Source organism: Salvelinus namaycush, chromosome 34, assembly GCF_016432855.1.
Source record: "Salvelinus namaycush isolate Seneca chromosome 34, SaNama_1.0, whole genome shotgun sequence".
In the NCBI taxonomy this organism is placed as follows: Eukaryota; Metazoa; Chordata; class Actinopteri; order Salmoniformes; family Salmonidae; genus Salvelinus; species Salvelinus namaycush.
The window spans coordinates 8,911,494-8,983,582 of record NC_052340.1 but is presented as its reverse complement, the minus strand read 5'-3'; the positions used below and the strand labels follow the sequence as shown (position 1 = coordinate 8,983,582).

General features: G+C 42.5%; 3 protein-coding genes across 3 annotated transcripts in view; 1 reads left to right on the top strand and 2 right to left on the bottom strand.

Moving 5' to 3' along the window:
• LOC120029056 (CAP-Gly domain-containing linker protein 3-like) overlaps nt 1–9,997 on the bottom strand; it is a 12,818-nt gene extending 2,821 nt beyond the window's left edge. Inside the window, exons 1-6 of the mRNA XM_038974348.1 lie at nt 9,865–9,997; nt 8,824–8,963; nt 3,721–3,814; nt 3,409–3,570; nt 2,729–2,847; nt 324–560 (exon numbers count right to left, since the gene is read on the bottom strand). Coding sequence (XP_038830276.1) covers nt 324–560; nt 2,729–2,847; nt 3,409–3,570; nt 3,721–3,814; nt 8,824–8,963; nt 9,865–9,997 — 885 coding nt within the window. The remainder of the gene's footprint in view (nt 1–323; nt 561–2,728; nt 2,848–3,408; nt 3,571–3,720; nt 3,815–8,823; nt 8,964–9,864) is intronic.
• Nucleotides 9,998–18,219: 8,222 nt separating this feature from the next.
• On the top strand, nt 18,220–25,771 carry LOC120029156 (cytochrome P450 2M1-like). The gene is made up of 9 exons (XM_038974461.1): nt 18,220–18,411; nt 19,143–19,305; nt 19,455–19,604; nt 19,872–20,032; nt 23,474–23,650; nt 23,859–24,000; nt 24,360–24,547; nt 24,646–24,787; nt 25,572–25,771. The coding sequence occupies exons 1-9, from the start codon at nt 18,220–18,222 to the stop codon at nt 25,769–25,771; spliced, it is 1,515 nt and encodes a 504-aa protein (XP_038830389.1).
• Nucleotides 25,772–28,819: 3,048 nt separating this feature from the next.
• Nucleotides 28,820–40,793, bottom strand: LOC120029155 (glucagon receptor-like). Its single transcript, XM_038974460.1, has 13 exons — nt 40,746–40,793; nt 40,167–40,263; nt 39,641–39,748; nt 34,806–34,927; nt 33,112–33,218; nt 32,496–32,649; nt 32,187–32,346; nt 31,991–32,051; nt 31,826–31,895; nt 30,810–30,898; nt 29,889–30,027; nt 29,641–29,682; nt 28,820–29,176 (listed from the first exon to the last, which is right to left on the bottom strand). The coding sequence occupies exons 1-13, from the start codon at nt 40,791–40,793 to the stop codon at nt 28,820–28,822; spliced, it is 1,554 nt and encodes a 517-aa protein (XP_038830388.1).
• Between the last annotated feature and the right edge of the window lie 31,296 nt (nt 40,794–72,089).

The window sequence follows — 72,089 nt, the reverse complement described above, 5'->3', positions numbered from 1 at the left end:
AGCTGAGATGTCAATTTCATCACTGCTCGATTTTTTGGGGAGCTATATGTGTTAACACAAGTGGGAATAAATGTTTGCTAGAATTCACGTTCTCTTCTCACACAGTACAACAAGCAGCAGGGCTCCACCATATAGGATGAATGATACCTCATACTGGCCACTATAAAAAAGATATAAAGATAATTGAAAGCCATTTAAATGGTCTTAGGCACATAAACGCGCTCACAAAATTCAGCAGTTTATTTTAATTCACTGTTTTCAGTCTTTGAGGCTCCCATTTCTTACCCTTTGCCTCCCAATCCTGACAAACCGCACACACACACCTTCATGTCGTCCAGCACCACACGGTCGCCCAGTTTCAGGCCGATGGAGGTAAGCATGAGGTTGCCAGGGATGTTGTCGTAGTTGAGCAGGGTGGCGCGGGGCAGGTTGCAGCTGAGGGGCACAGAGTCCAGCAGCAGCTGCTTCAGCTCCTTGGCCACCATGGCCGCCTCAGCTTTGTCCAGAGTCATGTCCATTGGGTCAGGGACCACCTCGGCCGGCCCCTGGCCCTTATCATTCTGTCAGAGAGCGAGACAGAGAAGGAGGGAGGGAGAGAAAAAGGGAGAGAGAAAGGGACATCAGAAATAAATTGGCATATGTGTCGAAGTCATCCCCACATAAAAACAGAAACTGTTTTATCTGAAACAGTGTTTTTAAAGAGCGACTGCCCCTAAAAAGCAACATCTCATTTTGAAAATGGTCTATGTGGCATTGATATGAGCCATAAAACATTTATTCTACTGTCAAAATTGACTACAAAGTCTAAATAGGATAGTTTTGGTCATAAAGTCAATCTGAGATTTGTGAGATGATAGAAATAAAGTGTATGTCACGGAATAAAAGGGTACTGTAACAGTTTAGCTTTGATTGGGTTTATTTCAAGCCTGCCCACATGCCTACAGCTGGCAGCACCCAAGTAATCATCAATTCAGCGCACAGCTGCATGAGACCTGATCATAATGTCCATGGTCAATTTGGTTTGACATTCGATAGCCCTATGGGGCTAGTTAGGGACCATCAGTAAATTACACAATGTACATGGGACAATATTTTTTAAATGCCAATAGATCCAAATTTCAATGACCTAACAACCTCAAACCAACTATAAATTGTAGAAATTCAAATACAAATATTGAAATAATTTAATGAGACAACTAAAAGGTGGGCAACATAAAAATATTGCGCCATTTACATTGTATAAATTATTTATGGTCCCTAACAAGCCTCAGTGCTATCAAATGTCAAACCAACTTGCCACGGTCGCACACCAGCTGGCTAAAGCTAATTGGTGAAAGAAGTTGGCTAGCAATAGCTTTCCTAGGCGACTTCAAGATCTGTTAGACTGTTTCACGTTATCTAGAAGGGTGAGTGACTGTAACCGTGTACTGTTTTGAGAGAGTGAATGTACAAACCAAAGACTGCTTGCCACGTGCAAACACACACAAAAGAGACACACACATTAAACCACCCCCCCAGACAACTCTCGTTTGGCTTCAGTTATTTCTTAATGACCAAGCTGAAAAACGAGGCCAAATCAGGAAGTTCAGCTCCCTTTTAAGTTGCCAAGAAATCATATCAAACAGACATGAAACCTCAGATGCACACCCATTCTATTAGGTCCACCGATCTACTGTGGTACCGGGTCAGACCCCCTTTTGCCTTCAGAACACAAGGTGTCGGAAAAGTTCCACAGGGATGTTGGTTCATGCTGACGCGATGGCATCACGCAGTTGCTGCAGAATGGACAGCGGTACATTCATGCTGCGAACAGCCCGTTCCATCTCAACCCAAAGATGCTCTATTGGGTTGAGGACTGCGCAGGCCACTCAAATAAACTGAGCTCGCTGTCATGTTCCAGGCGATGTCCACTCCTCGAGTGTCCAGTGTTGGTGATCGCGTGCCCACTGGAGCCGCTTCTTCTTGTTTTTAGCTGATTCGAGTGGAACCCGGTGTGGTCGTCTGCTGCAATAGCCCATCCATGACAAGGATAGACGAGTTGTGTATTCCGGGATGCTGTTCTGCACACCACTGTTGTACTGTGGCGTTATTTCTGTGTTTGCTGCCCGCCTGTTACACTCTTAGAAGAAAAGGTGCTATCTAGAAAATTAAAGGGTTCCAGGTAGAACCCTTTCTACAGAGGGTTCAACATGGAACCCAAAAGGGTTCTACCTGGAGCCAAAAAGGGTTCTCCTATGGGGACAGCCGAAGAACACTTTTGGAACCCTTTTTTCTAAGAGTGTAGCTTGCACGATTCTTGCTATTCTCCTTCGACATCTCTCATCAACAAGCTGTTTTCGCCCACAGGACAGCTGCTGACTGGATGTTTTTTGATTGTCACACCATTCTTGGCAAACCCTAGACACTGTTGTGTGTGAAAAGCCCAGGAGGGCAGCCGTTTCTAAGATACTGGATCCGGCGCGCCTGACACCGACAATCATACCACACTCAAAGTCGTTTAGGTCACTTGTTCTGCCCATTCTAACGTTCAATCCAACAGTTACTGAATGCCTCGATACCTGTCTGCCTTTATATAGCAGGCCATAAGACTCACTGTCTGTAGGAGTGATCAAGCACCTAATAAACTGTCCAGTGAGTGTATATGCCATATTCAATTTCAGCATTTCTGTTTGTAGTTAGTTACCATGAGAGACGTACAAAAGAGAGGTCTAGTCAATAGTGCTCTTACCCTGACAGAGGGGTTGGCTCCATGCTCTAGCAGACACTGGACTGATCCCAGACACAGGTTGGAGGCAGCGATGTGCAGGGCTGTGCCATGGTGGAAGTCACTGCAGGTGGAATTCAGCACTAGAGACAGACACAACCAGGTTCAGATCAAATCAATCTGAATTGTAAAGCCAATGTCAGCTATAATCTTAGTTTTATTCTAAAAGCGTAAACCAATTCCTTCTCTTAGGGGTCTCTGAAAGCATTACCAATTTAATCTCTTAGGAGTCTCGTGTTGTGTTTGAGCCCCATGGTCCGTAGACAGGAGAATAACAATGAGACAAAACGGCCACAATCAATGGTCAGTGTGGTGGAGCGATGATAAATCAATGTAGGAGTTAATGAAATGGCTTTGGGTCAATGCTGGTAGGGGCTGGATGCAGTGTTAGATCTGATTGGAAGTCCAGGGAGGGGAGGGAGGAGACATACAGGACATACACCAGGAGCGTGCTAGAACTGACAGGACATGCCCAAGCAGGAGCTTTGGAGTGTGAGTGTGTGTGTATACAGTATATGAGTGAGTGTGCGAACAGGGTGAGGAAAGTCGTTTGGGGAGGTTTATTAGTCTCCAACAGCTCCTGAGGACTGACTATGTTGTTAGTTGGCTAGGTAGGCTACATGGGTTGTGTTGACGCTACTCACCTCTGGGTTTGGAGGCCTTGAGGAGAATGCGAATCAGCTCTGGCACGTCGAAGTAGGCTGCGTAGTGCAGGGCGTTCATGTTGGTCCAGCGGCTGCGGAGACTCACGTCTGCCCCCAGGGAAATTAGCTGATTGGACAGCCTGAGGGCAGCGGCAGGGTCACCTGGACGGGGTCACAAGATGGACAAATTTTGTAGGAAACTACAGTAAAACTGCATTGAATCTTAAACTAAAAACACTTTATTTTATGAAAGCTTTATTGAGGATTCAGACATTTGAAATGAACAACCAGTTGAGGGTTTGAGAGTCTCACCGACTCCATGGGCCCCGGCTTTGCAACTGTAGTGGAGCAAGGTCATGTCTGTCAGCCCGTCACGGTCGTTGACATGGCAACCACGCTTCAAGATCTGAGAGGAGACAAGGACTGTTCAGTGAAGAGAGAGCGAGAGAGAGAGAGAGAGAGAGAGAGAGAGAGAGAGAGAGTGAGAGAGAGAGAGAGAGAACGAGCGAGCGAGAGGCTAGGGGAAAGGCAGAGAGAGCAGTACTATCAAATGTCTTTAAAACACTATGAAACACTAAGGCCAGTCATCACTCACACATACAGACCACACCACCCCAGGGCCATAGCCTCTCATCTCTCTGAGTGATGCTCCCTGTGCTTAGCGTAGCCACATTAGCAGGATGAGCCATTCACACCCAAATAGCACAGACGACACGTGTTGATGAACTCTAATGATGGGGAAGGTGAGGATGGCTTCCTGCTGTGTCATGAATTAAGCGCCACGTTCATTTCCACTGCATTGCAACTTCGTCAGAGGCTGTCCTTGCTGAGTAGCATCCATCTACATGAGGAACCGGCAGCCATTTTGGATAGGTAAAACATTCGAGGGACACAAATATTGAAATGATGGCAGTCGTTACTGGAAGTGACATTCATTTACTATGCTGTTTCAACTGAATATCTAAGCTTGTACTCGGTACATTGGAAACAGTACCAATAGGAGATAACAGCAAACTATTCATGGCATCCTTTACAACGTCGAATAACCTCCGTCAATGTCTTGCTGAGTGTCAGATGTGCTATGTAAAGCCATATTTCCAACGGTGAAGATTTGAAAAAGCAGTGAAACTCCAGTTAATTAGCTCTCTCCTCTAGTGCCAGCAGACAGCAGTGACGGGTGTCGAGTGACAGGTGAAAAAGGACCCATCCTGATTCCTGAACTGGACTAGCAACTATCCCGGGACAGTTCAATATCCACCAGTGTCAATCAAGAGAGACGAAATGAGCACACTCTCCTCAAGCCCTGAGATTATGCCTTTTCATACAGAGACATGTAGTCCAACTGAACGAACATGATATTATCAGACAGGTCCTCTCCCGAGGCTTAACGAGGACACCACCATGCACACTTTCATGATTCAACATGAATTCAACATGGATTCAACATGAATTCAACATGGATTCTATAAGATGGATCCCTGTAGCTGCAATGCTAACACGAGGCTAACATTGTCGAAAAGGAATTTGGGGCTAGTAACTGATATTGGTGGAAATTCTTACTGTCCAAGTAGCTTGTAAAGAAGCGGTGGCCAATCTGTATGCGCCAAAGCCATACACTTCTGATTCGACTTCATTTAGGACTCTGTTAGGTTGAATCAGGTGCGTTACTGATTTGAATGGAGCAAAAGCCTACATCCACATAAGCCTTTTGCAGATAAGCCAATGCATCTCTGTTAATGAAAATACTCTCAAATACTGTCAAAAAGACATTGACTATTTGCCAGAGGGCTGAGGTTGTTTACTGAAAGTGCAGCAGAGTGGTTCTTTGCCCATATCTGACATCCTAGTCTGATTTAGAGTCTGTCTTAGTGCAGAGCCTGTTTGGGTAATGGAAAGACCCTATTATCTCAGCCATCAATCACAGCCATCATGGCGTCCCGGGGGACACCCAGGAACTGAGGCTGACTTTACGATCAATCCTAACACTAAAGCTGCATGGCTAAGAGGAAACCGAGTTAACTAAGAGTGTGTATTTGCTTGGTGTGTGTACATGTGTTTTTATGGGGCATATCTTCCCTCTCTCCAAGACAGTAGGGCGGGATTAGGAAATTAGTCTGAAACTTGAAGTATGCATATGTCATGACGTTGGCCTGAGTGGGGGAGGTTTATACCTTTCCCCTTTTTCCTCTCTCTACTCTACCGATGTGACTATTGAAAATCCCTTTGTTAACATAGAGAGTCTGGTGACATCAAAAGATGGGTAACGGAACCATATTTCGGTAATCCAACCAGTTGAAAATATGCGTTGGGACTTAATGAATATGATGTCAGTTCAGTTGGCGTCTGAGACATGATTACTGATGATAGGACGACATAAACTGTATCTTGGAAAGTCTACACATTATAGTTATCAGATTCACATGGAATTGTTGTGCAATTTAAATGTTTAAATATGAACATATTTGTGAAAAGATTAAATGTAATTTTTTAGCTTCTTAATGAGAAAACGGTTTGTCAGAAGAACACCACTGTGCTCACTCAGAGGCCCCGCCCAAGTGAACAGACATGGGTTGTAAACTATGAAACAGAGCCCTCTCTCCCAATCCTAAATAAGCCCCTTGACGAAAATGTAACTTTCTGTTCCGAGGACGTTAGGGCGACGGTCCTACGTTAAAAGGGCTCAGATAACCTAACGTAATCAGCATCGAATTTCAACGTGAAGATGACGGTCAACACGCCGAAAGGATGAATTTCGACTATACCAGCCAGAATATAGCATGAGCTTAAAAGTATGGCAACTTGGTATGAACTTTGAACTCTTATTCACTCCCGAAGTGATACCTCCTAGCCGTTGAGTTAGCAGCAGTCGCTGTAAACGTGGGCTAGGAGAGGATGGACAGAGTATCCATTCTACCATGCTCCAGTTCACCAAGAGACACTCTTCAAAAGACAAACCGGCCTTCCATCGACGACCAATCTACCGAAGCGCAGCTCAGAGTAAATATTTATTGCATTCTTCTTTTTCAAATGTGCGGTAATTTAGAATGCATAAGATACTGTATTTACGATAGCATAGCTTCTCCCTTTGTTCCTCAGTCTTCCCACTCTTTCACTCAAACCCCCCCCTTTTCTTTGTGTAACCAGCCGCTATATCGGCTCCATTCACCAGGTCCATCAATGTATGATTAATTCTGTGTATATGTAATTCTGTGTGATTAGTTAGGTATTTAGTAAATAAATAATTAAAACAAATTTTGTATTGCTGATTCAACTTGTTAGCCAGGGTTCGTGAAGATAAGAATGTACAACTTTCAGATGAGACTGAAATAAGGCGAGGATTAAATATTGACTGCTATTGATGTAAAAGATTACTAGGTCTTTAAGAGTTTATTCGGAAGATAACAGCTCTATAAACATTATTTCGTGGTGCCCCGACTTTCTAGTTAATTACATTCACCCGATTAGCTTAATCAGGTAATATTAATTGCAGAGAAATTATTTTATAGAATAGCATGTCATATCACTTAATCCGGCATAGCCAAAGACACAACACATACTTTTTGTTGATTTACATCCCACCCTCATCACTCTTCCTCTTCAGGGTTATGAGAGTTCCTACTCCCATGGTCACAATAACACTACCGGTACTCAAACTGCAGTAATGGTTAGTCCTGAGCTAAAGCTGTGCACTTTCATCTGAGCAACAGCAATATAAAAGGGAATCGACTGAAACATAAACCACACCTTCCTTACATGACAACATCCTTAGTAAGAAGGTGTTTTATGAAAAGTTCACTAGTAGAGCTTCAACTTTGCTAAAGTGCCCCAAGGGGTTGTTTGTCATGCCTCCAACTGAAGCCAAAGCCACCAAGCCTCCCACAATACAGATCCCATTATAAGACACCCCATTAAGGCACAAGACAAACATAAGATGAGTATTTCCCAATCCCATGCCATACACATACACATGCTTATTCAACAGCACATACTGTGTATGGGCATGGGACTGGGAAATACTCATTTTATGCTTGCCTTGTGCCTTAATGGCTTCTCTTTGTGGTGCCTTACCAACATTGAGGCTCAACTAGTGGGTTTGTCAAAAAACACTCTCTTACTAGGTTAGTGTGATAACGAGTCTGTAATCTTCTAGCAGGACCTTGGCCAACAACAACCGCTGCTGACCGGCTCAAAGTTGCAGGAGTTCACCACAAAGAGCGGTCGAACAACACAATTACTAGGCCTGCATCGACTGCATTCCTCCAGGGATCAAGGAACTTGATGCGTCTGCCCTGTTGGCAGCTCTTAAGAGCACGAGAGCAGAGTAGCAAGCTGAGCACAGACCAATGGACTTCTCTCCTTACTGCTAATGCAGCATGTGGTGATGGTGACCAACTCTAGAAGGTTGCATGCAGCTGAAAGGCCACTGCTCTTTAGATAGTAAGGGATTTAATACATTGATATTGTTCATGAGATTTCAATGAATTTGAGCTAAAAGGTGTGCATTGTTGTGTGTTACAGTATGTTGATGAGCGTTTCCATGTTCTCTTCAACTAATGACTGCATGGTGAATTTTGTTTCCTGTGTGTATTGTATTTTGGTTGGAGACCTGTATCTTTGGTGCACTATGCAGTAATATACTGTATCTGTCTGTTATGTACAGTAGAAATAAAGAAAACAATTATATGTGTCCAAGCACAGAGCCTTGTGAAACGCCAAATTCAACTTTGTAGGCCAGGGATGGGCATCTGGCGTCCCGCCTCTTTTGTAGGCTCGCGGATAAATTTCCATAAAAGGAACTCAGTCGGGATCTCAACTTATTGTTGAGAGTTACAATATTAGAATATACAAGGTGCAAATTTGGTTGTGCATCAGCAATTTTTCTCCTGATATGTCAGTCGGACAGTCTCTCAACTAGCCCATGTCAGCTATCATTTTTTAGATCAGTAAATTAGTCTAATCAGCTATCTAAACTTGTATTAATCATAGCCGAATGAGTTATACAATTGCTAAATCTTCTCTCCGCCCCATGGCAAATCCTGTAGAATAGCAGCGAACGTGCTTTATAACTGTAATATTTTTTCTACGTTCCATGGTAAAATGTGTAGAATTGGAGGAAATGTACTTTAAAACGTCAATTGTTCCTTTCCGCTGTCAAGAGCAGCAAAATGTTTTTCTCTCAAGTTAGGCCCCCCCTCAACAAAAGGCTAGGGCCGGCTCTGATGTGTGGGTATGAATGTGGTGCAGATCCATGAGCCACTGAGTTCAGATTTTTTGTGGCCTCCACCCACATCAAAGATGCCCATCCCTGCTCTAGGCCTGCAGCTTTCTACATATATCTGTATGTTTCTGCCAGTGTTGTGTCTGAGCTGTATTCAGGCCTGTAGTCTGCTGAAAATCCGACCGGCAGTAACTCACCTCGTTTCCGATGAGGTCGATTTTGTGCTGGACCTGTGGGACCCACTGACGGATGATGGCAAACAGCTCTGGGATGGTGGTGCGTGGGTCCAGCAGGATCTCCAGACACTCAGGATCATTTGGGTCAAAGAATGTGAAGACTGGAATGGTAGGGAATGCCAACAAGATAATTACCCTCCTCATCAAATCAGTATTACATGTGCCTCTCTTGCTATTTTTTGTTCTTTGTCAGACAGCATATTGACTCATTCTGAATGTGTGATATTAAATATCATATTTTGTTATTATTACAAAATATACATATATTTTGGGTTGTATTTTTCAGTAGGCCTGTTAGTACACTCTATTTAATTACTTATGGAGTTCTCTGTGGGACATCCAATATTTCTGTCCTGTTTAAAAGCACCGTTTCTAAAAGCAGCATTTGGTAGATTGAAGCCCTACCGAAGTGGGAACACAATTGATCTTACTTTGTTTTTATAATACACCATCAAAATAAATGCATTAAAGCTTGTGGGCAAACTGAAATAAATAGCTTCACATCATTTTAGCCTGCAGAAACCATTGGCATAGTGTCCAGCAATACCATACTATTTGCATATAACAGCCCCAAAGTCAAGATCCATCTACTAAAAGGATCAATAACATGCCATAAAAGGCCTTGTTCACTTATTTATAGATCATATACATTTTATTACATCTTTTCATTATGTTTCTATGAATCTGCAGAGGTTGTTTTGACCAGGCAGTGGTCTGTGCTTGGTGAAAGGCTCTTTGTGGACCGAGGCTACAGCAGCACATGGCCCAGAGCCCAAAATCCACTGTTACATATAAAGTAGTGTTGAGTAGGGAGCATGATAACAAAGGGACTTGGCCTGTATTCACAAAACGTCCCAACGTGTTGATTTGGCGTCAGGTCACTCCTGTCCATATAATCTTATTCATTATGACCTAAAAAGCAAAACTGATCCTAGATCAGCACTCCTACTATGAGACACTTCTTGTGAATGCGGGCCCTGGAGCCTGAGGCCTAGGACCCACCATAGTCTTTGGGGAGGGGGGCCTGGGCAGATGGGTGGACCATGGGCCTCTTCCGGGGCTCGTGAACTGGGCTCTGGTACTCAGAGGCAGGCTGGGCCTCCTCCTCCACCTCGGCAGTCTGCTCTTTAGTCATTCTGCTAGACGTTGGCGGGCCTGGAAAACAAGATGGATGACAAACATTCCTTGAGTGGCACTACAAAACAAACAACTCCATCGCAGGTTTTTCTGAACAGTTCTCATACGTCTGTTACTCAGCCAAGAGTCACATGAAGTAGTTGCTTACAAGAGTCTTGTTCCCATGGCAGCCTATCTACTCTGGCAAGTCTATACCCTCAGAGCAGACAGGCTCTATGTTTGGCTCTAGGGCCTGTGAGAAACGGTCAGTAGTGACTCACTGATAACTGCACTTACTGACAAGAGATGAGGAGGCTCAGAGAGCAAACAGGCTAACAGGCAGTCCAATTTATTGTACCATGTCAGTGCATGCTAATACTAAGCCTTAATGTCCATCATTGCTCTGGACATTGCTAAAGGGCTGAGCTATATTTTCCAAATAGTATATGCAGCAGCAGATTTCGCACATCCGTCCTGACTATGGGAAATCAGGGATGCATGTACTGTACAGTATGTGTTGGACATTGCAGCACTCATTTCTGAGGTGCTGCTGAACAAACAGTAAAACATCTATGTAAAAGCCTTATAGTATCAGGATGTCAATGCTAATGCAATTTATATACAACACAATGGACCCTTTAGCCTATTACGTTGATATGGCCTGACTGGATTTACATCGTGAAATAAATGTTCAATCTAGGGTCAGAGAATAAGCTATATGTATGTATTATAAATACCTCTTTAGAACAGAACCATTAACACAACGGAGAAACGGTTTATCCCAACATTGAAATGGGAACAGTCTATGATAGCGTAAATTATTCACTGGGTCTTTTTTGTCACGTCCAAGGGCTGCTTCCTCCAAAGTCTGACTGCACGGTGAGCACACCACATGTATCTAAAACAGATCCACCCGGCCTGAAAATTATTACACTGCCAAGTAATCTAATACACACTATATTATATTGTCCATCCATGCCTCTGCTAATCCTTTAGGATTTTGAAATAAATCCAGAGAGAGAGAAGAAAGAGAGGCAGAGAGAGAGCTCATCACACAATCAGTAAAAGCCTTATCGTATTGCGCAGCTGTGCTACTGTATCAGTCTACCAACTCAAGCATTATCGGGTCAAACAGTGAGGCAAAAACAGAGGCCATACAGTGGTCTGTGCTGTATTCATTACGCTTAGGGTAACTACATTAACAGAGACCAATTCTGCTGTGATACAGACTCTAAGCCAAATGAACAACCCCCCCAGGCAGATACCATCCTCCTGAAACTCTACGAGTTGCCCGTTTCCTTCAGTTGCATCATATTGAGGGGGTTCCTAGTCGTGTTTGGATATGGATACATACCATGGATACATAGTCAAGATAAATCATAGCCTGGATGATTTGGGAGCAACTGTCCCTGCGCAGTGAGTCACCTTACCTACAAGCTCCTACATTTTACTTTGATTTCTTCCTTTAGTTATAGACATTCTTAAGTGCTTCCCATGATTTGCAGCTGAATCAATAGCCACTGCAGAATGGGTGATACAACAAGTTGCCTGACATCCCAAAAGGATTATGTTGAAACAAAGGGTATCCAAGATATAGGGTCCGATGACTGGACCTGTGCTGTGCAATACCTGTCACCAATTATGACTATTCTACTAACAGAGTCCAGTAATGGCAGCCACCATCTTCTCTTCTGAGTTGCCCTGCTCCTCCTAGTGACTACCCCTGATCTGACAGTAGTGTGTTTTATAAATGAAGTCTCAGTCACAGACAGCATTTTCACTGGAATAAATGTGGTGTATAATTAGCAAGAGCATATTATTTGTTTAATTAAATCGAGTACCTTATATGACTAAGTCTTATGCAACAGTGCTCATATGAGTCAACAAGATGTATAAAACCTTGAGGCAAATACATTCAGATAGCAAAATATGAGGAAAAACAGGTGCAACAAACCTTACAGATGTTAATCTTCTATTCAATACCTATTGTAATGGAATGAATAGTATTTTACCATTTGGCTGGGTCACACTAATGCCATCCTACTGAATTTGACAAAAACAATAGGCCAGAGCTTGTATGTTTGAGTCATTGACAATAAATAAAAACAATATATTAGTGTTGCAATGAGCAATAACGCAAAATGTGCATATTGCATTGCTCTACAACCTGCATAATAAAAGGGGGGAAAAATAGAAAAAACGCCCCGTTGACAAACAATGAGAAAGATGCTGGAGGAGGTATATACAGATCACATGTGCAACTATTCATTTGAGCCAATAACAATGAGAAGACGCATAATATCTGCGCTGATTTTTTATATTTGCGCTTATATGATAAAATGGGCGAAAAAAAAACATCCGCCAGTGAGATTTCATGGAACAGTGTTTTCAGAGCATCCATCTTTCTAGGCTCGGTATCAAGACAAACACACATGCTGTGAAAAACACAGGAAGCAAATACATTTTATCAAACAAAATATATCCAATAATTTGAATCTTATATGCATGAATAATATTCATCTTACCTCAAAACAATCCTTTTTGATTATCTCAAGCTTTTCCTCGCGGCTCAGCTAGATGAGAACAGCAATGGTGCTGAGGATGCTGCTAAAATGCTGCGAAGGTCTTTCTCTGTGACTGCGTCACGGGCGTGAACACGCACGGACCACAACCATACACAACGTAGGCTACGAGCACAATTGTGAGTGTCCTTCCTTGGCACAGGAATTCGCCTAGTTACCACAGCCACAAAATTGTCTATAACTTAAAAATTAATGAGGTAAAAAATTGCTTTTTGATCTTAATTTAAGATTAGGGTTAGGTATACGTGTGGTTAAGGTTAGGGTTAAATTTAAAATCGCATTTTAAGAAAATAAATTGTAGAAATGGGCGAGGTTTATGACTTTGTGGCAGTGGTAACTAGTGACGATCATATATATATATATATATATACATATTTAAAAAACATATTCTTCACTTTTTCTAACAGTACATATTTTAAAATATATATTCTTCACATTTTCACATTTTCCAACAGTCAAAAAAAATAAATATATATACATATTTTAAAAAGATATATATTCTTCACATTTTCTAACAGTCCATTTATATTTTCTAACGGGAATATACATTTGGGTGAGTTTTTTCTCTCGCCTGAGTAGCCTCGTTTCACTGCCAAAAATAAAATGAAACCATCTAATTCGTTTTTAGCGAAATAACAACACCATGTCAAATAATTAACATCCAATCACATTACCGTTACTCTCTTGCGGGAATTCCACTAATGGTCCATATGTAGCCAAACGTAGCTGCTGCTCATTCCGTTTGCTCGAAAATTGATAAATGGTTAAAAAAGTAAGAGACACATACCAGCTCTACTGGTAGTACTGCTACTACCAGCAGTACTACACCTGTACCTGTCGACGACACAAGTTGTAATGTTTCCACGAGGACATCCAATGCTAGCATCAGTAATTCTACATTTGTTGTTAGCCCAGCTAGCATTGACACTGACAGTTGTTTTATTTTTATTTTTATTTCACCTTTATTTAACCAGGTAGGCAAATTGAGAACACGTTCTCATTTACAATTGCGACCTGGCCAAGATAAAGCAAAGCAGTTCGACACATACAACAACACATAGTTACACATGGAGTAAAACAAACATACAGTCAATAATACAGTGAAAAATAAGTCTATATACAATGTGAGCAAGTGAGGTGAGATAAGGGAGGTGAAGGCAAACAAAATATATATATAAATAAATAAAAATATAAAAAAGGCCAAGGTGGTGAAGTAAATACAATATAGCAAGTAAAAGAAAAAAAAACGAAAATGGTTGGTTTGCAGTGGAAGAAAGTGTAAAGTAGAGATAGAAATAATGGGGTGCAAAGGAGCAAAATAAATAAATAAATACAGTAGGTAAAGAGGTAGTTGTTTGGGCTAAATTATAGATGGGCTATGTACAGGTGCAGTAATCTATGAGCTGCTCTGACAGCTGGTGCTTAAAGCTAGTGAGGGAGATAAGTGTTTCCAGTTTCAGAGATTTTTGTAGTTCGTTCCAGTCATTGGCAGCAGAGAACTGGAAGGAGAGGCGGCCAAAGGAAGAATTGGTTTTGGGGGTGACCAGAGAGATATACCTGCTGGAGCGCGTGCTACAGGTAGGTAGGACACTGACAGTTGTAAATCTGATGCAGCCGAAGAGCTATTGCCTGCCCCCTTACACAGGAAAGCACCGAACAACAGACAGGGATGTTGGACCATCGAAGAGGCGCAAATATGATGAGAACTACATTGTTTTGGGGTTCGCTTATATTGGGAGTAGGGCCTTTCCTCAGCCGCAGTGTGTTATATGTGCAAAAGTACAATCTTACAACTCGATGAAACTTTCACTCTTGCGCAGACATTTAAAAACAAAACATGCCAATTTGAAAAATAAACCATGGGAGTTTTTTGAGTGAGAATTAAGACGACCTTTGAGTAGTAAGCCATGTATAAAAGCAACAGATACCATTAATATGAAGGAGCTAGAAGCATCTTATATGGTGAGCTTGTTGGGGAAAAGGCCCCAAAAACTATACAGACAATTCCCTCATCAAACAACACTGTTTCACGAGCATCAGTGACATGGAAGGAGATGTTTTGAAACAATTACTGCTTCGCATACAAGCCAGTGAATTCTATGTGTTACAGCTGGATGAGTCAACAGCCGTGGTGGCCTGGCACAGCTCCTGGTATATGTCTGTTATGTTTATGGGGGATCAATTAAGGAAGACATCCTCTTCTGCAAACCACTGGAAACCAGGACAACAGGAGAGCATATTTTTAAAGTACTGGACAGCTTTGTGACATTGTGATGTTTTGGTATCTGTACTGATGGCGCAAAAGCCATGACAGGGAGACATAGTGGAGTGGTAATGCGCGTGCAAACAGTTGCTCCCGATGCCACTTGGGTACACTGCAGCATCCACCGAGAGGCTCTTGCTACCAAGGGAATGCCTGACAGCTTGAAAGATGTTTTGAACACTACAGGGAAAATTGTTAACTTTGTTATGGCAAGGCCGCTGAACTCTCATGTATTCTCTGCACTATGCAATGATATGGGCAGCGACCATGTAACGCTTTTACAACATACAGAAGTGCGCTGGTTAACAAGGGGCAAAGTATTGACAAGTTTAAAAAAAAAAATGTTTTCGCTTATCTAACAGCATTGCATGATTAAAAAGTTTTCTCAAATGACTGGCCTATCTGGGTGATGTTTTTTCTCGCCTGAATGATCTGATTCTAGGATTACAGGGACTCCGCAACTAAACTAAGCAAAAAAAGAAAAGTCCCCTTTTCAGGACTTTTTTTGTAAAAATCCAAATAACTTCACAGATCTTCATTGTAAAGGTTTTAAACACTGTTTCTCATGCTTGTTCAATGAACCATAAACAATTAATGAACATGCACCTGTGGAACGGTCGTTAAGACACTAACAGCTTACAGACAGTAGGCAATTAAGGTCACAGTTATGAAAACTTGGTACACTAAAGAGGCCTTTCTACTGACTGAAAAACACCAAAAGAAAGATGCCTAGGGTCCCTGCTCATCTGCGTGAACGTGCCTTAGGCATGCTGCAAGGAGGCATGAGGACTGCAAATGTGGCCAGGGCAATAAATTGCAATGTCCGCTCTGTGAGATGCCTAAGCGCTACAGGGAGACAGGACGGACAGCTGATCGTCCTCGCAGTGGCAGACCACGTGTAACAACATCTGCACAGGAACGGTACATCCGAACATCACACCTGCGGGACAGGTACAGGATGGCAACAACAACTGCCCGAGTTACACCAGGAACGCACAATCCCTCCATCAGTGCTCAGACTGTCCGCAATAGGCTGAGAGAGGCTGGACTGAGGGCTTGTAGGCCTGTTGTAAGGCAGGTCCTCAACAGACATCACCGGCAACAGCGTCACCTATGGGCACAAACCCACCGTCGCTGGACCAGACAGAACAAGCAAAAAGTGCTCTTCACTGACAAGTCGCGGTTTTGTCTCACCAGGGGTGATGTTCGGATTCGCGTTTATCGTCGAAGGAATGAGCGTTACACCGAGGCCTGTACTCTGGAGCAGGATCAATTTGGAGGTGGAGGGTCCGTCATGGTCTGGGGCGGTGTGTCACAGCATCATCGGACTGAGCTTGTTGTCATTGCAGGCAATCTCAACACTGTGCGTTACAGGGAAGACATCCTCCTCCCTCATGTGGTACCCTTCCTGCAGGCTCATCCTGACATGACCCTCCAGCATGACGATGCCATCAGCCATACTGCTCGTTCTGTGCGTGATTTCCTGCAAGACAGGAATGTCAGTGTTCTGCCATGGCCAGCGAAGAGCCCGGATCTCAATCCCATTGAGCACGTCTGGGACTTGTTGGATCGGAGGGTGAGGGCTAGGGCCATTACCCCCAGAAATGTCAGGGAACTTGCAGGTGCCTTGGTGGAAGAGTGGGGTAACATCTCACAGCAAGAACTGGAAAATCTGGTGCAGTCCATGAGGAGGAGATGCACTGCAGTACTTAATGCAGCTGGTGGCCACACCAGATACTGACTTACTTTTGATTTTGACCCTCCCTTTGTTCACATTATTCAATTTCTGTTAGTCACATGTCTGTGGAACAAATCAGGGGGAATGGGAACCAGGTGTGCGTAATGAGACAAGACAGTCCGGGGTTGGTGGTAATGATCCAGTTCAGTGACTCCTAGAAGGCCGGTGACTTAGACCTCCGGAGCTGGTGAATGGAATGAGCAGCAGTGTACCGGGGGAATCCGTGACAATGTTCCAAAGGTTCACATCAGTGGCTAGTAGGCTATGCGTGGAAGATAGGAGATGCTAAATGTGTTTATGTTAATTAACTGTCAATTACCATGAGACTGGCAGTTATATGCTTGACAATCACCGGTTGACAAAATTTCATGATGGCACAGCCCTATCCACAGAATCAGAACTCTGTTACTGGAATATTTGTGGTTGGGTCTGGCTGAAGTGCAGCTGGGTCATGCAGCATGACAATGATCCAAAACACATAATCAAGTCTACATGAAAATGGTTTAAAAGCAACACATTTTAAGTTGTGGAATGGCCTTGTCAAAATACAGACCCAATCCCAATTGAGATGTGTCAGGACTTGAAACGAGCAGGTCATGCTTGAAAACCCACAAATGTTGCTGAGTTAAAGCAGTTCTGCATGCAAGAGTGGGCCAACATCCTCCACAGCAATTTGAGAGACTGATCAACAACTACAGGAAGCATTTGGTTGCAGTCATTGCAGCTAAAGGTGGCACAACCAGTTATTGAGTGTAAGGAGGCAATTACTTTTTCACACAGATACCACTAGCTGGCCTTCTAAATAGATACCACTAGCTGGCCTCCACCCAGTACCCTGCCCTGAACTTAGTCACTGTTACTAGCCAGCCTCCACCCAGTACCCTGCCCTGAACTTAGTCACTGTTACTAGCCAGCCTCCACCCAGTACCCTGCCCTGAACTTAGTCACTGTTACTAGCCAGCTCCAACCAGTACTACTCTGCACCTTATAAACTGCTGCCCTTTATATATAGTCATTTAACACTGGTCATTTTAATTATGTTTGCATACTGTTTTACCCACCTCATATGTATTTAATGTATTCTAGTCAAGGCTCCTATTTCCTATATAACTACAACTACACACTTTTTCACATACTGTCCATAATCTCTATACACACAATCATATACATATACATTCATATTCTGGAGTCTGATATTGCTCGTTACGATATTTTTAAATTACTTTATTTTTATCTTTTGTATTTGTTTGTATTGTTTTGTATTGTTAGGTTCTACTGCACTTTTGGAGCTACAAACATAAGCATTTCGCTGCATCTGTGATAACATCTGCAAAATATGTGTAGGCAACCAATACAATTAGATTCGAAGCTGTCTATTGTGCGGGTATTTTCTTCAATGATTTTGTCTGCATAAAATGTTTACAAAACAGTTATGCAAGTCGTGTGTTAAAATAGGAGGGTGTACATACCCTAAGGGTATTGTGGGAACACGTCTTTCTTGTTCAAGTATAGTTCCTGTTTACCCTCCAACCACAGCTAACCTGTAGCAGCTTTTTTTTTATGAATTAGGTTTCATGTGGTCTTTCTCTCTCTGCCTACATAGCTAAGAGTAACTGCCCCGTTGCTCTGACACATCTTAATCCTCAAGTGACTTGAACATGGATTTACAACATGTATTGCAGAGTGACATTTTGTCCATAATAATGTCCATAGCGGTTATTATTTTACTTTGGAAGTACATGGGGAAACAGAGCAGTTATGGACATTTGCCACCGGGTCCTTCACTAATTCCTCTTCTTGGTAACTTGTTACAAATGGATCTGAAACGACCGGACAAGTCCTACATGGAGGTCAGTTAAAAGCCACAAGCTGTCTGATTTTCTCAGTCATAGATGGAGCTATGGAGGCAAGTGCTACAGTCATAGATCAATATGATAGTTTTAATAATTTGAAGCTGCAGTATACATTGTTTGCAGGGTTGGGGAGTAACTGATTACATGTGCTGTTATCAGTTACATGTCGTCTGATTACAACAAAAACGAACTGTAATCAGTAACGTTACCACCCAAATTATTGTAATCAGATTAGAGCAATTTTTGAAAAACTAGATTATTAATTATTGGTTTACTTTTAAATTCAGAAAGGATAAATGCGAGAAAAAAATTACATTTGTTCCCCCCTCAATGACATTCAATTCAGCGTTTAAAAAAGGCAAAAGTTTAAGTATGTTCCACCTGAGCAAGTGGAACAATCAGAGACCAATATGATGACACACCAAATTTTTACATGTTTCTATTGCCTCTTAAAGGGGCAAGTAATCCAAAATGTAACTGAAAGTAATCAGATTATGTTACTGAGTTTGTGTATTCCAAAAGTTACATTACTGATTATAATTTTGGGCAGGTAACTAGCAACATTCAGAAAGTAATCTACCCGACCCTGATCGTTTGTTTAGAGACAATGGGATTAAACAGCCTTATTTGGGGTTGTGAGGGGATAAGACAGTTGTACTAAGATCATGAAGCAGTTATAAGTTATATTCTTCAAGAATCAATGGTTTCCTCTCACCTCCTCTCATCAGCTCAGTAAGAAATACGGCTCAGTGTTTACTGTGTGGTTGGGCCCCAAACCTGTAGTGGTGGTCTCTGGCTATCAGGCCATCAAGGAAGCTCTGGTAGACCAAGGAGAAGAGTTCAATGGAAGAGCCAACCCTGCCATTACCCTGAAACTCCTTAACGAGCACGGTGAGTGAAATGAATGGAAGAGGGATGGTGTGACATACATGTGTCATAGTCAATCTGTGTGAAAATTGACTTTGCTTTAAAGAGGGTACTACTGTGCTATATTCATCCTATCTGTCTGTGCCTTTGTCCTGTCGTACTCATCAATCTAGGGGTGGGATCAAGTAATGGGCAGAGATGGAAAACTCTTCGCAGCTTCTCCTTGATGTCCCTGAAAAACCTCGGAAAAGGATGCAGGAGCCTCGAGGAGAGGGTCCAAGAGGAAGCTAAGAGTCTAGTGAAAGCCTTCAGTGAATATGGAGGTATGTTGTTTTTGTCTGTGACATCTGTTTGTGTGTGTGTGTGCATCAAAAGAGGCTGCTGAGGGGAGGACGGCTCATAATAATGGCTGGAACAGAATAAATGGAACTGCATCAAAGACATGGAAACCATCTGTTTGATGTATTTGATACCGTTCCACTAATTCCGCTCCAGCCATTACCACGGGCCTGTCCTCCCCAATTAAGGTGCCACCAACCTCCTGTGGTGTGCATGCATGCGTATTTATGCTTGTCTGCTGTCTCTTCCAGATTCCACTGTGAACCCCAAAGAGCTCCTGTTCCATACTATCATCAACCTATTCTGGTCCATAGTCTTTGGGCGCAGGTTTGAATACAACGACCCAGAGTTTCAGATCTTCTACAAGCCTGTTTATACATACTTCGACATGCTAAAAAGCAAAGTGTCAACGGTATGGTAGCACATGCAGTGCCTTCAGAAAGTATTCACACTTCTTGATTTCTTCCACTTTTTTTTTGTGTTACAGCCTGAATTAACACACCATACCCCATAATGTCAAAAGTGGAATTATGTTTTATACATTTCTACAAATTAATTAACCTCTTAAATGTAAAGTCCCCATATTTGGGGACCCTATTAGATTTTGTATTAAATTCAGTCTGATATGAGAACGGTAGCCCCTATCTGCAAAAGCAGGGTGTCTGCGGAAAGCTGAATATATTGGCTATTGATCTGGTCCTTAAAATATGGGTATGCGAATGTATAAGGGCAGGCTGAGCCAATGACCTCATTTCAAGATGGCTGCCACCTACATTCTGGTTAGCGTTGTGGAGCATAAACGAAATAAACACGGAATACGTCGATTCACACCGAAAGCCGGGATTCCACAGATCATGAAGATATATTCTTTGTCTGCCTGTGACCTACCGTTATTGATCACCAGCCCCGAGAGTCAAAATGTTTATTTTACACAACCTTTTCACCAAACATCTTACAAGTTATGCTTCGATTTGGTCTAGTAGACAGAACTCATATGGCAGGCGAAAACCTGAGAACAATCCAACCAGGAAGTGGGAAATCTGAGGTTTGTAGTTTTTCAACTCATTGCCTATCGAATATACAGTGTCTATGGGGTCTTATTGCACTTCCTAAGGCTTCCACTAGATGTCAACAGTCGTTAGAACCTTGTTTGAGGCTTCTACTGTGAAGTGGAGGCGAATGAGAGCTGAATCAACCATAGGCCTGCCAGAGTGCCATGAGCTGATCACGCGTGCACACGTGAGAGCGACCTGCGTTCCATTGCAATTCTAAAGACAAAGGAATTCTCCGGTTGGAACATTATTTTCAGATTTATGTTAAAAACATCCTAAAGATTGATTCTATACATCATTTGACATGTTTCTACAAACTGTAATATAACTTTTTGATCTTTTCGTCTGAACTTTCGCCTGGACTTGCCCGTGCCTCGTGAGTTTGGATTGTGAACTGAACGCGCTAACAAAAGGAGGTATTTGGACATAAATGATGGACTTTATCGAACAAATCAAACATTTATTGTGGAACTGGGAATCCTGGGAGTGCATTCTGATGAAGATCATCAAAGGTACGTTAATATTTATAACGCTATTTCTGACTTCTGTTGACTCCACAATATGGAGGGTATCTGCATTGCTTGTTTTTGTCTGAGCGCCGTACTCAGATTATTGCATGGTTTGCTTTTTCCGTAAAGCTTTTTTGAAATCTGACACAGCGGTTGCATTAAGGAGAAGTATATCTATAATTCTGTACATAATACTTGTATCTTTTATCAAAGTTTATTATGAGTATTTCTGTAAATTGATGTGGCTCTCTGAAAATTCGCCGGATGTTTTCGAGGCACAACATTACTGACCATAAAGCACCAATGTAAACTGAGATTTTTGGATATAAATATGAACTTTATTGAACAAAACATACATGTATTGTGTAACATGAAGTCCTATGAGTGTCATCTGATGAAGATCATCAAAGGTTAGTGATTAATTTTATCTATATTTCTGCTTTTTGTATTTCTGCTTTGGCTGGAAAATGGCTGTGTGTGTTTTTGTGACTCGGCTCTGACCTAACATAATCATATGGTGTGCTTTCGCTGTAAAGTATTTTTGAAATCGGACACGATGGGTAGATTAACAAGAAGTTAAGCTTTAATTTGGTGTATTGCACTTGTGAATGTATGAAAGTTACAAATTTCCCAAAAATATTTTTGAATTCCGCGCGCTGCCTTTTCAGCGGAATGTTGTCGAGGCAGAAACCCCTAGCCATAAGAACATTTTATATATTTTTTGTGTATATCTTTTAATTTTATATTGTTTTTGTAAACAGTTCATTTGTATGTGGGACCAATACATTGGATATGCCTAGGCTAAACGTTCAGGCACTTTGGAGAGGTTGAAAAAACACTTGGATATCCCCTGTATGTCCCCGGACACCAACACAATGTTTGAGAGAGGCTGATGTTGTAGAAATTTAGTTTTTATAGTGAACAATAACTTTTAGGCACATCCAGTGTGCAAAAACAGTGCAATTACCACATTTGGACACTTTGGAGTGGTCTGGATACCCCATAACACCACCACAATGTTTGAGTGAGGTTGACATGGTAGAAATTGTTTTTATACTGAACAAATAGCATTTAGGGATTGCAAATATGTAATAGCACTGGTATTATCTAATTTACAGACATATGCCATTTTGGAGAGGTTTAGGTACACTTGGAAACGACCCGTGACCACAACTGACACCACTTACTAAAACATCTGCCCATTTCTAGTTGTTAGGTCTATCAATCACATTTTTTTTCTGATATTGTTCACATATTGTGGAAGCCGTCTGATGTCTTTCCAGCTCTGGGCATCAATAATTCACTTATAGCTTGTCAATGAAAGATGACTTTCAAAATATAAAACAAAAAAAACAGTTATTTTATATGTGCTTGATCTTGTGTATTCTGAACTATAACTCTTATCTATCTTCTGATAATTTCCTCATAATCTCCCAGATGTCTTCTTTCCAAATATACCACGTTTTGGCTCGTGTAATTACATATGAATAGCAGTTACTTTTGGGTATGTCTATTTAGGCGGAAACCTACATTTTGCCATTACATTTGAGGTTAAACATTAAAAGCTGAAATGTCTTGAGTCAAGTATTCAAAAGCCTAAATATGTTCAAGAATAAAAATGTGCTCAACAAGTCACATAATAAGTTGCATGTACTCACTTGTGTGCAATAATAGTGTTTAACATGATTTTTGAATGACTACCTCATCTCTGTACCCCACGCATACAATTATCTGTAAGGTCCCTCAGTCGAGCAATGGATTTTAAACACAGATTCAACCACAAAGACCAGGTAGGTTTTCCAACCGAGGGACCTTACAGATAATTGTGTGTGTGGGGTACAAAGATGGTGTAGTCATTCAAAAATCATGTTAAACACTATTATTGTCCATGCAACTTATTATATGATTTGTTAGGCAAATTTGGACTCCTGAACCTAATCAGGCTTGCCATAACAAAGGGTGAATACTTTTCTAACTTAGACATTTTAGTTCTGTATTTTTTATTATTATGAAAACATTTATTGAATGTTATTTTCACTTTGACATTGAGGTATTTTGTGTAGGTCAGTGACAAAGAAATCACAATTGTATCCATTTCAATCCCACTTTGTAATGTAACAAAATGTGAAGAAATCCAAGGGGGGTGATTTCTTATGATATGCACCGTAGGCCTGTTATTTATCTACACCTGCTCTTCCAAAGCATGGCTTGATTGTGTCTTATAAGCTTGCCTAACAAAAGTATAACAACCACCCTTTCCTTCCCATGTTTCCTATGTTGCTCCTCTTCCAGCTGTACAACATTTCCCCCAGAATCATTGAGTGCTTTCCAGGAAAACACCAAGAGCTGTTTAAGGCCATAGACAAGGCCAAAGCTTACATACGACTGGAAGCAGATCGTCGCCTTAAAAGCCTGGACACCTCTAACCCCCAGGACTACTTTGATGTATTCTTGGTTAAAATGCTGGAGGTAAAACAGTGGAATTTAATGTTAAACCTCTTACAGTATCAAAAATATGTAATAGCACCAACTAGCCACCAGAAATCACTGTTTTCCTAAATATATGATCAATGATTACTTGTGTCTGAATCTTTTTGCAAAGTCTAACTTTCTCACAAACTTTCTCATAAATCTCCTATCAGTGTATGATTTAGAGGTATCTTCCAAATTTCCTTAGGAGAAAGATCAGCCCGGGACCGAGTTCAACTATGACAACTTGTTTCCGTGTGTGTGGGATCTGTTTGCTGCCAGCACAGAGACCCTGTCCTCCACCCTATCACACGCCTGTCTGATGATGATCAAGTACCCTGACATCCAAGGTATCCTCTCTTCTGTATCACTGTTATTGAAGTTATACTAATTTATTGCAAATATAGCAAATAATACTGCAACCCAACTTAATGGGCCAGTTTCCAGGACGCAGATTAAGCTTTTTCCTGGACTAAAAAGCACTATAATGAATGGAGATTCCCTATCGAACATGTTTTTAGTCAGAGGAATAATATGGGTCTGGAAAACCAGCCAAATAAGAGCTGAAACAGAGTTTACATTACATACCATGTAAGCAGCACATACATGCTGGCATTTCTTCATTCTCAATACACTATAAACACTGTATATAAACATACATGACATAACCCAAATGCTATGAACGTCTATGACTGTCTCTCTTCCTCAGAGAAAGTTCAGAAGGAGATAGACGAGGTGATTGGCTCGAACAGAGTCTCCACGGCTGACGACAGACGTAAGATGCCCTACACGGACGCTGTCATCCACGAAATTCAGAGAAGTATGAGTCTTGCTCCCACTGCTGTCCCTCACCAAATGACCCGAGACACAACGTTCCACAACTACCACATCCCAAAGGTGACCACCATTTCTGAAAACTTATCCCAAACGTCTATTATTTTGACTTGTTAAACCGCCAATTGTTTTATGTAAGTGCTCTTTTGTAATTCTTTCAGGGTACCACGGTGTTTCCACTGTTGTCCTCTGTGCTGTTTGACCCCAAACTGTTCAAGAAGCCAGATGAGTTTGACCCAGAGAACTTCCTGGATGAAAATGGACGCTTTAAGGAAAACAATGGATTTCTTGCTTTTGGACTGGGTAAGATCATGTTACAAGTGGCTAATAAAATAATATGAGACCACTCCGTAGTAGCTCTCAGAGAAAAAGCCTCATCATCATCACACGATATACATACACATTGCTAACATCTTGTTTGATATGTTTTGCATATCAAACAAGGCCAATGTGTTTATTTGATTGATTTATTTTTTATTTCACCTTTATTTAACCAGGTAGGCCTGTTGAGAACAAGTTCTCATTTACAACTGCGACCTGGCCAAGATAAAGCATAGCAGTGCGACAAAAACAACACCGAGTTACACATGGGATAAACAATCGTACAGTCAATAACAAAATATAAAAATCTGTATACAGTGTGTGTAAATTAAGTAAGGAGGTAAGGCAATAAATAGGCCAATAGTGGCGAAGTAATTACAATTGAGCAATTTACACTGGAGTGATATGTGCAGATAAGGATGTGCAAGTAGAAATACTAGTTTGCAAAAGAGCAGAAAAACAAAAACAAATATGGGGATGAGGTAGGTAGTTGGTTGGATGGGCTATTTACAGATGGGCTGTGTACAGCTGCAGCGATCGGTAAGCTGCTCTGACAGCAGATGCTTAAAGTTAGTGAGGGAGATAGAAGTCTCCAACTTCAGTGATTTTTCCAATTCGTTCCAGTCATTCGCAGCAGAGAACTGGAAGGAAAGGCGGCCAAAGCAGGTGTTGGCTTTGGGGATGAACAGTGAAATATATATGTGTAGGTTTCAGTCCCAGGATTGTAGGTTGAGTACTGAAGGTAACCTCTCTCATTGTCCCTCAGGGAAGCGGTCCTGTCTGGGAGATGGAATGGGGATTCCCAGGATGGTGCTCTTCCTATTCTTTACTTCCCTTCTTCAGCGCTTCACCTTCAGGGGCACAAAACCTCCAGAGGAAATTGACGATACTGTAGTATCCTACTTTATTGGCCGCCTGGCGCGCCCCTACACCTGCTATGTCAAACTCAGGACAGCAAATATTTAATTGATCAAACAACTTTTAATCTTGATGAAATTCAATGTGATTTATTTTCTGAATAAGGAGGCTCAACAGCAAAGTGGTCATATCTTTCATTATTAATGTCTATTTTTTTGTTCGATACAACAACAAAAAAACAGACAAATACTTAAACTGGCAGATTAAGAATAATTTAATTTAAATTACTTGTGAAAATAACAAACGTACATAAAAAGTGAATAAAAATAGTGTCCATTCATGTTACATAGACTTATACAGTATGTGAGATTTGGTGCTGTTCTTTGTACTGTAATTGCCCCGTGATAACATATTCACACACAGTGAAGTATCACTTGAGTGTCAGTGCACCCAGTTTACCTGTTGACAGGTACAGTATATAGAACATGTCGAGTTAAGTCAGAAGGTCTTGTCCGTTTATGTAATACGTTCCACCCATGCCACAATGGACCCAATGCATTATGGGTCCAGGGTCACAGTCCAGTACTAACTCACTGCATGGTTCTAACGTAGGCATCCATGGAATCCACCACCCTTTGACCACAGTTTTACTGTCCACTCTCTAGATCCAGGTCACGGCACCACTGTAACACATACCAACAATGCTAACTAGCTCTATGCTACATCTGATCGTTTTTTTATTGAAGAGTCCATGTCTGACATAAGCAGTTTTACAAACAACACAATATGTTGTAATGATGGCCAAAGAAATGACATGTGCTGTTGCCAAAGGTACATTATACAAGAAGATATTTGTGAAGTACAACGCTCAGTTTGTGAATGCTATTTCAGAATTTGTGAGGTTCAGCCAAGCCACTTTGGAAATTAAGATATTATCACACACACACACACACCATTCGAGTAATGATCTATGCCACCAGAGGCATTGAGGCAAGCACCAGTAATGACCCTAGTAGGAATACTGCTAGTGAAAAAAAATGTCAGTTCATTTGTATGACACTGAGAGATGGATGGTGGACATGCTTGGGTAATGGGTTGGTCCCATTTGGAGTGTATGGGAAGACAGAAATACAGGGAAGTTGACAACTGCCTGGTTTAATTGCCTACAGAACCACTGTTCAACCGGTGGATAGCCATTAGGTGCAATGTGACCCTCAAATGACAAACCATAAAATGAGTTGAGGGGCTCTGGACACAGACAGATCCATACACACTGAGTAGTCAAGCTATATCTGGAGAAGTTAGGGTTATGCTGTGTTCGTTTTAGATTGAGACCAGTCTTTAAATAGGAGTAGGGGATTGTTAGCTGGGTTCACACAAAAAAAGTGGCCTTTAGCGAAACTCATATTGGGTGATTGGTATTTCAAATCTTCACTAAGGGTGAGTGTGTAATCAGGGCAAAATATTTTGTCACAGATTCCAGCCTGGAGAACTGAGTTTGTTGCATCCTTACACAGATATATGTAATGTAACAGACGTCTTCACACAGGATGAACAGAATGGATCCTAGCTTTGCAAACATGCTGTCAGACACATAGACCTACATACCATCAACACACATACAGTAGAATACTTGTGTAATTTGTAGCTGTGGGTTATCATGTAGAGAGCCATTTCCTATTGCACCATAGTGTTTAGGCCACATGGCAGCAGGGGTCCTGGGGACTGGGACCTTAATTCCCAGAAGCAGAAGAGAGATTCCCTCTAGGCATGTTACGACCTGTGTTCAGGGGAATATAAAACTGTCAGCTGGGTGGTAAGGGGATTTATGGTTAGTCTGGAAAACCTACAAGAAAAAACTATTTGTGGAGGGTAACAGGCTACCAGAACTCACCACGATAGAGATCATTTGCATTTCAGATTGCATAAGCCTGTGATAAATCGAGAAGATTAAAGAAGAAGGTGCCACAGACTACGCCATTCCAGTTATCGTCTTTTCATTTGCATGTAGATACAGTGCTTAAAAGACCTCTGGATTACGTTCACCTTCCATTCTGTGATAGTGAAAACTACGTCAATAGGACCTTACAAATAATTCAACCCATTTTGACAGTGCAGTAAAGAAACTCCCCTTCCCCCACTGACATCATTTGAAGAATAAGTGTCTTGCCAGTTATCTTCCACATAGGGCATGTAATCATAGAATCCATCTTTCTCATTTGCAGAAGTCTGCCTCACACACAGCAACCACCATGATAGTAATGTGCCTGCCTTAAGGTCTACGATATTGCGTAAGAACACGGTTCCTTTGCTCACTGTATTCAGTTAGGCCTATAAGGTTGCAGTAAATGTATGACTAGTTAGCGATGTTAAACGATTGGGTGAGAAGAATTCAAAATACAGTGTTGCCAAGGGAAACCATAGTGTTTGTGTGGCTAGCTCACTGGGGAAGACAATATTGTTTTTTACTCACCTCTTGCCTTCTCTAAGTCCCTCACTGAGTTTGTCCAATACCAACATATAAACACACTATTGTTAGAATTATCCATTGCACATGAAAAGACGGTCCACGGTTGGCACATAACGTTTCCATTTTGTCCACAAGTAGAGCAAGAGGTAGAAAACAAAAGAAGCAAACCCCCAAAACAGTCGAATCAGAGCAGATCAAGGTTGGACGGTGTTCATTTCCTAATTGAAGTAGCTTTCCTCAACATCTGGGAGTCCCATAGGGTGGCGTACAATTGGCCCAGCCTCGTCTGGGTTTGGCCGGGGTAGGCAGTCATTGTAAGTAAGAATTTGTTCATAACTGACTTGCCTAGTTAAATAAAGGTTAAATAAAATGTAAAAAGTTAATCTAGGTCGATTGAGGCGATATTGCACTTGGGATGGGTCATCTTATCTGCCACTGAAAACCTATAGGAGTCACAACACACAGCCTGATTGGCCAGTGCAGAAAAAACATTCTGGCAATCATCCAATGAGTCCCGGATCATGTTCACACAGCTATTAAGACATGGGTTCGATGAAACACCAACTACAGTAGGCCACATAGATCTGGAAGTACACCACTGAAGCAGGCAGGTTGTCTGCTTTGGATTCCACCCACTAGAAATTACAAAGGTAGCCAGCTAGTCGTTAGCCCCCTCACCGAGCCACTCAGCAGTAGCTCTCAGAGTATTTGATGGCTCCCTCTCCACCCCCGTTTCCCAGCGGAGCTCCATCAAGGCCATTCAGCACCTGCTTGCGGGCGGAAATGTAGCAGTAGGTCTTGCCCTTCTTGGCCCCTGGGTGGTTGTGTGGGTGCGGGTGAGGATGCGGCCCTGAGGCGGAGGCGTCCGAGAAGAGGTTGTGGGTATCCTCCTGTGGACAGTCAGGCTGGCAGGGCGGGTCGTGGTGGCACTGCCCGCCGCCGGTGCCCCCCTGTGGCGTGTTGCTGCCGGTGTTGCGAAGGTCGTCCAGGACGGTCATGCCCAGCTTCCATCGCTGCCACTTCTTCTTTATCTCTGACTGCACCTGGGATGGAGAGAGATGAACGAGGGAAGGTAATGAGTTTTTCCTGACCTTATGATCTGACCAGGAAAAACGTTTCACAATACAAATTGTATCTAAATTTGATCTTTATTCTCTTTAAGCACTACAGTATGTAGGCTACCTCAACCAAACTAGGCCATATCTCAACAGGAAATACATCAGACCTTTCATGTCACACATGGGCCTAACCACTTCTTGACTCTAGACATGGCTGGACCCCTCAGTGACATCCCCGTTGCCCTGTGGACTTAGGTAGTGAGTTTCTCTGTGTGACAGCTAAGCCACAGTGACAGGGTGACATACCCAGCAGGTCACAGAAAGCGCTGGCTTCTCATAGGAACAAACAGAGACTAACGTGTCGTAAACTCAGGTGTTTGCTACGGATGTTCAAGTGCACTCATTTTGCCCTGGGCTTTGTTGAGAGCACACTTCACTTCCTTACTCACCTCTTTATTGACGAAGCAGTACAGGATGGCAACCAGTAGACCCTGTGGGATGAGAGAGTGAGAGGTATCAGAAGAAGAGAGAGGTAATCAATCTTCCCCCATCTAACACATACAGTACCAAACAGAAGCACCACAGAGAGAAAGTTCATGGAGTAACAAGCAAGGGACACATGCACACTCACTCACACAGCATGCATACCCAAACACCCCCCATATAGACGAATAACTTTTGTATCTCATCATATTACCTGGAAAGAGTTGAAGAAAAGTTCAAAGAAGAGGTTGATATTTCGGAGGATGCCCTCGGTCTGTTCCTCTGACATCACGGCAAAGACAACCTCATGGATGCCGAGGAGAGGGATGAGGGTCAGAGTGGACTTTGCCAACCTGCACACACAGAACATCCTTTACAGAGCCAAGCAAGGGCAACTATTAGAGGTCTGTTTGGTCCTATATGGTGAATCGCTTTCATCAATGACATCAATGGATGGTTCACTTTTCACACAAACACATAAAACGCCAAACAAAGGAAGCCACAACTTCCACACCTGGACTCAGAGCAGGAATGTTAAGTAACGGCTTCAAAGCATCTTGGGAAATCAGAAAGGCATTCTCTTCCCATGACTCTTTGGTGGCTCAGAATCAGTGCATCAGCTGCACCTGTGCTTAGATTCCAATTAGACTCATGTTATCCAGCGTGCCTCGAGGCCAGGCTTAGGCCAGAGGATTATGCATGCAACTGGTCTCTTGGATGTGGCTGGTTTCCTAAAAAAAAGTCTATACCGTCTCCAAGGACCACGGCTCACAATCAAAGGATGGGAAGCCCCCTTGAACACCACAGAAACATCGAATGATTCCACAGCTCCCTTTACTCTGTATACCATAAAGGGCTAGTAGAAGTGCAAGTTAACTTAGTGATGGATTATTGAGGTGATGGATGTCAACGGAGTTTGAAGCAAAAGAAATTGTGTGGATAGTGTTATGTCATCATAATGTCTGCTGACTCGCACAAGAGTAGAGTCCTTGTGTGTTTCGGCTGGAGGATAGGTGACAACGACGCTGCCAAAGGTACGGTAATGTTCCGTGAATAGGACAGTGTTTGTTTTGTGTTTTTACTTTGATCTGCTTTTATGTCATTCATGGATTAGAAGCTGCTGTATCTTTCTTACCTGAATTTATAATCGGTGTACCTCATTTGGTTTGCCTTTAATTTGGAGACAAGGATCTGTATGATCCGAATAAATATGAAAAAGTTGACCTGGAATAAAAAATAAAGATCAATAAAACACAATCAACATCAAACCACCAAGTATTAGCTTAATTAATGTCAGAGAGAATAAAAGGATGTGTATCCAAAAAGGTCTGTTCTGTTCTCTGGCATTTCAGTATTATATAAGAAAAGAAAACAAGGATAACTGCTACTGTTGAAGCAGGGTGAATATGTGAGAATTCCAAAGTCAGACTGCAACATGTTAGGGGTATTAACTGCAAAGTTCAGGTGACAGAGTGCAACTGCACGTCATATTACGTGTGAACTACTCCTATTTACTCCTATCTTTATTTTGACAGGCTGCCATGCTATTTTACAGATGAGCCTTGTAATTATAAAAATATACACATCAATACAATATGAAAAGTAAAACAGAGATAGAAAACACAGTCTATGTCTGACATTACTAACTATGTCAAAACATGTCAGGCATTTAGTCCTTAAGGAAATGTGAGATTTGTGGGACAAATTACAAATCATCTGTGACAGGAGAATCTTCATCTCTTCTGGCATGTTGCTTCTGATGCAAAATACCGTAGGAAAAAAATGATATTTTCTTCCTCTCAGAGTTTCACCGAGAGACGCTAATTAAACACTCTTTAGATCAAGCTTCAAGGAACATGTTAAGTGTTACTAAGAAAAGAAAAGAAACCAAGTGACATTAATTTCGTCTTCTGGGTTGATGAGTCATCCATTCATTTTAATGTAGAGTGCATTCCGGAACCAAAACATGCCCACTCAGCTTTCACATTCGCACAATTTCCCCAGGCTTGTCACGGTCTGCTAACTTCAAAGAGACAAGACTGCAGGGGGAAGAGGAGAGGAGCGGTGGGTTGACGAATGAGTAACCCCTGGACCCCCATTGCTTTAGGGCACACAGCACAGTCGACACACACACACGTTACACACACTCACCAGAATGGCCAGGAGGATGGGTGTGCGGATGATCCACCAGTACGCCATGTTCTCGTTGATCTCCCAGCACCTGGGAGGAGATATGTCACAATCTCTCAGTCGGAATTCTGTTTTTAGTAACAGATGATGAGGAAATAAGATTGAATAGAAATGAGAGGGACTCACCGTGCGTTCTCATACAGGTACCGCACTATAATCCAGGGGACCACAAATAACACTGGGGATCCTACACACAGTGTCATAAACCCATACATTACTGTCAGGAAACAGCATTTACATTATTTATCATGCGTGTGTGTGTTCATGTGTGAGTGCCTGTGTGTGTGTGTGTGTGTGTGTGTGTGTGTGTGTGCGTATCTACCCCAGCCGATGAAGAGGTATCCGCAGAAGTAGCTGTTCTCTGAGAAGACCATGAGCACCAGCAGGTTGTGGAGGTACAGGCCCTCCACCAGCAGCCAGTAGTAGTTAGCCCCCACACAGTACTGCATCAGCACCTGGGCCACACGGCAGCCAGACAGGGCCTGGGGGCAAAGGTCAGGGGTCAAATGTCAGGGGCGGAGTTCAAGGATGGCTGTCTAATGTATGAGAGACGAATTGTGTCTTTAAACGGTACGCTTGAGTGTGTGTGTTTCTGTAACGTGCATTAGTGTGTACAGCCTTTGGTTCTGACCTTATCACTGAGGACGTTGGACACGTCTCTGTTGTCTCTGAACTCTGGGGTGTCCCTGGTGAGAACAGCATCTCTGGTGAGGATGGATATGGCTCGCAGGATGAAGGATGCAAACAGATTGGTGTGGATATAGTTCCTGGTGCACCTTAGTTTCCTAGGGTACAACACTTGACAATGAGATTACTGTATCACAAAATTCTTTCCAACATCATGTACAGTATATGTCATGTACAATTGTAGGATTTTAATTTGATCACTCTTTTGTTGATGAGAATTTTCATGCACAGCAGGAGTGTATTCAAAGTTTAAAAAGGCTTCTAAAGTTTGTAATTTCCACTTTAAAATTTCAGAACTTGCCATAACAAGAAATATCCATGAATTATAATCCACATAATTCACATTTCCTGTTGCTGCAGGATTATTTTCATGCTGTTGCAAACTGGCTCAAATTAAGATCCTACATCTGTATGATTTACCTTCACCTAATTCACATCAGATGACTAGAAGTGAAGCCATTGCCTTAGTCCAAACAAACAGTCCCATAGTCAGAGTCAAATCCTGACATATAAATATGGACTGTATGATGTTTATGACTGTGGTCAGAGCCAGTATTTACCTGAAGATGAGCAGTATGATGAGGGCCAGGGAAAGGCTGGCCAAGGACAGAGAGTAGCCCACAGTGTACATCACCCGGAAGTAGGCCAAGATCACCATCTGGTTCTCCTGTGGACACACAAAGACCTGCACTCAAATCCCAAGTAGATGAGGGAACAACATGACCCTGTTTTCACCTATAACTCTCTGACTCTATTGTTGATGTGCTGTGCTGTACTAATGTCCTGTCCTTTTGGTAGAGTGCAAACAGAGACAAATACAGACAAAGCAGATGCACTGACCGCAAAAAGTCCTATTGTCTTGTTGCCTATTATGCCTTGGAAAATGTTCATAAACACTTTAATGATGCTCAGTACACTATAATAAACTCCTATTAAAAATGCATTAATGTACACTCCAGGCTTATGAATATCACAGATTGGAACATGTGAGAGTAACAGGTGTCAAACAGTGATGAAGTGGAGCGTAAATGCACATTTACTCACCTATCGTGGAAAAATGCATTGGAAATATAGGGACTGTTATTTAATTCACTGCGAACGGCGATCAGCGTTTACCAACCTATTTTTCTTATCATCAGGGAGTCTGGCTGCAGACTGGAGTACATTTCAGCTGTGGGGCCAATGAGGCAAAGCAGCATTGCATCATTGGTTGCCAGCAAAAACATAACCCCTAGGTGACGGCTGTCTCCCTCTTCATAAAGAGAGGACTGTGTGTCTCTCAGAGCTCACCCTCATACTCTGAAGCCCTGGCAGATCTATAATCCCGGATGTAGTACTGACTGTAAGGTTCTGTATTTATTTTCTTAGTCAACCTTGTGTTCTGTTTCTTTGTGTTCCTGAACGTAGCCCCGTCTTTCATTTTTGTTCATTGATTTCACCTGTTAGTTACTCACCTGGTCTCATCAGCTCCTTATTTAGTTCAGTTCATTCTGTTTATGCCTTTGTGAGGTGTTGTTCGTTTCGACTCTACTAAGCCTTTTCCTAGCTCGTTTGTGAGAACCAGTTATAGCCTTCAGTCCTAGTTTTGATTCACCTGCCTGTTTGCCTACCTGTGTATGACCATTGCCTGCCTGTGACCACGATTCCTGCCTTCTGTGAAGGCGAATAAACACCTGCCGCGCTCTGCACGTGAATCTACACCTTTTTCTTCCTGAGTATTCATTACACTGACTAAGTAATGACATCTTTTCTATTGATGTAGTAAATGGACCATTCATTACTGAGCTCGTAATGGAGTGCAGCACTAGATGTGAAATTAAGAGAGGGTAAGGAGGACTTGAGTTGAGCATGCTGATAGGGATGATTGGAAGTCAACATGAGGGGACAGCAACTGCTGCTGCTAGCCCACCTCAACATCCATAAGCAATCAGAGCATTCGGGTATTATCATAAAAGAATGGCCATTCTGGTAATTGCATTTCTATGTCCCCTACAGGTGGTATGCCATTGGAATACCTACTCTATTACTCATTGCTTTTTGAATGGCTATTTGGCTATGAATTAGTTAACCTCTCAAAGCATCTGTCATTACTTGGAGGGTCTCCTAAGACTACTGGTGAAGTTTTCTAAAAATCACATACAGTAATTAAAAGCATTAACCCTTTGAAAGTATCTTGTTCTCCTCTTAGCCATGTGTGTTATTATGTGCTCTGAGAAGAGGGTCTATTTCAGGAATGGTGCATGATGGGTATTACCTGTGCCACCTGCTGGTTGTTGTCTGCGTTGCACTGGGAGTGGTCCCTCCATGTGCTACTGGTGTTGTTAACGGCCCACTGGCCATCAGGCCCACACTCCCGCAACACATACCCATTACGAACTGCACAGACATGGGGAGGGAGAGATGAAGGAAGAAGTCAAACAAAGATGAGACAAATTAAATTCTGTACATAGACATTAAAACCAGTAGATGGTGAAAGCGCTGAAGTCATCCACGTATTCCTATGGAAAACTCCCAGGTGGCGCATGAAGCCGGAACTATTTGAATTTGAAGCGCGCCATATTGCTGAATAGGACTGAATGGCACCCCAAAATTGCTAGGCATCATGGTGAAAGTAACTAGCATAACTAGCAAAGGATCATGGTCGATGTAGTGGTTTTCATCCTGCATGAGAGTCACCGGGAGCTGTCTCGTAGCCTGCCCGCCCATGATTAGTCTGTGTCCGCACGTGGTCCTGTGTGATGACAAAATGTATGTAGCAGTCAGAATGGATCACGATTTAATTAAATATCGCGATTTGTAGCGGACTTTAAAATAATTGACAGTGGGGATCAAACTTGATCATAATAAACACATTTTAGAGCACAAAATGGCCGTCAGTTTTTTTGGGGGGGTGGCCGATCGTGTAATTTATGTAGGCTTTCTATGGCAGACCAGGGGCCTCATTTATAAACCGTGCATATGTACAAAATATAGCCCAAAATGAGTGTGCGCCAGTTTTCACACAAAAGTGGGCATTTATTCAAATTTTACTTGACATGAGAATGTGTTTGGGACCACGCTGCCATCATACCGCTCAGGAAGGAGACGCGTTCTGTCTCCTAGAGATGAACGTACTTTGGTGCAAATCAATCCCAGAACAACAGCAAAGGACATTGTGAAGATGCTGGAGGAACAGGTACAAAAGTATCTATATCCACAGTAAAACAAGTCCTATATCAACATAACCTGAAAGGTCGCTCAGCAAGGAAGAAGCCACTGCTCCAAAACCACCATAAAAAAGCCAGACTACGGTTTGAAACTGCACAACTGGACAAAGATCATACATTTTGGAGAAATGTCCTCTGGTCTGATGAAACAAAAATAGAACTGTTTGGCCATAATGACCATTGTTATGTTTGGAGGAAAAAGGGGGATGCTTGCAAGGCGAAGAACACCAACCCAACCGTGAAGCACGGGGGTGGCAGGAGGGACTTGTGCACTTCACAAAATAGATGGCGTCATGAGGAAGGAAAATCTCAAGACGTCAGTCAGGAAGTTAAAGCTTGGTCATAAATGGGTCTTCCAAATGGACAATGACCCCAAGCATACTTCCAAAGTTGTGGCGAAATGGCTTAAGGACCACAAAGTCAAGGTATTGGAGTGGCCATCACAAAGCCCTGATCTCAATCCTATAGAAAATTTCTGGGCAGAACTGAAAAAGTGTGTGTGAGCAAGGAGGCCTACAAACCTGACTCAGTTGCACCAGCTCTGTCAGGAGGAATGGGCCAAAATTCACCCAACGTATTGTGGGAAGCTTGTGGAAGGCTACCCAAAATGTTTGACCCAAATTAAACAATTTAAAGGCAATGCTACCAAATACTAATTGACTGTATGTAAACTTCTGACCCACTGGGAATGTGATGAAAGAAATAAAAGCTGAAATAAATCATTCTCTCTACTATTATTCTGACATTTCACATTCTTAAAATAAAGTGGTGATCCTAACTGACCTAAGTCAGGGAATTCTTAAGAGGATTAAATGTCAGAAATTGTGAAAAACTGAGTTTAAATGTATTTGGCTAAGGTGTATGTAAACTTCAGACTTCAACTGTATATGCAGGGGTGCAACTTTTAGAATTGGGGGGACATCATTATTATATATTTTTTAATCTAGTTGGATAAACACTCCAAACAGCCTACCCGACCGCTCGGAGGCGTCTGCATGGTCCTAAAGCATATCATTGCCTGTTTTGTATGACATTACAATAATAAAACTGGGGGAAACAAAAATGTAATTTCATAATGTGGGGGGGGGCATGTCCCCAGTGAAAGTTGTGCTCCTGGCTATATGTATAGTTATAGGCAGGACAGTTTATAATACCGGAATGGGCTACAGTCAAGTTTAACAGCTGATCTTTCTGGCCGTGATTGGGAGTCCCATAGGGCGGCGCACAATTAGCCTAGCATCGTCCGGGTTTGGCCATGGTAGGCCGTCATTGTAAATAAGAATTTCTTCTTAACTAACTTGCCTAGTTAAATAAAGGTTACATTGAAGTAGGCCTATGAATCAAGTTTCACATTTTAATTGTCACTTGCACATGTACAGTCGTGGCCAAAAGTTTTGAGAATGACACAAATATTAATTTTCACAAATTCTGCTGCCTCAGTTTGTATGATGGCAATTTGCATATACTCCAGAATGTTATGAAGAGTGATCAGATGAATTGCAATTAATTGCAAAGTCCCTCTTTGCCATGCAAATTAACTGAATTCCCAAAAAACATTTCCACTGCATTTCAGCCCTGCCACAAAAGGACCAGCTGACATCATGTCAGTGATTCTCTCGTTAACACAGGTGTGAGTGTTGACGAGGACAAGGCTGGAGACCACTCTGTCATGCTGATTGAGTTCGAATAACAGACTGGAAGTTTCAAAAGGAGGGTGGTGCTTGGAATCATTGTTCTTCTTCGGTCAACCATGGTTACCTGCAAGGAAACACGTGCTGTCATCATTGCTTTGCACAAAAAGGGCTTCACAGGCAAGGATATTGCTGCCAGTAAGATTGCACCTAAATCAACCATTTATCGGATCATCAAGAACTTCAAGGAGAGCGGTTCAATTGTTGTGAAGAAGGCTTCAGGGTGCCCAAGAAAGTCCAGCAAGCGCCAGGACCGTCTTCTAAAGGTGATTCAGCTGCGGGATCGGGGCAGCACCAGTACAGAGCTTGCTCAGGAATGGCAGCAGGCAGGTGTGAGTGCATCTGCATGCACAGTGAGGCAAAGACTTTTGGAGGATGGCCTGGTGTCAAGAAGGGCAGCAAAGAAGCCATTTCTCTCCAGGAAAAACATCAGGGACAGACTGATATTCTGCAAAAGGTACAGGGATTGGACTGCTGAGGACTGGGGTAAAGTCATTTTCTCTGATGAATCCCCTTTTCGATTGTTTGGGGCATCCGGAAAAAAGCTTGTCTGGAGAAGACAAGGTGAGCGCTACCATCAGTCCTGTGTCATGCCAACAGTAACGCATCCTGAGACCATTCATGTGTGGGGTTGCTTCTCAGCCAAGGGAGTGGGCTCACTCACAATGTTGCCTAAGAATACAGCCATGAATAAAGAATGGTACCAACACATCCTCCGAGAGCAACTTCTCCCAACCATCCAGGAACAGTTTGGTGATGAACAATGCCTTTTCCAGCATGATGGAGCACCTTGCCATAAGGCAAAAATGATAACTAAGTGGCACGGGGAACAAAACATCAATATTTTGGGTCCATGGCCAGGAAACTCCCCAGACCTTAATCCCATTGAGAACTTGTGGTCAATCCTCAAGAGGCGGGTGGACAAACAAAACCCCACAAATTCTGACAAACTCCAAGCATTGATTATGCAAGAATGGGCTGCCATCAGTCAGGATGTGGCTCAGAAGTTAATTGACAGCATGCCAAGTCGGATTGCAGAGGTCTTGAAGAAGAAGGGTCAACACTGCAAATATTGACTCTTTGCATCAACTTCATGTAATTGTCAATAAAAACCTTTGACACTTATGAAATGCTTGTAATTATACTTCAGTATTCCATAGTAGCATCTGACAAAAATATCTAAAGACATTGAAGCAGAAAACTTTGTGGAAATTAATATTTGTGTCATTCTCAAAACTTTTGGCCACGATTCGTACAGCTAAATGCCTTTCTTGCTTGCTCTTTCAAAACAATGCAGTAATGAAAATCAGTAGTACTATAATAAATAAATAAAAAGCCAAATAGAACAAAAACACACAAGAAATAGAACTGTAAGTACTGTAAACAAAATGTAGCCCTACAATGTTTCAGAATGCGTGGGCAGTCCATCATAAAACATTGTTGAATTCAAATGTTCTGCTGACAGATCCCCGACAATTTGCCATTGTTTTCTCGTTCAGAAATGGACACAGTCCTGTTCCAGATACAGCATAAATTACTGGTTAAGATTAAAGCATTCTGCCAACACAGTAAATAGAACGGTAGATTATGTAATATTTCTGTAATATTTGACAGTATGAGTAGGTTACAGTATTGCTGTGTCAATAGGAGCGCGACATCATTGCCTATTTCATCTCAGAGTCTATACCAAGGCAGGAAATCCAAAAACCCAACAATCTATTGATGCACTTTTGAACAACAATTAGTCTTTTGCATTACGTGGTCTATTGACAATAGTTCCAAATAATCCTGCAAATAAAGGGCATTATTGTCATCATAAAAGGGGAAAGAAGCGTTTTCCAGGCAAAGTTTTAATGCTCATTCAAGAGTCCACAGTTTTAAGACAAGGCTGATTTATAATGGGAAACATGCGTATGTATGTCATGCGCCAAGTTAATAAAAATCAATATTATTTCAGAAATGGGCACAGTTATAAATACGGCCCCAGGGCTTTTGGCGCCGCTAGGTTGCTACACAGCAACCGACCAGCAGAGCTTGTGATTTCACGCTCCAGACCAGACACTGGGGGCCTAATTCTGTACGGCTTTAGACAGAAACAGTGTTAGCATTAACCTCTTAGCTGGAAGTCGGATGAAACAAAATCTCAATGATCCTACCGAACCATAAAGCACTAACCAATGCCACACCAGTACCTTGGTTGTACCAGGGGAGGTACCACGGGCAGGGTACTTTAACCGTGCTGTTGGGGACACCCTCCGGCCAGCAGGCATACATGTCAAACATACGGCCGCAGAACAAGCCTGGGGGGAGAAGAGACGATATAAGCCGTAAGTAAGTAAGTAAGCAGACAGCAGACCCTGAATCCTTAATTTTTTGTCTGAAGCTAAACAGGATAGAGACTTTAGTTTTTGGATAAAGAACACCTGGGAAAACAGTAGTAATGATGAGGATACTGCCTTGCAATGGATGCAGTCCTTTGGGTCAGATGTTAAGTCGAAGCCTGACTCATGGTACTTATTCTAAGAATTGGGTAGATTCTGTGGACTCTGAAATATATATTTGCTTGAGGGAGAGGGGTGATGAAGCCATTATAATTGTGAAGCCAACTGCATAATTCTACTGTCTACTCTAGACGATAACGTTTTTAGATGTTATTCGATTTATAAACCCATAATGGGGTGTGTCTGATTAGGACAGGCATCTGTTTTTGAGTCTTACCTGGGGGTGTGGGGTCCGTGCTCATTCTCAGCAGGCACTCGTTCCTGTATCTGTTCCATTCCTCCACCGTGTGCTTCACCGTCTTCGTTGACACAAGCTGCCGGTCATAATTCACAAGATTGAGGGTCAGGGGTCAACCCCAGCGGGTTCTTCTGGGTAAGTCCTACAATACCTAACTGGGTTTAAAACCTGACTGGATATAAAGCACTAATACCTTGGCTTAGTGTAGTGTTGTAACTTAAATTCTCCATAAAAGCTGACACATACATTCACTAAACCAGCTGCATTGATTGAGGATGCAAAGCCCATTAAACTGACACTGGTGTTAAGAGCAGCTTCCCAGCACTCTGATTGTGTTCTATAAAGCACACAGACCATTATTACCTGCAGTGATTCAGAACGGTGAATCATCTTCACATGACTTACATTTCATGACAGCTCCTGAGGACAATCAAATAAACTCACGACGGAAGCGTCTAATGACACGACACACTTCTATGGATGGATTGAAGGTGGAAAGTAATGTGAAGTACAATCACTACTGCCGTAATGAGCAGAAACAAAGTGAAATGTGCCTACCACAGTTCTGCACAGGACAGACAGGATGAGGATGGCAGGAGTCTTCATCACTTAGAGGAGTGCCAGGGTGGAGGGCCACTCATCATCTCAGGGCTGCTGGGTGTTTTTGACCCAGGGGGGTCAGAACCAGGCATTGTCTCAGACCTCCACCCCATAGCCCACACCCTGCAAAACAACACACACAATCAGTTAGACCTACCGTGTACAGAACAGAGCAATCACACAATATGGGTTTGGGTTACAATTCTTATCACATATTACGCTAAAACAAGCTTGTGGTCCACAATGGGAATAGGATTTGGCATTTGATTTGTGGAAAGGAAGTAAAAACGTAATGGCACGGGATCAACGATGCCGGCCCAATAATTGTGGCAGATGAAAATGTATATTTTCGTCAAGTGATGTAGCCACTTAGTTCAAATGTTAATGAGCCAAATCAACATGTAATCATTAATGAATCCATGAAGGCCAATGAGGCCATGTAGCTGATTAGAGGATGTGAGGTTTCGACCCACTATTTCCCAATGACACTGTGACAACAAGACACCCATTTTGTTGCTACTGTAGTGTAGGCTATTTTGAGCATTGAAATCATGTCCACACCCAAGTCTCCCAAAGACATCTCAATGAAATCTAACCAGAATGCTATCTAACAATCTGATGGGAGGGCCAATCGTTGTAATCTTGGAAACCTCTACATAAAGAAGCCCAGAGCCATATACTGTATTTAGAGAGTTAGGACATTGAGGTTTCTGCATTATGATGCATTTACATGTCACTACAACATAATTATGCCAGCCATGTTAGCTCCCCATTAATATTACATGGGGAAACTTTAAACAAGAAACAGATAATCAACGAGGGGCTGCTGTAGTAACTAGCAAGTTTACTAGATAGCTACAGTAGTTGCCTTGGTAACCAAACAAACACACTTGCTAGTTTAGCTAACCAAACCATCAGTCCTAGCTTGCTATTAAGAAAATTGAATTCAACAATTAACGTTTTCAATTTGACTTCTGCTTTCAAAAGCAGCTCAAACTAGTAAGAAGGAACTATAGCCGTTGAATTCTACCGTGCAAATACACTGTTATGGGGAAATAATGCACAATCTAGAATTCCCTTCAAGCCAATCAGAAACGAGCATCCAACAATGCCATGGTATAATGCTATGTAACTGAATGTCTAGAATTAGATCAATACTCAAAATTCTAAAAGTTGGCCTAACTCTAAATATAGCTCTGAAGAAGCTGCATGCCTGTATCTAGAGACAAAGTGTTCTGTTCAGTCATGTATGACCGGGTTGTGGTCAATTATTAAATGTTTTTTTTGTGGGGGGTGTTGTGCTAAACAGTGTGGAAAACTGTGTGAATTATCTATAAAAATACAAACACGGCCTCCCGAGTGGTTTTGAGGTCTAAGGCACTGCATCACAGCACTAGCTGTGCAACTAGAGATCCTGGTTCGAGTCCAGGCTCTGTTGCAGCTGGCCGGTAGACCCACGGGAGACCCATGCGGCGGTGGACAATTGGCCCAGCGTCGTCCGGGTTAGGGGAGGGTTTGGCCTGTAGGGATGTTCTTGTCCCATCGCGCACTAGCGACTCCTGTGGCGGGCCGGGCGTAATGCACGCTGACACGGACGCCACGATGTTTCCTCCGACACTGTGTTTCCTTCCTGCGGCTGGCTTCCGGGTTAAGTGGGCATTGTGTCAAGAAGCAGTGCGGCTTGGTTGGGTTGTGTTTCGGAGGACGCACGGCTCTCGACGTTCTTCTCTCCCGAGTACGTACAGGAGTTGCAGCGATGAGACAAGACTGTAACTACCAAGTGGAAACCATGAAATTAGATTTTTTATAAAATAATACAAAAACTGAACATAAAATATTGTTCCCATTGTGCCTGCTATGTTACTTAAAGAGCTGGAACACATTGGTCTACACAGCAACTCCCTGAATGTACATGCTGTACTGTACTAACCTCATTGTTGGGGATCAAACATTTTATACAAAGAGTTTGGGCTTTTGTTTACAAAGAGTTCATGCTTCATGCACACAGAGAATCCTTTTTAGACGGAGAATTCTTCCTGCACAAGGGATTTGGAAATTGTATGCATAACATCAGTCACATTGACAATACTTATTGTTCTCTGAATTCAATTTTTCTTGTGATGTCATGATTTGAAAAACGTTCTACATCTACAAAAATAACCACAACTGTGTACATTTATCGAACATGACATGTTTGAGTTATAGGGCATAAGAGAGTTGAGGGGGAGTTGCACAGTATCCTGCCTTCATCTAGCTTGTTTTTCTTTTCAGGGGCCAATTCCCAGCAGGTGTCTCCATGTTGTTCCTCTGTACAAAAGAAAATCCAGTAAGTCTGCAGTCAAACACTGTAGCATACACACAAGATCAAGAGCAGCTACTCAAAACACAGATTGTGATCCAAAGTACACTGTCGGTACTTTATTCCTTCACAAACTATGAGCAGCCATTTCAAAACACCCCGAAAAGCCTCGACTTCACTTCAGAAGAACGCTCAGGAAAAAAAAACGATTAAGGTTCAAAGCTGGAGATGCCACTGGATTAATTTATTCAGTAACTCTTGAACAAGCAGACGAACTGTGAGGGTTTTCTTGACCCGTGAAGGTATTGGACTAAAACCAAGAACTGACATATAACAGCCCGACAGGCCATTATTACCATGTCATCTCATCATAAAAAACATATCTTCGTTTCAGTCAACATGTCAGTCAAGCTACTGAACCCTAATCCACCCCTTACACGTACTATGGCCGTGCAAAACAGAAAAGGAAGATCCATATTATCCAACAGACAATACGTTACATTATAACATATGAGGAAAGGATTGCACATCTGCTGGGTGAGAGCCTGCTCATTATGTGGTAGGTCATATTTGCACAGTAATGAATGCTAATGAAAACCCAACTCGTTAGTGAGGCCTTGGGCCTCAGGCAATTCCAGTGCACCACGGTGAATAAAACAATACTTTTCACGAGAGTTTACGTTCTGCCAGAATATTCAGGGTTGAATTCTCATTATTGTAATTCATCTCACAAAACATCCAGGGGATCCTACCGTTAAAGCTGCTGGGATTTTAGGCAAACAATTACAGACTTATCTGAAAAAGAGGTATTTTCTGTAGGCTCTCAGTGGAATGTACAGCTACAGTATGCACATAGACTGTATCTATACAAAGAGCTCTCTTGGCATGAGCTGGGAGTGATGATGAGGATTACCTGCCTCAATGCCAGTCATACCTAGCAGGAACCCCCTCAATCTCGAACCTATCTGACGCCAGAATGTAGACAGGTAAGAGGCAGCATCATGAGACAACCTGGGCTGCCGTAACAGATTTGGCCAAAGTTTGTGAGACATGAGGACTAGGGAGAAAGGCAACATAGCACGGATGACTTATGTCAAGAAAGAAATTACTTTTCAAAACCAAGCTACAGTACAGACACTATTCATCAAGGTACCACATGTGATTTTCAAAAAGTGATATAATCTAGAGTATTTTAAATAATTAATGGTATGTTCATCATGCCTCCTTTCATGAGGGGTGATAAGGTAGCAATGTTTTGACATTTGTGTGTAGGTTAAGTAGGTTTAATCCATCCCTGTACCGTGTCGGCAGTGACAAGCTTGGCCCAGTGAAGGAACACATACATGCTTCAATCCACCAGATGAAATGATGTGAGAAATGTCCTCCATCTATGCTTCCCTCAAAACATTGGCTCAGGTTTTAACTGACGATACGCTTTGAAGGAGAAAACGGATTCTATTCATGTGTCTTTGGCAAACCTCCGTCACCCTGTAATGATAAAAGGCTTAGACTACACCGCATTTTAAGCTCAAATGACTATGACCATGAAAAACAGAATATCGCTTCGGGACAGAATGGCACTTCGTCTGGAATCAAATAGACAAAAATATAAGCAGATGAAGAAGATGTTGAAGAAAGACGTAAAATGGGACTGTCAAGAAGTGGAGTAATATTCACTAATGACAGCCTGGAGTTGGCTGATATAGTGTCTATAGTGCACAGATCTAGACGGTTATTTATTTATTGTATTTCAGGTCTACTTACCATGTCAATGACTTCATGTATCAATGCCAACCTGGTGGTATAGAGTAGAGTCACAGTCTTTTGAGAATGAAAACAAGAGAGAACTGCAAGTAATTCACCAACCAAACACAAGGTTTAAGGATATCTAGTCAGTTGTGTTATCTAAACTGCGCCACAATTTTTCAGGTTGTGTTTTTCCTATTTCCCAAGCTTCTACAACACAGTTAATCTTGTGTCCATGGAAGCTGGCATCTCTCACCGATCACAAACAGTAATAGGAAGCACATGAGCCAGGGGTTCTGGTTGCGTGTAACTTGCAGTAGAGGGACTGTCTCTGACCAGTGCTGTCACAGTTTTTCTGTCATCAAGGGCAGACATGCTTTTAAAACAGGGTGGATGATGTGTGACCCTCTCCACCCTGGTCAAACGGGAAACTGTTTCGGCAGAGGGTGTAAGAGGATCAGAGCTAGGCTACTGGATCTCCTTAACACCAGGGCTATTTCAGGTCAGTCCAGCGGCCCTCGGTGACCCCTCCAACTCATCATCTGTGACTAAGGTAATAACACTAAGGCCTGGAAGTGCGGCAGCTTCAAACAGGGGAAAGATTAGAACTGGGGATTTGAGTTTATGTGCATAATTAGGGCAATGGACGGGTGCGACCTGACCCGACCAGTTTTAGACAGACAGAGGCCGTCTATACGGCAAGCTGGGGCAAGCCAGCATAACCCACTGCTCACTTTATAGTGCTGTAGACCAGTGGCAATTTTAGCATGTAAATCTTGGTGGGGCAAACTCTTTTTTTTTAGATGCATGTCAGCAAAGCCACTACACAACACAACACTAAACAATACATGAATTGCACTATAACTGTGACAAACGGTGCCCACAAACTGTTAGGGCCTACATAATGCTGTCCAGAGCTTTCTTTTCAGCACCATGGAGTGAATCCTTACCACTGCTACACCTGGCTATGAGCAGAGCCTTGTCTGGCAACAAAACAGTTCATTCAGCCTCATTTACTGCCTTTTTAAAAAACATAGCTGATATGGCTGACTTGATTAACAAATGTGGTTTCTACTGACTGTTGAGCTGTTCAAGCTATGACATAAGGGAACAATGAGTGGATAAGAGGCAATCCGTAATTGCGATTAAGACATTAATGAGCGAGCTAAGACGGACGTAGTCAAACTATTTGTTCAGTACTTTTGAAATGTACAGCGACAGAATTCAGAACATGGGCCATTCTTACAATATTCTCCCTGTACACCAAGTCAGAACCATAGGATAAAAAAAAAGGGCATATAAGCAGATAATGAAAGCTCTGACAATATTCAATGTTGACATTTCTCTAAAACAGACTATAGGCTACATGTGCACCACCAAGTCAGAACAGTAGGCTAAGTTATGAGGGGGAAAGGGACCAAATTATTAGGGTGAGGCACATGGGCTACTAACCGCTTACTACACAACATACACTTAGTATTACTTTCTCAGCTACAGTATACATATCTCCCTGGCATATTACATAATGTATGCAAATTAATTACTTAAAAATCATACAATGTGATTTTCTGGATTTTTGTTTTAGATTCCGTCTCTCACAGTTGAAGTGTACCTATGATAAAAATTACAGACCTCTACATGCTTTGTAAGTAGGAAAACCTGCAAAATCAGCAGTGTATCAAATACTTGTTCTCCCCACTGTATATATTGTGAGGACAGACACTGGGAGACGAGAAGCATGTACAGGGAGTGAACATTTAGTAAACAACGGACATGAAACAGAACAGGGGAAACAAAACGACATTAATGCTGACACAGGGATGAAACTGAGGAATAGACAGATATAGGGGAGGCAATCAAAAACGTGAAGGAGTCCAGGTGAGTCCAATGAAGCGTTGATGCGCGAAACGATGGTGACAGGTGTGTGTAATGAGCGCCAGAGAGGGGGAGCGGGAGCAGGCATGACATATACAGTACCAGTCAAAAGTTTGGACACACCTACTCATTCAAGGGTTTTTCTTTATTTTTACTATTTTCTACATTGTAGAATAATAGTGAAGATATCACAACTTTGAAATAACACATATGGAATCATATAGTAACCAAAAAAGTGTTAAAGAAATCAAAATATATTTTAGATTTTAGATTCTTGAAAGTAGCCACCCTTTGCCTTGATGACAGCTTTGCACACTCTTGGCATTCTCGCATACAGCTTCATGAGGTGGTCACCTGGAATGCATTTCAATTAACAGGTGTGCCTTGTTAAAAGTTAATTGGCAGAATTTCTTTCCTTCTTAATGTGTTTGAGCCAATCAGTTGTGTTGTGACAAGGTAGAGGTGGTATATAGAAGATAGCCCCTAGGTCAGTCAATGCGGAAAATTTCAAGAACTTTCTTCAAGTGCAGTCGCAAAAATCATGAAGCGTTATGATGAAACTGGTTCTCATGAGGACCGACACATGAAAGGAAGACCCAGAGTTACCTCTGCTGCAGAAGATAAGTTCATTAGAGTTACCAGCCTCAGAAATTGCAGTCCAAATAAATGCTTTCAAGAGTTCAAATAACAGACACATCTCAACATCAACTGTTCAGAGAAGACTGCGTGAATCAGGCCTTCATGGTCGAATTGCTGCAAAGAAATCCCTATTAAAGGACACCGATAAGAAGAAGAGACTTGCTTGGGCCAAGAAACACAAGTAATGGACATTAGACTGGTGGAAATCTGTGCTTTGGTCTGATGAGTCCAAATTTGAGCTTTTTGGTTCCAACCAGCCTGTCTTTGTGAGACGCAGAGTAGGTGAACGGATGATCTCCGCAAGTGTGGTTCCCACCATGAAGCATGGAGGAGGATGTGTGGGGGTGCTTTACTGGTGACGCTGTCTGTGATTTACTTAGAATTCAAGACACACTTAACCAGCATGGCTACCACAGCATTCTGCAGCAATACGCCATCCCATCTGGTTTGCTCTTAGTGGGACTATAATTATTTTTCAACAGGACAATGACCCAAAACACACATCCAGGCTGTGTATGGGCTATTTGACCAAGGAGAGTGATGGAGTGCTGCATCAGATGACCTGGCCTCCACAATCACATGACCACATCCAAAATGAGATGGTTTGGGATGAGTTGGACCGCAGAGTGAAGGAAAAGCAGCAAACAAGTGCTTAGCATATGTGGGAACTCCTTCAAGACGTTTGGAAAAGCATTCCTCGAGAAGCTGGTTGAGAGAATGCCAAGAGTTTCCAACGCTATCATCAAGGCAAAGGGTGGCTACTTTGAAGAATCTAAAATAGAAAATATATTTTGATTTGTTTAACACTTTTTTGGTTACTACATGATTACATATGTGTTATTTCATAGTTGTGATGTCTTCACTATTATTCTACAACATAGAACATGATAAAATAAAGAAAAACCGTGGAATGGGTAGGTGTCCAATCTTTTGACCGGTACTGTATATATATATTTAGCTAAACAGGTGGGGCTCAAAAACCTGCCCCGAATGACGGGGTCGCCACTGCTGTAGACACAGTCAGCGGGGGGAAAATAAACGTTCTCCATGCATTAGCACTTTGACACGCCAGCAGCATATTTCAAAAATGAAATAGAGACATTGAAACTCAGAAGCTGGGGTCAGATTCAGTACTATAGCTTACAAGGGAAGAGGAGAGGAATTGTTGTTGAATTCCTGCTGTTGTAGTATCTCTGAGGCAGATCAGAGCTCTGATGAGCAGAGGAAAGTTACAGGAAGCTGTGGACCCGTTGGCCCTTCTCCTTGTGTGACATCCATCTTCAATCATGTTGTTGTGTAGAGGAGGGGAGGGAGGGATGGGGGGATCCACATAGTAACCACTGTAATTTCCACATGTTTACGCACACATACCGGTATACTATATGGCAAAGTACACAGAAATGGGCAAAGACATGCATGCAGATATGCACCGGCACGCAAGCCAGCATACCCACACAAGCACACACCCACACAGGCACACAATAATGATAAAACAGTGTCTGACATCCATAAAAAAGTTTGGGGCCACTTTTGAGGCATTGTGTTATTACTGGTATTTCCAGCATTGTCCACTAGTGTTGCTGCTAGTAGGAAATCCTAGGAAATGTTCTGTAATGGTTACGGTGTCGGCTTGACAGTTACTGGACATCGGTTCGAATCCCAGTCGGGGCTACCCCCTTGAATTCGCTCCAATGTACTTCCATGGTTGGTTTCATTGACTCACCTCTTTAACTGTGGGTGGCAGGTAGCCTAGTGGTTAGAGCATTGGACTAGTAACCGAAAGGTTGCAAGATCAAATCCCTGAGCTGACAAGGTAAAAAGCTGTCTTTCTGCCCCTGAACAAGGTAATTAACCCACAGTTCCTAGGCCATCATTGAAAATAAGAAATTGGTTTTAACTGACTTGCCTAGTTAAATAAAGGTAAAAAAATATGTATATATATTTTTTTTAACTGCCCAAAACGGACCTATTTTTTAGATACAACTTCTGAGTCTGTTGGATAGGATCAGCTTGATCAAATTGAGAAGTAGAATCACTGATCTACAAATAGTATTCCCTGACAAATAATAGGTTTTGTGCCCCACCTTCCCCTGGCTTAGACAATCCCTCCTACCGAACATACTGTACACGCACAACCAGCAACACTAGTGGACAATGCTGGGATTACCAGTAAAAGCATAGTGCCTCAAAAAGTGCCCCAAAACTCCTGGCCCTAATTATGAGATCATTATTGTGTCTGTGCATACATAATAGATTGAGGCTACTTTACATTATTTTCCTGATAAATCACAAGACAACCCAATGCCAAAGAGGACTGTGTGGTTAAATTACAATTTCAATTACACAGGATGGCAAGACATCAGAGGTTGTAGGCTAAAAAGAACTGGACTGTGATATACAGATTCCTCTCTGTCTGCTTTTATAAAACTCGTCTCCACACAAAGTTCACCAGGGCTGATAACATTCCAAGAGAATGTATACAAAGATGGCTAAAGATGCAACTCTCCTTACATCTCATGTACATCCAGTGCACACCCAAACAGTAGGCTGCTAAGCACCCACGCACATACTGTAGACACACACACGCATAGGCGGCTATGTGGGCACACATACAAAAGCACACACACGCATGGGTATGGATCACAGGATGTTAGTGGCACCTTAATAGGGGAGGGCGGGCTTGTGGTAACTGCTGGAAATGAATGAGTGGAATCAAATACATTAAAAACATGGTTACAATGTGTTTGATGCCATTCCATTTGCTCCGTTCCAGACATTATTATGAGCCGTCCTGCCCTCAGCAGCCTCCACTGGGGATAAGTCAGAACTTCCTTCAGTTGAACAGTAGCAAGACTGAGGCTATGCTTATTGGGACACCCAAGCAGGTCACCAGTGCTGGAAACATCTGCCCTACAATCAGTGGCCAGGCCATCCACTTGTCCTCTGTCATCTTCAGCTTAGGAGTCAAGTTTGATCCTTCTCTGTCCTTCGATGCCAACAAAATGTAAAACATGTTTTTTTGCCCTGGTCATACCATCACTCTCCCAGCCAGATGCAGAGATACTCATCCACACCTTCATCTTCTCTCGGATTGACTACGGCAATGCGCTGTTTGGGGGCCTCCAAGCCAAATCACTCCAGAGGATTCAACTAATCCAGAAGAGTGCTGCCAATGTTGTGACCAGGACCAAAAAGTCAGACCTAGGGCACGAAATTTCATTAGACAGTGATTGTCTAGCAAATAACTGTTGGTCTCACGGTAATTGAGCGTTAATTAACAAACACATTTAGCATCTCCTGGCCTACAAGCCACTGATGCAGACCTCTGGAACATCTACATTTAAATATAACCTAACCATGATTTATTTTAGACAGGTTTAAATAGTCAATTTCAAAAGAACAGAATAGCATACCCTGATCTGGCTTTGCCATATGGCTGTGGGCTACACTAGTTAATTTAGCAGGCAGGATTTGCTTAGAATTCCTTGGCATTATTTTATTTTATAGTTTGAAGAATACAATTGAACAAAGCTGAATAAAATAGAAGGGATATTTTCTCCAAACGATTTGAGGGAAGTGTGCACATGTGGCTATTCTTTGTTGAGTGGTTAACAAAGAAATGGGTCCTCCTATATGCTTAATTTAGAGTTATTAATGTAACTTTAGCTGTTCTACAAACGTTGGATTATATGTTTTGATTTTTAATACTTTGTAACGCTGATTGATGCGACTCTAATGATGACTTGAAAAAAGGCTCTTGAAAGGCATGATCTCTGCTTTGTTTCTTGTGCAGGCTGTACACACTTCATCAGCCTCTCATTCACAATTTGACAATCACTTGATAATGTCTCGAATTTCACAGCGGCATACCCTTTGTGTGGCCCGTAATGCACCTTAAAAAAATCTGTGCCTTTTGCGGCCAGTGGCCGTTGTGCCCTTGGCCCGGAGAGCTGCGCTGTGCCCTTCTCCCTGAGTGCTGCACTGTCCGAAGCACCTGTCACTCAAATGGCTCTCCAAAAGGTGATCAGTTCTTTCTCACAGGCTACAAGTAAAGACAGACACATTGGGGACGCAACTGCGCATTTCTTTAACCAATTCCAAGGTGCATATTGAAGATATTGGAAGAACTGTCCACATTTACTTTTCGTCAGCCAACAAGATGAGTAGGCCTAACGAACAGGAAAAGCACTAGCCTGTCAATCTACTATCCCCCATAGTATAAAAGTTTACCTATTCTATTCTGTATGAGAAAGAAATATTCCAAACGTAGTCTGGGAGAGTTGTGGGATGCGATAGATCCCAAATTAATACAAACACTACCATAAAAAAAAGGTTTTACGCAATGTGGCTGACACAACAGATCAACACGTTTAGCTTTCAATGTTGATAAAGTATTAGGCTATTTCTTCACATTATAAGCGCAGCAATGTGCACATGGCAGTAGGCTATAAGCGCGAATGGTACATTAGTGGGAAAACACCATTATCAAAAGTGACCGCACATGCGATTATGCATGTAATGCTTTTATTATAAAGGTTGTAGCGGTATTGATAGAGAGGGGTAGAAATATGGTATTAATCCTGCCGAAAGGAAAAGAGTAGGATAGAGAGAGTACCACTACCAGACCCACACACATCAGCAGAAGAGACTGCCTGCACTGTAGCCTGTTTACCAGTTGGCCAGTGGAGAGGAAAGATAAGACACACCATATAAAACAAACATCACAGCACAGGGGTAACCCAACCAATAATACCTCATACAATAAGAATGGCAGAGCAATTTAACAGCAACTTCATAGAAACAATTTACAAGAAAGAACCCAGTCATCAACATAGAGGATTTGCAATAATCAACATAGAGGAGTGCAGAGGGTATGAATGGGGGGGGGTGTTCATAGACAAAACAAAGGCCTTAAAATGTCCAAAATCTTCTTGGCCACATGTCAATAGTATCACTCCACATCACTACAGTTCAAATAGCAATACACCATAAACTTGCAAGCAACCTGTCACGACTTCCGTCGAAGTTGGTCCCTCTCCTTGTTCGGGCGACATTTGGCGGTCGACGTCACCGGTTTTCTAGCCGCCACCAATCCACTTTTCACTATCCATTTGTTTTGTCTTCATTGTACACACCTGGTTTCCATTCCCATAATTATATGTTCCCTATTTAACCCTCTGGTTCCCCCATGGTTTTGTGCGTGTTTGTTCGTTGTAAGTTGGTCTGTATTTGTGAGCTTGATTATTTTCCTTATTGGAATATTTGTTGTTTTGAGTAAAGTTACGTGAATGACTCATCTCTGAGTCCTGCGCCTGACTCCGCCTTACCTGCTACACCTAGACGCCTTACACAACCTCCCTTTTAACTACAATGTAAACCCAAATACTTCTGGCAATAATAGTCCAGCGACACTGAACATCAAAGCGAAGCACATTGAAAAAATAGAAAGTCTGCTGCAGTGTAAAGCACTGGAATGATAGAGGGAAGATAGAGAGAGAGAGTGGTCTTAGCTGTTGACTACAGGCTTGTAGTTGCACTGTCTGTCCGTCTGATGGTTTGTTTGTTTGTATGTCAAAGCTTCGCAACAATGTTACTACTAATCCATGCGATCAATAACTGGTGCGTTCCCAAAAGATAACAACCCCGATCTAGAGAGGTAATACCGATGATCGAGTTAAACACTTTACAAACTCAGCACGCTGAAAATAGAGAAGACTTCTGCAGCATTGCTCACCCCAATCAAACTACCTCCCAGAGAGCCGGGAGAGGCATCTTTATTTCCTACTTTCTGAATGCTGATGCGCTCTTAAAGTCGCAGCGCACGGTGAAGGCTCCATGCAGGAATTCGCCACAAGTTGCATTATAAAAAATACAAAACTTGTACCCCTTTTTCGTGATATCCAATTGGTAGTTACAGCCTTGGCCCATCGCTGAAGCTCCCCTACGGACTCAGGAGAGGCAAAGGTCGAGAGCCATGCATCCCCCGAAAAAAACACGACCGCACTGCTCGCTTAACCCGGAAGCCAGCTGCACCAATGTGTGGAGGAAACACCGTCCAGCTGGTGACCGGAGTCAGCTTGCAGGCGCCCGGGCCGCCACAAGGAGTCACTAGAGTGCCATGGGACAAGGAAATCACAGCCAGCCAACCCCTAACCCGGACGACGCTGGGCCAATTGTGCACCAATTGCGATGTGCCCTAGACTGCTGCGCCACTCGGGAGGCTAAAGGTGCATTTTTATGGTGAAAATTATCTTTCCCAAACTTGAAACACACGCGCGGCTTATGTATGTATGCCAGTTATGCTCTACACCCCTTGTAAAGCAGATTAATGTGCTTCATTTTAAGAAGTTATTTGACCACTTTAGCTGTGATACAAACCTTATCAAAGCCTATAGGCCTGTGGGTTAGGCTACATGAGGTGTGTGACTATGATTCGAAAAAGTTGCAAAAAAAAGACATTGTTTCTTGCCTTAGGCTGGGCATCAAGTGATAATATATCTTTCACAAGTGATAGGCTAATATTTTCACCCATCAAACTATTCTTGACTTAATCTTGTCTTTACATATACTAAATAATATATGTGTGAAATTTGTTTTGATTTAGAATGGAACATTATCATGTACCTGTCTCGAAACAGGGTCAGCGGGAAAAAATACATGTCATCAATGCACTTAAATAGAGGATGCTTTTCCCGTGGTTAATTTTCATACCAGCTAGGTAGGCTATACTCCAGTTTTAAAGAGAAGCAATGTGCTCAATATTCGGAAAGTTGAGAAATAAATATAGTAGGCCTAGCCTATAGAAAGCTGATGGGACCCTCCATCAGAGCTCATGGGCTCTCATGAAGTGTTTGATTAGATTTGCAATTTGCATTGATGTCAGAGTGATTAGAGGGACAATAGAGTGCTGAGTACCAGGTAATTAGAATGTTTGGTCGGCTACTAATGACCGCCAGGAGCATCAGAGCTTGGAGAAGCTAATTACAGTGACTAAACGGTCACGTGGAATTTGACTGTATTCATGACTCGTGACCAGCGGTGTGGCGGTAATATGGTCACCGCAACAGCCCTAGTCAGACCACATCACCCCAATCCTGGCACAACTCCACTGGCTACCGGTCAACTACAGGATCAACTATAAAATCCTCATGCTTGCATTTAAAGCCTTGGTTGATTGAGCCCCACCTAAATCAACGACCTCATCTCAATCAGCGAGCCACCTCGCACTCTCCACTCCAGCCACTCCCTAAGGCTTCAAGTCCCCAAGACACATCTCCGAACTATGGGGGACCGAGCCTTCTGCTCCCGTGCCTATGTATTTTTGATAGTCCTTGTCCCAATCTAAAATGTATTTAGCACCCAGCCCACTATCGCTATTTAACTTGCCTTGATTCTAAATGTTGTTTTTATTATATAACTGTAAAAAATATCCTCAGTAGAGCTTAACTCTGTAATTAAAAGCGCTATACAAATTACATGTATTATTATTACGCACGCACACACGCACATACGCATGCACACACACACAATAATGCTAAAACAAACAATAGCCATGTCTGACATCTCATAACAGATAGGTTACGTTACGATTTTTCCCTGATAAATCACGAGGCAACAACATTGCCAAATAAAAGAGGAAGGCGTCATTAAATTCCCCAGTTTATTTTTCTCTGTCGTGAATGCTTGATGATAGGCACATTTTTCCCATTTCCTCATAAGTGGCGCCTTAGTCCTTTTAATTAGTAATTAAACACATGACATGACAGCCATGATTTGGCAAGACAGTTAATCAGTCATTAAGCAGACATTCCCTGGAAGTAACTTAGGCTGTCAAAATCATAGGTCAGTAAGTTCAAAGGTGAAATATGGAGGACTGAGTAAACACGAGAAGAAATGTTTCCTTATAAATGCAATAGCCTGCTTACTGTAAACAGAACAAATAGGACTTCACCTACTCTGTCAAGATCAAAGACTCATATCAAAGAAGAATCTAACATGAACAATTGGTGCGACAAGAAAATAGGTTGTAAAAGACCCAGTACATTCATGAGAACTCTGTAGCTTATAAGAATAAACCCAAGGTTGGACTTCTGGACCTTTGCGAGTTGCTTCACATCTCAATATCGTCCTTAAAATGGTCAAGAGATTCAGATATCATATTTGCACTAACACCTCATAGAGTCCCTCTCTACACAAAGCAGATAAGAAAAGCTCTATGTGCTGTCTATCTTCAGCCCAGCTACAGCGGGGCTATGCCTTGGCACATCCCCATAGAGGAGGATTAGAAACAAATTAAACCCCTCAGGCAATTTAGAAGTCTACCTAAGTTAGAGGGTGAAGGAAATGAGGGGAGAACTGTTCGTGGGGTTCCCATGTACTGTAGAAGTGCCAACAGAAAGACCTGCAACAATAGCATACCAGTTAAGGTATTCCCTTCAAATCGAGACGCGAACGTCCCATAGTGAATGACAGGATAGGATGTTTAAAGCAACTTTTCTGTTTTTTGTTGTTGTCTGTTGTCTGCTGTCGGGTTGTTTTTTTGTTGTCTATGCCGGGTGGTGTCTCATAAGATGGTCATAGATGCTTTATGTATGCTTGTCTGACTGACAGTTGGTGTTACTGGCCTTTATCCTGCCATGATCAACTTTCTGTACAACTTAGGGACTCCATAGACTTCTGCCCATTCATGCTGACCTCTTTGACCAAATTAGATTTTTTAAATCTGAGTGCTTGATCAGATCATGGGTATGACTGAATGGAAAGTTATACTGCATGTGTAATTGAAAATAGGAAAGTAATCAATTAACAACCTTCAAGATGTTTGTGTTGTTTACTTATATTTTCAAGACGGCAAACAGATAAAAAGGAAATTCCCCGTCTTGATATCGGTACATAAACACTATCCATTACGGAAAATCACAAACAAATCCTGAAAAACATGTTTGGAAGATCATTGATAATATTCAAGGACAGATACATTTTATAATCTTCAAAAGTAGAACACCTTGATCAAGCGTTGACCAATCTTCCAAGATTTTACGTGCACATATTTTAATACAATCCATTAAATCAAATAAGACATATTGGGCTTTTGGCTCACTGTTAGCACAAATAGGTCAGGACACAATAAGGCAGTAATCTATTTCATTCAGGGCATTTAGGGTAATGCCCACACACACTTTACTTTGTACTTCAGATAACACTGTTTTACTTGCTCATGACATCCATTCTGTGTCCGTCTGCACGTATTGCTGCGGATTCTCTTTACACAAATTGCAAGCCACTGATGTTTACCAAGCCAACCAAAGCATTACAGCAATGCACTCCTGGACTCCTTGTAAAGTATAGGAGTTTTGGCATATCCCAGCCCCTGCTGGTATAAAATTCCTTTGCTCTAAACAGTGATTACTGAACCCATTAGCACCACATCCCTGGAGTGCCTGATGTCACAACCCTGTCATTCTGAGTGGTGTCAGGTGCGTGGGCCAGTGCATTGACAGACACACGACACAACTGTCTGTGTCTCTAACAGAGGAGCACACAGAGCCATTAGGTGCCGGCCCAATTAACACTGACACACCCGGCAGAAAGAGCTCTCATTTTACGTAACGGGACTGTGACTACAGCTGGCCTCCGTGATCACGTCTCTCAGGGAGACAGAGAGAGAAAGAGAGAGTCAGTATATGTGCGTGTGAGTTGCTAAGCTGATGTGTGTCTGAGTAGCCTGTGGTGAATCTCTGTGAATATGAATACATCTGGATGTCCAAGTACCAAATATGTGTATACTATGCACTGCATGTAACTTTCTGACAGCACCTGCTACGAAAGAAGAAGCAATAAGCCATGCTGAACTTACCCAGTGCTTTCTTCTCACAAGTTCAAAAAGTAAAAGAACTATCATCTTGCTTGCATGCATCCAGTAGAAGGCAACGGTAGTGGGGTGATTGGGGATGATGTTTAGGAAACAGCACTGGTCTAAAAAAAATGATGAACAGTACTGTTCATCATTTTGTACAGCGTGACAATGGAAGCCAATGTTTTTGTTTGCATAAGCCCCTACCACTAACAGGAGGGTGGAGAGCAGAGGGCGAAGGGAAACACATGTAACAGTCCATCAGTATTATCATTCAGCCAAATCTGTGAGTGCCTATCAGCCCTCAGTACTGTACGGGCACTTTACTCCGAACTAACATCTCTAAACATAAATCATAGGGATCATCAGTTGTGATTTTAGCATGTAAATCTTCATGGGGCAAACTCACATTTTTTTTAGATGCATGCCAGCAAAGCCACTACACAACACAACACTGAATAATACATTAATTGGACTATACCAGTGACAAACGGTGCCCACAAACTGTTAGGGCCTACATAAAGCTGTCACAACAGCAGAGTCCCAACAGCAGTTCCAAAACCTTACCACTGTTACAACTGGCTATCAGCGGAGCCTTGTCTGGCAGCGAAACAGTTCATTCAGCAACATTTACTGCCTTTTAAAAACCATAGCTGATATGGCTGACTTGCTTAAACAAATGTGACTTGTTTCAGGAAACTAGGCGTATGTCGCGGGTCACTACTTCACAGCAGAGCCATTTGAACGGAAACTTTTTTTTAATCAAAATGCGTTTTTGTCAGAAATGCCTTCTGGAACATGTGAACTTCCATGTGCCTTAATAACAGACTTGTATGCAATCTGTATATACAAATAAAATTGTTAAATTACGAGCCTAGTTGGTTTAGCCACAGAAAAAGCCAGCAACCTTTCCGCTAGCCATGCTAGCCATGATTGGCTGAGATAATGAGTGGGCTGGACATGCCGAGAGATGAGTTTGGAGCTGGTCAGTATGTGTAGGTAATCCTGTCTAACGTGGCTTTTTTTATGTATCACGTAGTAGAACTGCATAATTGTTGCTCCACTTTCTGTAGGACTGAGTTTTGAAATCAGTGGAAGAGTATGATAGCTAAGGAGATGGAGAGAACACCTGTTTCAAACTAAGGGCAACCATGGCATCCGTGACAGGGATATGCGTCCATCCATTATGTATATGGGTAAGACAGTCTAGCTAGCTACATTTTCAGATATTACCCATTTCTAATTTTGACAGAAAGTCGTTTTCATTTCAAGTTATAGTGTACTGTTAGCTAGCTAGCTAACATTAGATGGCTGTCTGGCTCGCTAGCTAACGTTACGTGTATGATCTTATTATTTGTATCTCAGAGCCATTTGCTTTGCTAGATATAGCCCAATGTTAGCTAGCTAACATTGAACCTGGTTGGTTTGCTACCTGCAGATTCATGCAGGGTAGTAACGTCATGAGTTGGGATTATGATTCATTGTTTCCCTAGCTAGCTAGCTAGCTAGCTACACGTCTTAACAAAATACTATGCAAGTAACCATTTCAATAGAATGTCACTGCGACAACTGTTGATAGACGTAGCTGGTAAATTCGCTCTGGCTATCTACTCCGATTTCAGAGAAATCTCGTCTGAGTGTGCCAGAGCGCAGAATAACTGATGAATTTATGAACGCCTGACATCCGTTGAATATGGCCGGTGTCTTGTCAGTAAACATTGGCAAAAATGTTTTAATTGTTGCCAGCAGCACAGTTGCAGTCACCAACGCTCTGGATAACATAAAAACAGCCTAACCAGCTGCTAGGGGGAGTAAAATGGTCAGTGAGTTGTTTTTTCATTTGTGTCTGGAAGTAGCTAGCAAGCTAGCCAATGTTAGCCAGTTAGCTTGGGTGTTTGACTGTTGTTGATAGGACAGAATGCTCGGATCAACCCTTAAAGAGTTGGGTGAACTAATGCTTAAGAGGGTGTGAATGATGCTGAATGGGTGTAGACAAGTAGGCACCAAAACATTCAAAGGCCATTTTCTCAAACGTGAGGTTAAAAGTTTATCAACTTTCAAAGCAGAATTATTGTTCCTCAAATGCAGTGTATGATATACCATTTTGTAGCTCTCTGTCTCTGCTTTTATCCAATGTAAAAAAACAAAATTTAAAATGTTGCAACGTAAGACCGGATCAAGGCGGTCTGTCACAAACTATGGCATAAGGGGACTACGAGCAGATTAGAGGCAATTTCGATGAAGACATTAATGAGCGAGCTAGGACGGACGTAGTCAATATAACTATTTGTTCAGCACTTTTGAAATGTACAGCGCCAAAATTTAGAACATGGGCCATTCTTACAGTATTCTCCCTGTACACCAAGTCAGAACTGTAGGATAAATAAAGAGGGCATACAATGAAAGCTCTTACAATATTCAATGATGACATTTCTCTATAACAGGCTATAGGCTACATGTGCACCACCAAGTCAGAACAGTAGGCTAAAGTATGAGGGGGAAATGGCTACTAACAGCTTACTACACAAGCTACACTTAGTATTACTTTCTTAGCTATGGTATACACACATCCCTGGCATATTACATAATTTATGCAGCAGCATACAAGCGATTTTCCCAGTCGGAGCACTTTTTTTTCCAGAGTTCCCAGTTGTCTTGAACTCACTGAGGTCTGAGATTTCCCAGTTCTGAGTTTTCAGTTGTTTTGAAAGCGACAGAAGTCATGCTGGATTGACAGCATGGCCATTGTTGAATGTTTATCCTTCCAAGCTTGTAAAAAAGACCCTTAAACCCAGACTTGGACCACACATCCACTCCACTGAATAGCAAGCTAGTGATTGCTTTGCAATGCTTGCAGTTAGCCACTGATTCCTGATTCCCTCCTTCCATTGTTGAATTTGCGCTTTCCAACTCGTTGTGCAATGTTTATGTCCAAAGGCCGATGAGCACCGATACGTTTTATCAATAATTTCACTTCATATGACAAGGGTTGAAAATAATCTACCAGTAGATTGTCGACTTGATTCATGATGATGACTGCTAGTGTAACAGTATAACTTTACGGCGTCCCCTCGCCCCGACACGGGCGCGAACCAGGGACCCTCTGCACACATCAACAACTGACACCCACGAAGCGTCGTTACCCATCGCTCCACAAAAGCCACGGCCCTTGCAGAGCAAGGGGAAACCCTACTTCAAGTCTCAGAGCAAGTGACGTAACCGATTGAAACGCTATCAGCGCGTACCCGCTAACTAGCTAGCCATTTCACATCCGTTACACTAGCTTGCTAGCTAAGATTTTGAAAGTCAGTCCAATCAAAATTACTCTAGATATAACGTGATTTGACATTTTATCTGTGGCCAATGACCTTGAGCCTTCTTGGATGGGCACTTCTAATTTAACTCCATGGCAGCTCCCAAGGGGCTTGAATTTTTTTGCTCTCCGTGTAGATTTTGCGGTGATAGTGTCCCCATGAGTGACAGAACACTGAGCCAAACACCGCACAACTAGAGAACATTACCAACCCCTATGCTCCGTATTTTCAGATGGCTGCCCCACCACCACAGAAAGCACCGAGCTAGGCTGAAACACCTGCATTTTGGAGCTGCCTTATAACAACTAATCTAATCAAAATTATGCAAGTCAGTGTCCAGTTGTCTTTTGTCAGGAATTCACCATTGCCTCTTGAAGAATAATTCACCTGTAGATAGGACTACTTGCAGCTACTTGCTATGAGAACTTGACCAACCAGTTTCGAACACATCACATAAATACATCTGTAATTGACTCTTATTTGTTTTTTTGATGAGGTCCTGTGTTCAATAACCCCAGAACTCACCTCAAACCTCAGAAGAGCAATATTGTTTTATATGCTTTCTCGTAAAAGGAGGTTTCCGTTCTTTATAGGATGAAAGACCTCCATATTCAAATATTGTTTACCACGCCACACAAATAGTTGTACAGTCTATGACAGCAAATAGGTTCATCCTAGCAAATAGTTTAATCCTCAAACCAACAAGATTTCAGCTGTTTGCCCAACTATCAATACATTAGATTAGCGCCTTCCATTGGCTAGGTATCCCCCTTTCCCTTTCCTTTCCATTTTCTTTTCAGGAAGCGCGCCCTCATGCTGCTCTACAGCTGTCAAGAGCAAAGTCATGGGTAGAGAGCGCTAGTTGTGGGCAAGGCACAGACGTGAAACACACCCGCAGTCTGCACGCACAACCATGACTTGTTATTTCCAACGTAGTAACTTTCGAGCACTTATCATAATATTGATGTGACAACAGGCCTACTGGCGTTTGCAAACTTGTCCGTTTGAAAATTAAACAAACATGTAACCATACCATATCAGATAAATATAGGCCTAATGGAAAGCAAAACGAAAAGGCCTAATAGGAAAACCAATAACATGCAGCAGCGTAAAATATAAAGTATAACATATAAAGTCTACTCTACATAATAGGATAATAACCATATAAATATCACTCGGTTTACTACTACTACTACAGCTACTACTACTACAAATAATAATACTAATAATATAGCCTACTATTTCTAATCAATTGTTACTGTGATAATGATCAATTCATTGTTTTATTTAGGCCGAATATACATTTCTCCAGGCGCAAGTCTGCTTTCTGATCATGTTAAATAGCATTGCATAATCCTGGACGCCTGAAGTCGCTGAACGACAATCATGTTACACATAATTGGGCAAGTTATGTACAATTATTAGCAAGTGGCTCATGTGCCTCACACTGAGCTAAACCACTTTAAAAATATATCTATTTTAGATCATTTATGCGCAAAAGTGCATCTATCAATGCAGACTACAAAGTTGCAGTCAATGTAATTTAGACCATTAATAAACACTATCACTGAAATTCATAATGAAAGCATTATCTTACCGTTCTGGGAATCATTTTTTTCAGTGAAGGTTACTTGTCTAGATCCCGTGCGCATGTGAAATGGCCTTTAAACGACAAATACAGAGCGTATTTCAAAATTACAGGTATGTAAAGGAATCAATAAGGTTTGTGAGACAGAGGCGCCTCCACCCGTAGCGCTGAAATACTTGTGAAGCCTAAAACCACTCTGCAGGGAATTGAACCAAATTAGCACACGGCTCGCCCACTCCCTGTCGACTGCGCTGGGCGCTCAGAAATGCACGAAACACTATACAATTGGAACATTATGTCGCTCACGCAGTTGAAACCATAACAAAGCATTTTCACAATTCACTGTTTTGGTAAAAGGTTAAGATATTTGGCTGTAGAAATGTAACCACACTCAAATGCATAGCCCGAGCTATGGATGCAAGGACTGACCATCCATGATATGAAAATGATAGTTTTAACCATTTTAACCATTTTAACCAAAAATGGATGTAGTAACTGCAGATTGCCCCTTTAAAAGGTACAGCGATTGGTCTACAGTATTCATTTCCAAAGCAAAACAAATTGGAAAGACCAAACATTTATATGAAATATTTTATATTCTAAATTGATCAGAGAATGACCCTGGATTAAGGATATTCAGACGTCAAAAGACAAGAATACTTGAATCTTTACTGTCTTACTAAACAAACCATATTTCAGTGAATATTAACTGTGCCAGAATCACACTGTTTGTTTTGCAACCTATTGTTTCGATGTTTGTTCATGTTCTCATGCACACTTGACCACACAAAGGTAATGTGACTGTTTACACATCCAAACCTATCTCTCCAATCCCACATGACCGCCCACACTAGACCCAACATACCAGCAACAAACTCGTTCAGGGTTACAATGGACAGTTGGGTGACTTTCCACCCTCACATTTTTGGGCATACAGGGATACCTCCGTGTATTGCCAAGGAATGATATTTATTGTGAAGTTGGCCCTCCACCCCTCATGGTAAAGAAGTGACTAATTACTCCATGAACCTTGCTTGTTTTGCCAGCACACAATTGTTGTCATAACACTCCCAACTAGCAAAAGCTACCAACAGGTATTCTGAGTAATATGAGTAACTCACTCTCTTTATCAATGAGATCATTATCTATCCATTCAACCTATTGCCCTGTATTCTGTCTATAGCCCTTTACCAGGAAACATGCTTTGTGTGTGACCACCATTATCTCTGACAGCCATTATTTGTCTCAGCACACCTCTGGGTAATTCTCTGAGAAGCTGTCTCTGCTGTTGTTTATACAGTGCGCTTCGTTAAGTGATGGATTCCAACGCTGATTGGGATGTATGGGAAAGAAGGGACCCCGAGTCAATTACGGTTAACCACCCAGCTAGCTTAGCCTACTGTTGGTTCTTGGTTTGTTTCTCCTCGTGGGGATGAATGAAAGACTGAGCTTTGTTTCAATAGCCATCATTCACCCTTAGCACGAGTCCATTCATCGTAAATAAACAGATCTGATGGGGACTCCCACTCATTCCCAAACAGATTATCCCCAGGGTCAGAGGTGGGTGGGGGGGATGACTGTGAAGTGGTAACTCCACGGTTTAATCTCCAGGCATATCGATCAAGGACTGTGTATGTCAAGACTTGGGGAATTCATTACCCATGCATTTTCCCCCAATTCCCCCAATTCCTGTCCTATACATCAAAACCCACAAGCAGCCTCCACATAAAAGGTTAAACATGCTATATGTGTAAAACCATATATTTAAAATATGAGACATAAGAGCAGCATAGCTATGTCAGGAGAGGAAAGGAGAGAGGAAACATTCTCAAAATATAATTTTCATTGCTGGGGTGTGGGAATGAATGTTATGGATGGCACCAAAGCAGCATGGCTTACTTCCCAAATCCTCATTCAGCCACCATCTTTAATTTTGAACAATAGCAACCTTGGGGTGTATCAGGATAAACAGAAACAAACCATTGTAGCAATTCCCAGCACCATAACCATCACATGGCAAAAGGAACCTACAGTATCACATCCTGCAGCAGTACAAGGGAAAATGAGTCAGACCTGATTTACAGAGCCTCACAGATGTCTGCACAACAATCATAAGGGAACCAGTGCATCACAATTTAGAGGGTTCACCCAGGTCAGAAGAGATCTGCCAAGTTCTTACTTTGCAGATTAGAGGAGAAAGGGAAGGGGGAGAGAAGGCGGGGTGCAAGGAAGGGAATAGCGGCAGGTAGCTAGAGAGAAATAGCAAGAGAGAAATAATGAGAGGATTATGATATTATGTACACATAGAGTTGGATACTGTGACATCGAGTGGAGTATGCATGTTTAAGAAACAAGACCTGCGACAGTAGTCGGAGAGACTTTGGTGGCTAAGTCTCTGCCTGAACACACTGTAACAACGGCAGCCCACAGAAGCCCTCTTGGCACAATGCTCAGGTTCAAACAATTCACAAGATGTGTCTTGTTACTCCTGCTGCTGAGGCTGGTGCTGCTGACAGCTGACATGTCACCAGTCATAGTGTTTGTCAAGAAAGCACGTTATAAATTAGCACAGGAGACAGCTGAATAACTCACTAAGCTTCGATAAATGTTGCCTTGAGAGTGATCAAGTATTACAAACTGGGAGACATAGTAATAGAAGGATACCATATCCTCTGGCTGGAAAGATGACAAGATCAGGATATGCAGGGAAACACATGAGAAACATAGAACCATGTCAGACATCAGAAGTGGAAACGTCCCAATGCTGGGCGGGATCATTTGTCAGGGATCATTAGGGATGCAGACTGAATGTTGCTGTGTGGCTGCAGGCCAAAGTCCTCCAGTCTGGCAGCTGCTGCATGCATGAGCTTCATAGCAGCAGATTTTTTTGGAGCTCTGATGCCCATCTCAGGTGCTGGAAGACCAGCATACTGTATGTCAGATTCACACCTCTGACTCTCAGTACAAGAGAGGAAGCTGATCTGGCCCACCCACTCCAACCATCATGAGACAAATGATTCAATGAGTGATTGGAATGAAAGAATTGAGGCTTGCGGCATGTGTTTTTCTCTTGTCTCCAGGAACTCACACCCTCCTGACTGAGATGAACTTGTTCCATTCCTGGATAACTAAAGCAGGGTTAACCAATGGCGGCCCTCGGACTGAGTTTTTTGTCCCCCCAAGTTTTCTGAGTAAGTTTTCATTGTTGGACATGAAAGACTGTAAAAACACATCAGCTCGTGATTTTAATTTCAAGAAATCCGTTCCCAAGTATTCCCAACCATAATAGAGAGACACGTGATCGTATAAAAATGTAGGAATGTTTTGAAATGATTATGTTTTAGTCAAACATTATATCTGTTTGGGCTTCAATTTGCAGTCTACTAACTATTTGTAATTATGTTCTGGCTCCCTGACCATGCCCCCAAGAATAAAATTGGCCCGCGGCTGAATCTAGTGGATGATCCCTGTCCTAAAGGGTGACTTTTTACCACATTCAGTAAATTATCAACTTAATCAATAAGGCACTGAAGCGCAGTAAAGTCCAGCAGATCAGGAATCATTGGAAGGCTGTCCTTGAGCTGGCTACAGGGGGATTGTTGGGTGGATTATGAATGTGTTGGCTGATAGCCATCCTTTTTGTCAAGCGCTTTCTGGCATTAAACCAGCTTGAATCATAACCTTACGTCAATACATTGACTCTACTAATGTACTGACGTCAGTGTTGGGGAAATTATATCGACTTTTATCAGGAAAAGCAGTCAGGTATTATCAGAAATGGTAATCAACCCAACCATATTGAACCGTGGATGGCTGGAATATTTAAATGTAAAGTGCTTGTATAATAACAGCTTTCCGGAAAGTTTTAAACCTGCAGGAGATGGGAATGTGTACCATCGATTGCTGTGTGAGAAAATGCAGTACTCACAGGTCAACGTGGTACATGTACACAGTACATACTTCAGATATCTCGTAAATAGGGCTCAGACATTAAAGAGTGGTCCATCATGTGAAGACCAAAATGTTTATGTTTCGCGCAAATCCAGGACGGTACTGTCACAGGGAAATGTGGCATTTCTCATTGATTGCAATCTTAAATAAAATGCCTCAGACTTTTTCTGGAATTTGACCTCTGCCGCAGGAGATAAATGTTCTAGGACAGGGCTGTCCAACCTTGTTCCCGGAGAGCTATCGTCCTGTAGGTTTTCACTTCATCCCTCATCTAGCGCACCTGATTCTAATAATTAGCTGGTTGAAAAGCTGAATCAGGCTGGTTACAACTGGGGTTAGAGTGAAAACCTGCAGGAGGGTAGCTCTCCAGGAACAGGGTTGGACAGCCCCGCTCTAGGAAAAGACAGTAGGATAGTTGTGTTTTGATCAGAGGTTTTAAAAGCAACCTTTAACACGGACATTTTTCACGCTTTCTTTTCAGTATTTTCTTAAAGAGGCAACTGCATTGCTTAATTAAGATTATGCCGTCAACAGTGCCTCGTAGGAAAATAAATACAGCTGTTAATCAAGTGTATTTAAACTGAGTTATGATGAGATTAATTGAGGTCACCACTATTTAAAGTGCCAGGGTTAAGCCACTGTTATTTTTTAGATGCACCACACAAAGAGGGATATTCAGCTCCATAATCATACATGTCATGGGGTTGACACAACTTTTATGGTGTGTGGTTATGGTTCTTCTGATGTTTTCTTTGAGAAATGTTTCACTTGATTATTCCACTGGCTCATGAGATATCCAGGGAATATCTATTTATCATACCTAATGAATAAATGACATCCTGTCTATGTGACATGGCTATATGACTAAGTGTATGTTATCCTGACTGACTCTATTCAAGGTTCTACAATGACATTGTCTCATAAATGTCCCAAAACGAAGTACAGGAGTGCTCATGTTTAATAGTCAAGGGAAAGATAGGGCAATTGACCCCTGTTCGCCCATAAAACAGCATGTCGGCTGCAGATTATTAAACACACTGCTGGCTGCACAGCGTTTGGGCTCCGAGGCAAGTGTAAGAGCACACAGCAGCAGCCGCTCCCATTTCTGCCTCATTTGAAATGAGATTGAGTGCCATACATTCAAATGGACTCTAGATGTTCGAGATTCAGATCCATTCAAGGAAATTGGATAGGAAAAGCTCCTCTCAGGGTCTCTTGTACAAGTGCTGCCCATCCTACCTGACACACAACAGATGGTGACAATGACCTCATTAGCATACAGTCGGTCTCACGCCCCCGCCGTAAGAACACAGCAGGGGAGGCATTTTTCCAATGAGTCTCGTTGCCACACTAATGGCAATCCAGTGTAGTGCATCCCTTATTCATTGCGATGGCATACAATACCCCTAATGTAAGACAAAGCACAATCTATGAATTACCCATGAGAACATACTGTCGCTCTCTGCTGTTTGTTCAAAGTCTTAACCATGTGTCGAACTCAGACAAATAAAAAGACAAACCAATTCTTCTCCAATTAGACATATGGTACTTCTCTAGTTTGGATCCTCAGAATCCAGTCGATTGACTGCCTTTAACAACAGAGATAAAACTACTAAAGCATCTCCCTCTTGGGTTAAATGCGGCAGACACATTTCATTTGAATGCATTCAGTTGTACAACTGACTAGGTATCCCCTTTCCTTTCTCTTTTCCCTCTCACTGAGGAGCCTGAGGTTTCCATTATAGGAACCAGCCAGTGAGCAGAGTAAAAGTGATAAATCTTAAGCAGGGGGGACAACTGCATGAAACAAATAAAGTGGCAGTGCTGTGTGCCTCCCCAGCCATGTCTACCCTTCATGCCTCATATTCAAAGAAATTGAACTGTAGCACCTTCCTAGACCCTGAATCTCAAGTGTTCATGGTGATTAAGCTGTGTTTGTACAGTAAAGAACGGTTTACATTTCTCATGTCGTCCCCTGGAAGAAACCATGGATAAAGCAAACAAACACCATTATATAATACCTGCGAATGGAAACAAAGATCCTAAATTGATTTATTGTCAGGTTTTACCAAGTCAAAATGCCATTGTACTGTTAAACAACCTCTTACTGAAAAACAATGCAAATATTGGTTGTTCTTTGTTGATGGAGTTTTAATTTTTACATGTTTAAATGTAACCTTTATTTAACTAGGCAAGTCAGTTAAGAACAAATTCTTATTTACAATGACGGCCTACACCGGCCAAACCCTGACGAAGCTGGGCCAATTGTGCGCCACCCTATGGGACTCCCAATCACAGCCGGTTGTGATACAGCCTGGAACACGAATGACCATGAATTTATGTTAGAAGCTGTAGCCATGTAGATTAGGAATGCACCACATTAGACTCTGCAGTTCTATGAACTATGTGACAAGTTGTGGTCCCAAGGTGTCATGACATTTGGATGTCAAATTTGTTGATATAATTTCAAGTGACAGGCCATATTGATTGGTCCTTCAACTTGTTGGATTTAGCCAACAACAGTGTTTTAGTCAACAATAAACATACTTTTCCCTGTGGGATTTCAATGTGACAGTGCAACACAGATGGAGAAAGACAAACATAAGGACTAAATACAGGAAATTCATCCATTTAGTCTAAAGGGCACTGCACTGATGAAATTCCTCATGGAATTGGCCATGTCCAAATACCCAAATACCCCATAGAAACAAAGTGTTATAGTATATGAAATGTAGAAAATTGAGTATACTTTAGATTTGATTGATTTATTAGGATCCTCATTAGCCGACACCAATGGCGACTGCTAGTTTTGCTGAGGTCCGACAAATAACAAAAAATGCATTTAAAAACAGTAACATGTAGTGTGTGTGTGCGCATCTATCAGTTACACATACATGTCAGTACATACACACAACAAGTAGGTCACGTGGGGGAGAGGCGGTGTGCCGTGAAGTGTTGCTTTATTTGTTTTTTTAAATCAAGTTTGCTGTTCATGTTATGCGGGTGAATGAGGACCCAAAAGCGACGTAATAGAAACAGAGTCTTTATTCCAGTATCAAAACAAACAATGATTCTCCTGGATATATCAAAGGTAAATCCAAAACAGGAAACTGAAAACCTCTCGTCAGTAGAGAGGAACGACAGGAGACGCGACCACAGACTGCAGGTCGCTTCAGGAAGGCACAAGCCGTAGCTGACATAGACACCTGCTCACACGCAGCATCTGAAGAAGGCAAAAACACGACAGGGCGGAACAAGGACACAGGAGCAGCAAACATCAAACAAGAATCCGACAAGGACAGAAGCGGAAAACAGAGGAAGAAATAGGGACTCTAATCAGAGGGCAAAATAGGGGACAGGTGTGAAAGAGTAAATGAGGTAGTTAGGAGAATGGGAAACAGCTGGGAGCAGGAACGGAACGATAGAGAGAGAGAGCGAGAGAGGGAGAGAGGGAGGGGGAGAGAGAGGGATAGAAAGAGGGAAAGAACCTAATAAGACCAGCAGAGGGAAGCACAGGGACAAGACATGATGATCAATGACAAAACATGACAGTACCCCCCCACTCACCGAGCGCCTCCTGGCGCATTCGAGGAGGAACCCTGGCGGCAACGGAGGAAATCATCAATCAACGAACGGTCCAGCACGTCCCGAGATGGAACCCAACTCCTCTCCTCAGGACCGTAACCCTCCCAATCCACTAAGTACTGGTGACCACGTCCCCGAGAACGCATGTCCATGATCTTCCGTACCTTGTAAATAGGTGCGCCCTCGACAAGGACGGGGGGGGGGGAGGGAAGACGAACGGGGGCGCGAAGAAAAGGCTTGACACAGGAGACATGGAAGACAGGGTGGACGCGACGAAGATGTCGCGGAAGAAGCAGTCGCACAGCGACAGGATTGACGACCTGAGAGACACGGAACGGACCAATGAACCGCGGAGTCAACTTGCGAGAAGCTGTCGTAAGGGGAAGGTTACGAGTGGAAAGCCACACTCTCTGACCGCGACAATACCTAGGGCTCTTAATCCTACGTTTGTTGGCGGCTCTCACAGTCTGCGCCCTGTAACGGCAAAGTGCAGACCTGACCCTCCTCCAGGTGCGCTCACAACGTTGGACAAAAGCCTGAGCGGAGGGAACGCTGGACTCGGCGAGCTGGGACGAGAACAGAGGAGGCTGGTACCCAAGACTACTCTGAAACGGAGATAGCCCGGTAGCAGACGAAGGAAGCGAGTTGTGAGCGTATTCTGCCCAGGGGAGCTGTTCTGCCCAAGACGCAGGGTTTCGAAAAGAAAGGCTGCGTAAAATGCGACCAATCGACTGATTGGCCCTTTCTGCTTGACCGTTAGACTGGGGATGAAACCCGGAAGAGAGACTGACGGAAGCACCAATCAAACGACAGAACTCCCTCCAAAACTGTGACGTGAATTGCGGGCCTCTGTCTGAAACGGCGTCTAACGGGAGGCCATGAATTCTGAACACATTCTCAATGATGATTTGTGCCGTCTCCTTAGCGGAAGGAAGCTTAGCGAGGGGAATGAAATGTGCCGCCTTAGAGAACCTATCGACAACCGTAAGAATCACAGTCTTCCCCGCAGACGAAGGCAGACCGGTAATAAAGTCTAAGGCGATGTGAGACCATGGTCGAGAAGGAATGGGAAGCGGTCTGAGACGACCGGCAGGAGGAGAGTTACCTGACTTAGTCTGCGCGCAGTCCGAACAAGCAGCCACGAAACGGCGCGTGTCACGCTCCTGAGTAGGCCACCAAAACCGCTGGCGAATAGAAGCAAGCGTACCCCGAACGCCGGGGTGGCCAGCTAACTTGGCAGAGTGAGCCCACTGAAGAACAGCCAGACGAGTAGAGACAGGAACGAACAGAAGGTTACTAGGACAAGCGCGCGGCGACGCAGTGTGAGTGAGTGCTTGCTTTACCTGTCTCTCAATTCCCCAGACAGTCAACCCGACAACACGCCCCTCAGGGAGAATCCCCTCGGGGTCGGTAGAAGCCACAGAAGAACTAAAGAGACGGGATAAGGCATCAGGCTTGGTGTTCTTATTTCCCGGGCGATAAGAAATCACGAACTCGAAACGAGCGAAAAACAACGCCCAACGAGCTTGACGTGCATTAAGTCGTTTGGCAGAACGGATGTACTCAAGGTTCTTATGGTCAGTCCAAACGACAAAAGGGACGGTCGCCCCCTCCAACCACTGTCGCCATTCGCCTAGGGCTAAGCGGATGGCGAGCAGTTCGCGGTTACCCACATCATAGTTGCGTTCCGATGGCGATAGGCGATGAGAAAAATAAGCGCAAGGATGGACCTTATCGTCAGACTGGAAGCGCTGGGACAGAATGGCTCCCACGCCCACCTCTGAAGCGTCAACCTCGACAATAAATTGTTTAGTGACGTCAGGAGTAACAAGGATAGGAGCGGATGTAAAACGCTTCTTGAGGAGATCAAAAGCTCCCTGGGCGGAACCGGACCACTTAAAGCACGTCTTGACAGAAGTCAGAGCTGTGAGAGGAGCAGCCACTTGACCGAAATTACGAATGAAACGCCGATAGAAATTAGCGAAACCGAGAAAGCGCTGCAACTCGACACGTGACTTAGGAACGGGCCAATCGCTGACAGCCTGGACCTTAGCGGGATCCATCTGAATGCCTTCAGCGGAAATAACAGAACCGAGAAATGTGACAGAGGAGACATGAAAGGCGCACTTCTCAGCCTTCACGTAGAGACAATTCTCTAAAAGGCGCTGGAGTACACGTCGAACGTGCTGAACATGAATCTCGAGTGACGGTGAAAAAATCAGGATATCGTCAAGGTAAACGAAAACAAAGATGTTCAGCATGTCTCTCAGTACATCATTAACTAATGCCTGAAAGACAGCTGGAGCATTAGCGAGACCGAACGGCAGAACCCGGTATTCAAAATGCCCTAACGGAGTGTTAAACGCCGTTTTCCACTCGTCCCCCTCTCTGATGCGCACGAGATGGTAAGCGTTACGAAGGTCCAACTTAGTAAAGAACCTGGCTCCCTGCA

Coding starts and splice junctions, on each gene's coding strand:
- LOC120029156 (XM_038974461.1), top strand. CDS start 18,220: ATGGATTTACAACATGTATTGCAGAGTGACATTTTGTCCATAATAATG. Junction 19,605..19,871: donor AGCCTTCAGTGAATATGGAG/GTATGTTGTTTT, acceptor TGTCTCTTCCAG/ATTCCACTGTGAACCCCAAA. Junction 24,788..25,571: donor ATTTCTTGCTTTTGGACTGG/GTAAGATCATGT, acceptor ATTGTCCCTCAG/GGAAGCGGTCCTGTCTGGGA.
- LOC120029155 (XM_038974460.1), bottom strand. CDS start 40,793: ATGAAGACTCCTGCCATCCTCATCCTGTCTGTCCTGTGCAGAACTGTG. Junction 32,052..32,186: donor ATACCTCTTCATCGGCTGGG/GTAGATACGCAC, acceptor CACTGTGTGTAG/GATCCCCAGTGTTATTTGTG. Junction 30,899..31,825: donor CCATCCTCCTGGCCATTCTG/GTGAGTGTGTGT, acceptor TTTTTATTCCAG/GTCAACTTTTTCATATTTAT.